At 49.8% G+C, this 54,534-nt stretch overlaps 1 protein-coding gene and 1 pseudogene across 4 annotated transcripts; one reads left to right on the forward strand and one right to left on the reverse strand.

Annotated features, from left to right (window-relative positions):
* Positions 1–11,240: 11,240 nt before the first annotated feature.
* On the reverse strand, positions 11,241–30,955 carry LPAR5 (lysophosphatidic acid receptor 5). 4 transcript variants are annotated; one of them, XM_055002659.1, is made up of 3 exons: positions 30,857–30,955; positions 23,901–24,195; positions 11,241–13,230 (listed from the first exon to the last, which is right to left on the reverse strand). In XM_055002659.1, the coding sequence occupies exon 3, from the start codon at positions 12,997–12,999 to the stop codon at positions 11,884–11,886; it is 1,116 nt and encodes a 371-aa protein (XP_054858634.1). In that variant the 5' UTR covers positions 13,000–13,230; positions 23,901–24,195; positions 30,857–30,955; the 3' UTR covers positions 11,241–11,883. The 4 variants fall into 4 exon arrangements, with proteins under 4 accessions (XP_054858634.1, XP_054858636.1, XP_054858635.1 ...); XM_055002661.1 differs by lacking the exon at positions 30,857–30,955 and adding an exon at positions 24,289–24,347; XM_055002660.1 differs by lacking the exon at positions 23,901–24,195.
* Positions 30,956–37,140: 6,185 nt separating this feature from the next.
* On the forward strand, positions 37,141–52,812 carry LOC129345687 (protein Wnt-4-like; annotated as a pseudogene).
* The last annotated feature ends 1,722 nt before the right edge of the window (positions 52,813–54,534 follow it).

Consider the following 54,534-nt stretch of genomic DNA (forward strand, 5'->3'; position numbering starts at 1 on the left):
CCATATCTGAACCCGAGGCCTGCCGTTGTGGTAGTGCCGAGTCCTCAAAAGGAAAGAAAGCTCACCCAGTAGTTTCTCCACCCCTTCAAAAAGTGAAAGAACGAACTGTTCTATATACATCTTTTAACCTGTTGGACCACTTTTTTCAGTAGTGGAAGGAAAGGGGTGCTGGACATGTGCACCACCATGTGATACTATACACATTTCCCCCCAGCACCATCACTGCATGTTCTCTCATACCCCAGGAACTGATCTTTAATATTTGTAGTGATGCTGCTAATCTACACTTATATATTAGCTGCACTGGCTGAGGGGCTGGGAAGAGCTGCCTTCAGTGCCCTCTCTCCGTAGTGAGCCACTCCAGGAGGGATGAAGAACGTCCACCTACAAAAGTCCAAACGCTGTTCCGGTTCTAGCATTTCTGGTCCCGTTGCCCCCCTGTGGGTTTTCAGTTTCTGACCATCCCAAGAAAACAACCATGAACCCCAAGAATTATTTCCTGTTTACTTCAGCTATGGACTAACCCTTTCATCATCTTCCCCAAAGAAAAGTCTGGGTCAGAATCAGTAAGTAAAAAATGAAGTGATTGTAGAAATAAAAATCATCGTTGAAAGAGGCCGTGGCAGTGTTGACAGCTGAGGCAGAAAAATTCTCAGGGAAATCTGTCGTGATATGGGGCTCAATCCAGTCTGCAGGTGAAGAGGACAGGAGCTGTTCATGGCTTTAGGCCTGGCCATTCTGAAACCACGTTAAGTGCGAGTTATGGGGGGTGGGGGGTGGGAAGAAGTGTCTAAGAGCCTTGCTACAAGTGACATTTTACACGTGAAGGATAAAGGATCATTTTCGCAAGTCTTTCTGGGAACTGTAGTTCCTCTCCCCCACCCCTTTTCCTTCTGTTCCTTCCCCTCGCTGCCTGAAGAGACAGAGAGAGCCTACGGCAACATCAGCTTTTGCAAATCGTCTTGCTGGGGCGGGGGGATGCTCCGGAGAAAGCTGAGAAAGTTGCAGCTGCCTGCCCCAAAGATCATTGAGAGCAGGCTTGTGACGGGAGGAACGATTTGCAAAAGTTGCTGCTGCCGCAGGCTCTCTCTGTCTCTTTAGGCAGCGAGGGGAAGGAACAGAAGGAAAAGGGGTGGGGGAGAGGAACTTCAGTTCCCAGAAAGACTTGCGAAAACGATCCTTTATCCTTCACGTGTAAAATGTCACTTGTAGCAAGGCTCTTAGACAAGGTAATGGTGTCAGCATGTCCTTTAGTTATGCAAAAATGACCCCCCCCCAAGGGTTTTTCATAGCCTGCTACTTGCAGAAGGGGCAAGCCAGGCCAGGCTTGTAGCCTTAGAAAGCTACTCTGGGTAGCAGAATTAGTGCCCCGCTCTACCTACCCAGGAGGGCAGTTTGAATGCGGATTGATAAAGGGAATAACACCTGAAGTTGAAGCTTGCGGGACACAATTAAGGATGTAAGAAGGGCTCTGCTGGATCGTTCCAGAGTCCATCTAGTCCAGCCTCCTTGATCACACGCTGGCCAACCAGTTGCCCGGAGAGTCAACCAACAGGGCCAGCATGCCAAAGCCTTCCCCAGTGTTGTCTCCTGCCCCCTGATAATCTTCAGAGGTTTGATTGCCTGTGGGTGTGAAGATGGCCTTTAGTGATCATGGCTAGTAGCCGTCGATGGACCCAGGAGTCCGTATCTTTTAAAGCCATCTATGCCCATGGCAGTGAATTCCACAGCGAATTCCACTATTTAAGCACACATTGCGTAGAGAAATATTTCCTTTTGTCAGCCCTGCATGTTGCTCCAAAGTTCAAATATTATGGAAGAAGTTCCCTACATCAACTTTTTGCACTCTAGGCATAACTTTATAAAGCTCTAATATGCTTGCTGTAATGATTCCAAGTAAATGTGTGCCTGTGTCTTTAAATGCTTGGTGTGAGCTAGGTGAAGAGTGGGGGTGAGAGAGAGAGAGAGAGGGGTGAGTGAGTGATGTGATTGGTTGAGGACTGAGAGTGTGGGCGGAGTGAAGGCAGTTTAGACTGAGAGTGCAGGGAGAAAGGTTGCCAGTCAGAAGAAGGCAGGCTGGCTGTGGGCTGCTGCCTGAGTGTATGTGGAAGTGTTTATGAGAGAAATATGACCTGTGTGGAGCCTGAACTGAGCATGTCTGTGAAAGGACACTCAGTCAGGGGAAGGGAGGCCGGCTGTGGGCTGCCTGAGGAGTTCTCTGTGAGGGAAATATAGAGCCTAGAGAAAGAGGCTAAGTGTGTGTGAAGCCTTGGAAGAGATCTGTGTGAATGAGTTTATAGGAAGTAACTTTAAGAACCGAGAACTACTTTTATGAAACCAATACGCTTCTTGAAAAATAAACATTTATTTTGTTTTATTATATCCCAGAGTAGCTGTCATTGCTATATCCCATTCCTATCCTCAGGGCCACATAGAACCACGAAGGAGCCTGACGCTTAGGCATGTTACAAAAAGGGAAAACTTAAAATAAAATATATTGGAATACAATATTCCTGGTGGCAGCAAACTACCCGGAGGGTGTTAAGGGAAAGATCAAAGGAAAAATCTACCCAAGAGAAAGTGAGGGTCGACTCGTAACACTTGCCCTGATTTTTTTTCTAAACTGAAAAGTCCCAGACCCTTTTGCCTCTCCTCATAGGAAAGGTATTTCAACCCTTCACCATCTTGGTTGCCTTCTTCTGCACTTTCCCCTGCAGTATCTTATTTGACATGTGGCAACTGGAAAAGAACACAGTATTCCTCATGAGGCTGCACCGTAGAGCTATACAAGGGCACTACTCAGTCGGCCATTGTGTTTTCAATATCTTTCCTATTAATCCCCAGCATGGTGTTTACCTTTCTTCACCACTATCACACACCAAATCAACATTTGTATTGTTCTATCCACTTACACACCCAAGATCTCTTTCTTTCTTAGTCTTGGCCAGATCAGATCCTATGAGGATGTATCTAAAGTTAGGATTTTTTGTTCCAACATGCCTTGGCCGATTCCAGACGACTAACCTGAAGGCGCTGCATGCCGCCATGTTCCGGATCGCGACGGGGAAAACGCGAAATATCGCATTTTCTCGCACAAGCTTGGCACGTTTGGCGCCTTCAGGTTAGTTGTCTGGAATCGGCCCTTGTCTTACTCTTACGCTCACTGAATTTCATTTCGCGCATTATTGCCTACTCACCACATTGAGAGATGTCCTCCTGGAGCACTTCACAATCTGCTTTGATTTTCACCTCTGAATAATTTTGTATCAACCACTAACTTCACCACTAATTTCCTCCAGGTAATTTGTAAACCAGTTCAATAGCACCAGCCCCAATACCGATTCTTGTGGGACCCCCCCTTGCTTCTCACTGTTGCGAGAACTGTCCATTTCTTCTTACTCTCTGCTTCCTGCCATTTAACCAACTTTTAATCCCGAAAAGGGATTATCCCATGCCTACTAAACTTACTTAGGATTCATTGGTGACGTACCTTGTCAAAAGCCTTTTGGAAGTCCAAATATACAAGATCCGTCTTATCCACATTCATTGATCCAGAGGAGTTAGCCGTGTCAGTCTGTAGTAGCAAAATCGAAAAAGAGTCCAGTAGCACCTTTAACCAACTTTACTGTAGCATAAGCTTTTGAGAACTACAGTTCTGTTCATCAGATGCATCTGATGAAGAGAACTGTGATTCTCGAAAGCTTATTCTACAGTAAAGTTGGTTAGTCTTAAAGGTGCTACTGGACTCTTTTCAACTTATCCACATTCTGATATACTTTCACTCCATGCTATGGTAATATTAAGACTTGACTACTGTAATGCACTATACATAGGTCTTCCATCTAAATTAACTAGGAGACTCCAATTGGTGCAAAATGCTGTGGCGCGACTGTTATCAGGAGTGAGCAGGCACATGAACATCACCCCCATCCTGCAGTCACTCCATTGGCTGCCCATCAGTTACCATGCTCAGTTCAAGGTATTGGTTATCACATACAAAGCTCTTCACGGCCTTGGCCCAGAATACCTACGGGACCACCTACCTATGGCCCAGAATACCTACCTATGTCCCTCCATGGCAGCTTTGCTCATCTGAACAGGGTCTCTTGCAGGTGCCGGCCTGTACATGGGCGAAATCAACAGCAGCCCATACATGGGCTTTCTCTGTGGTGGCCCCTACCCTGTAGAACGGCCTGCCTGAGGAGGCCAGGACTGAGCCCCCACTCGCCTGGCTTTCCGCAAATGATGCAAAACTGAAGTATTCAAAAAGGCTTTTTACTCAGATAGGAGGGCTGTATTGTAGGGAGGGGGTCTCAGATGCTTCGCTAATGAGTTTGGGAGGGACCATAGACTTCACCACTCTGTTGCCTTGCATATTATCTGTTGCTTTGAATATGTACTCCTATGTACTACCTGTGCTTCATGTTGTCTAATGTCAGTCCTAGAACTGATTATGTTCTGTTTCAGCAATTTTTCAACTTTGTATTGGATCCTTGCTAATGCTATATCTTTGTAAAACCCTATGACATTGTTTATGAAAATGTCCTTGACACTGTATGGAAATGTTCTTGATACTCTGCATTACAGGAGCCCCGTGGTGCAGAGTGGTAAGCTGCAGTACTGCAGTCCAAGCTCTGTTCATGACCTGAGTTCGATTCTGGCGGAAGCCAGGTTCAGGTAGCTGGCTCAAGGTTGACTCAGCCTTCCATCCTTCCAAGATCGGTAAAATGAGTACCCAGTTTCCTGGGGGTAAAGTGTAGATGACTGGGGAAGGCAATGGCAAACCACCCCGTAACAAAAGTCTGCCAAGAAAATGTGATGTGACATCTCCCCATGGGTCAGTAATGACTCAGAGCTTGCACAGGGGACTAACTTTACCTTTTTACTTTATTGAAATGTCCTTGCTACTGATTGTATTAATCTTACACTGTGTAATCTGCCTTGAGTCTCAGTGAGAAAGACAGACTATAAATGACATAAACAAACAAATAAATAAATGTGGTCTCCTGTGGGTGCCTCCCTGCACATGGGCGAAATCAACAGCCACCCATACACGTGCTTTCTCCGTGGTGGCCCCTACCCTGTGGAACGGCCTGCCTGAGGAGGTCAGGACTGAGCCCCCACCCTCCCAGCTTTCCCCAGATGATGAAAAACTGAATTATTTAAAAAGGCTTTTGTATTGTCGGGAGGGGCTCTCAGATGCTTCACTAATGATTTAAGGACCACAGACTTCACCACTGTGTTGCCTTACCTACTACCTATTGTCTTAAATATGTGCTCCTGTGAGCTACTTGTGCTTCATGTTGTCTAATATCAGCCCTAGAATTGCTTATTTTCTGTCTTAGCATTTCTTAAACTCCGTATCAGATTCTTGCTAATGTCTTTGTAAACTTGTGTCTATTTACCCTTTGGTATTCTTTATGGAAGTGTCCTTGATATTGACTGTACTAATCTCCAGCTGCGTAATTTGCCTTGAGTATCAATAAGAAAGGTGGTCTATAAATAAATGACATAAATGACACTCCTGAAACAGAACACTGAAAACATAACATTCAGGAAGAGAAGAAAATGGCTAGCGAGAGGGACTGTGAGCAGCTTCAATGTGCTCATAGCTGAAGAAAAATGCTTTGCTCCGAAGCCGCCACTTCTAGCGGAGTCCTGGCAAATTTAGCCACTAGGTGGCAGCAGAGGAACAGACCAGAACAGTGACTGGGCGTCGCTTGAGAAAAACAGGCGGCGGACGGTCCCCCCGCGCAACAGGCAGGCCGCGCGAGCTGCGCTGAATACAGACGATGGCGTGCGCGCGCCATCTAGCGGTTGTAAGAAAACAAGCGCTGCACAAATCGCTGCTGAGAGCGAGCGCGACCGCGGGCGGGGGAACTTAGGACCACACGTCACCTCTTCCCCGGGGGCTCCGTGGACGGACAAGTGAAATCGTAACGTAGATTAATCCTGAAATGGCGGGAGTGGTGAAACATCTGTGTGAAAATATACAGATCCATGACGTGCATGCGTGTATCTGTATGAATGAACGCGATGTTTATAAAAAACAACATACACAGGCAGATCTTGTCGGGGTAAGGAGAGGACAGAGTCTGGATCATAGCTTCAGCACTGAACGGAAAAGTCTCTTTCCCACAGTCAAAATGCACCCCTCCCTCTTCGTGATTGCGACTGGCTCTCGCAGTGTGCAGGCAGGGCTGGCGCATCCGTTGAGGTGGTGCCAGCCGCCGCCTCGAGCGCTGACCGGGGGTGGGGCTGGGGCGCTGTGGGGCTGGCGGTGGCAGCGCTGGCAGCTGAACGGGAGGGCTGGGAAGCGGTTCCCATGTGGTGCCCCGGCCAGGAGCGTGTGCTGGCGGGGGCAGCGTGGGGCAACTGAGCAGGCAGCCTCCCAGCCCTCCCACTCAGTTGCCCCGTGCTGCCACCACTACCGCCACCGCCAGCACACAGCTGCGGGCCAGCCAGGCACGGCAGGCGGTTGGGACGGTGCGGGGCAACTGAGCAGGAGGGCTGGGAGGCCTCCTGTGCGCCATCCCAGTTGCCCGCCTCGCCAATGGGGCGGCCAGCTCACAGCACACGCCCTGCGTGATGATGTCACACGCAGTGATGTCATCACGCAGCGCGCGGGAGCAGCAACACCCCTGAAGCTGCCCCCAGGTGCAGGTATCTGGCCTCAGGCGCCAGAAAACCCGACAGGCCCTGTGTGCAGGGAGAGAGCCGGGGCACCCATCTTCTACTGGGACTAATTTCCGCGCTGGGGGGGGAGCAGTTTGGATCAGGAAAATGGCACAGGACTGAATACTTATGCCTTCCCTTACCCAGCACAGTCGCACCTGCAGGTTTGCTGTAGACTCAAGAAGCATATTGGGAGATCCAGTAACAAATGTCTAATGTAGCGTGTCATTTTGCCCATGAGAACAATATAGGCAAAAAGACAACTTGGTAAAATTGATTATAGGCAGTGCAGAACTCTCCCTAGCAGAGTTTTCAGCAACCCCACCTCCCACTAAACCACAGTTCCCGGGATTCTTTGGGGGAAGCTACAGCCACTACATTGATATAAAACGTTAATAAATAAAACTTTGGGATTCGGGGAGTTTCTCAACAGCCCTTCTGTCTTCCGCGCTGTTTCCTGCAAAGCATCCTCTTGGTTTTCGGAGAAAGGGCCAGTTGTATTCCTTCAACTGGAAACGGGAAGGAAAGCTGCTGAATTCATCCCATCGAGTTTAACTCCTGCAAATATGAGAAATAGCTACATTTTTTTGATAGCAAAGTGGTAGCAGAGTTACTCAGAAGTGTTTCCTCCAACATGCAGTAATTAATCCACAGGTAGAAAAGATAGAACTTACAGTGTATGGATGTAGATTCCATTCACAGCAATATCTTGGAGTAGAAAGAACGAGTCCAAGTTGAACGAATCATTTCCCCTGTATGCCAATGACCAGCTTATGCAGCATTGAGACTGCATGAGGATATGTGGAGGAGCTCTGAGAATACATCCTTACTCTTGGAAGGCCACCAGGCAAGAAGGAAATGTTTCCAAGAGACACAGAGGCAGAGAAGGAGTCAGGAGGCATTCCCACTTTAGACAGAGACGCAGTTCACTATCAAGAGAGTTATACAGAGATACGTGCAGTGCCCTACAATGGCTGAATCCCCGGGTCCTGGCATAGCATCAAACTGTCGGAATGACAACGTCTTCCTGGCGCGATTCCACTCTCATGGCGCGATGCCATCAGAAATCGCGCCAGGAAGACACCATTGTTCCGAAAGTTTAGCGCTATGCCGGGATGTGTGGATTCAGCCGATGTCCAAGGCATGTTGAGTCACTTATTCCATCACTCCCTCTCAACTCCATGTGCCATCAACATTCAGAAATCATTTCACATTCATTGGTACTTGTCCCTTGGTGGTGGCTGGGTGAGGGCACCCACTGTCATTTCCTCAGTGCGATAGTAGTGTCGCTTGACAACTCCTTGTCCCTGCAGTTCTCTCATATGCTGGCATCAGATTCCAACGTGCCTCCAGTTATCCGCTAGCATTTTAACTCATAAAGGTTCCGCAATGCCAAAATCCTCAAGTAACATTAAAAGTGTCTCTGCAAGTCCCTGAAGCTGACAGAAGTTCTGCTTCAGTAAACAATTTCTGGTTTACAACTTGCCCAGCTAATAACTCCACCTCCATAGAAAAATACATAACCAGTCATAGATTTCCAGTCTGAATTTTAGTTAGCCCTGCCTGCACCAGCATACACCAATAGTGTGGGATTTTGGGCAGCTGGCAGCCTTAGTTTAGAGTCTGCAGGACCCTTTAAATACCTCATTATTCTTTTCACTGCAGTTCAGTCGTTCATGGTGGGATTGCTTATGCTCCCTGATAGTATACTTACAATGGCTGCAACAGCAGGTCTTGTTCTGATCACTAGGTAAAGACGCTTGCCCGTGGCAATTCTGTGCCGGTTGTTGTCTGGTAGAGGTTCATTTGGTTTCTTTTCTTTGAGATAACCTGTTTCCATCGGTGCGGGCATTGGATTAGCATGCTGTAGGCCAAAAGGTTCCAGAAGGTCTTTGACTGAGAAGGATTGCAAAGACCTGCAGGCGCCCACCAAATCTGTGGCACGAGGATGAAGCAAAGCGACAGAACTGAAGGCTTCTTTTGCACCATTACTGAAAGACCCTGAAGTGAAGTTCTGGAGCACGAAGCCAGCTGGATGCAAATCCTCTTTCTGTTGAGTACTTCTCCCTAAGCAGCAAAGTACAAAGCAGAGAAGTACTTGCGTACTTCTCCCTCTCTGTGCGGCAAATGTTGTCAGCCACCATTGCTGTGTTCTAATCAGAGCCAAATACTTTGGGGTGGATCCTGTGACTCCTTTCCACTGAGGAGTCTTGCTGTGGAAGAAGGAGAGAAGACCCTTTCCTCTAGAGTAAGATTCACCCCTTAGTGCAAGTCGGGTTGCCAGGTCCTTTTGCCCTTCCAGCAGGGACATGGCACTTACCTCTAGGATGCCTTCGCACGGGTCTGAAGCGCACGTGTGCTGCTGGTGCGATGATGTCACTTCCGGGAGTGATGTCATCATGCAGGCCTCGGAGAGCTCCCAGGGCCCATCTGATGACGTCGCTCCTGGAAGTAACATTGTTGCACTCATTCCCGAGCCGTCCCCCTCACTGGCCATGCGAGAGGTGGGTGGGGGGAGTAGGCTGGGAGCAGGGGATCCCCCGCCCCCACTGGGGGACTGGCAACCCCGAAGTGGAAGGAGACTCCAGAGGACAAGGCTCTTTGCTCCAGAGAAAGTCTCCTTCTTTTTGGAGCAAGGCTTCTTCTTACTTAGCAGAAGGGAGCTGTAGGAGCAGCAGACCTATTATATTTTGGTTGCATATTCCAGATCAGTAATACTTAGCATATAATACTTCCAATCAGGGCTCATTTCGAGGGGGAACGCGCAGGAACGCGGTTCTGGTAGTTCCCCCAAGAGGTCACATGACAGGTGGCCCCGCCCACCTGACTCTTGGCCATTTGGGGCCAGTGTCGGCCTGGATTGGGGCCGAAACAGCCCGGATTGGGCCTCTGATGGGTGATGGATCACTCTCTCACTCAGCAGCGGCCTGATCCTGACCGTTTTGGGCCCCTTTTCGGCTATTTTCAGCCCCCTTTTGCCATTTTGGGCCCTATTTCTGCCATGAATAGCCAGGATTGGGTCCAAAACAGCCAGGATAGGCTGTCGGGATGTGTGGCATATGCAAATCAGTTATGCCAATGACACACTTCCTGTGATGGCAAGGGGCATGGCATATGTTAATAAGTTATGCTAATGAGCTATGCTAATTAGTTCCTCCAGATCTTTTTCTATGAAATGACCCCTGCTTCCAATAGTTTTTGTTCTGGGAGTTTCTCTTGTACCACATGTGAGGGCCATGTTCGCTTGGTTGCTTTAGAGACATCACATGTTATGATCCCCTGTACCAGAAGCTTGCCACCTCTGCCTGTCAGGCACACATGCGGCCAGTGATGCCACGTGGGCTGAAAGGGGCAAAGAGCCTCTTTGCACAATTTCAGGGTGCTGGCTTCCGTATAGACCAAAGCTGAAAATCCTTGCAGACCACATCATGACAGCATGTATTGGGAGGATCTCTACATGGTTAATGACCATTGGTATGGGGGACTGTAATGTCTTAAGATTGGCAGGCCATGCCTGGCAACCAGCGGGAGGGTTGTGGGTGGGGACATGGGGGTTTCTATGTCCTTTGTGCTGCTACATCACTTCTGGGGAAAACAGAATCACAGAATCATAGAGTTGGGCCATACAGACCTCCTAGTCCAACCCCCTGCCCAGTGCAGGATCAGCCTAAAGCATCCCTGACAAGTATTCATCCAGCCTCTTCTTGAAAACTGCCAGAGAAGGGGAGCTCACCACCTCCCTAGGCAGCTGATTCCACCTTTGAACTACTCTGACCGTGAAAAGGTTTTTCCTAATATCCAGCCAGTACCTTTCTGCATGTAGTTTTAGCCCACTGCTTCGCGTCCTACCCTCTGCTGCCAACTGGAACAGCTCCTTGCCCTCCTCCAAATTACAGCCTTTCAAATATTTCAAGAGAGCAATCATGTCCCCCCTCAATCTCCTCTTCTCCAAACTAAACATTCCCAAGGCCCTCAGCCTTTCCTCGTAGGGCTCAGTCTCCAGACCCCTGATCATTCTTGTCGCTCTCCTCTGCACCCTCTCGATTTTGTCCACATCCTTTTTGAAGTGAGGCCTCCAGAACTGCACACAATACTCCAGGTGTGGTCTGACCAAGGCAGTATAGAGAGGGGCTATGACCTCCTGTGATTTCGACCTGCAATGGCCCCTTTGATACAACCCAGGATTGAATTGGGCTTTTTTGCCACCGCATCACACTGACTGCTCATATTTAGTTTACAGTCCATTCTTACCCCAAGATCCCTTTCACATATACTACTGCTCAGAAGTGTAGCCCCCATCCAGTATTTGTGCTTCACATTTTTGTGTCCAAGATGTAATACTGTGCACGTGTCTGAAAAGTCCTAATGTTTAGAGATGCTGTTTTCAGTCTTGGAATCAGTGCAATGTCCTATGTGATCCACAAACTTGTGCACCAATTCTGTCTGAACTGTGATCTTGAAGGCCCATTTAGAATTTCATGGAAATATCCACAGAAATATCTGCATCTAAGAGCCAACCATTCCCACATCATGTACCTGCCCCACGCACAACCAGAACAAGGGCATAAAAAGATCATAGATTTAATTATTATCATAATGTTAAACTGTACGTTTTCACTGTAGACTAATTAAGCATGTTCTCAAGACGGTGGATGAAAAGCCAGATGTTGGATCTTGCTCAGAGGTTTAGTGAAGGCAGCTATTATGCTGTTACACCTCCCGTTGGCCCAATGCCAACAGGTGAACACAATAAACCACAGCCATTGAATAGTGTTGCTGGGAGGGGAGAAAACTGGAAATACCCGATACAGAATTGGGCAGTCGCACAACTAGCAATTTTTTTGCACAGCTATGTACAGGAGCAATCTACCTGAGCATGGGGAACCTTGAATTTCAACAGCCTTGCCTCTGGAGGTACTTTTTCATACCCTTTGGTGCTGGTTTCTGGAGAGGAGTATAATGTAAAACTTGACCTGGCCATAAAATCACTGCAACAACATTGACATCTTGTATACCGTGTTGGTGTGAACAGGAACAAAAATAAAAGTTTAAAAGTAATATCTGAAACCACCTGGGGAAATATGGAGCCACCTTTGCCTGGGTTTGTCTAAATGTCTGCCCCCTCCTTCTTCATATTTGGGTTTCATCATTTTTTCTCCACCCTGTTCCGAAATTCCCAAAGTCACCAGCATGGTAATCCATCTGTCCTTATATTTCAGAGTCTTCGATGGGGCTATTTAAAAATATCTTAGGAGGAGTAAACGGCAAATCTTTGTGAGGGAGGATCAAGTACCGAACAGGGAACCGTTTGGCTCCCGCCTCAGCACGTGCCTGGTAAGGCTTAGTTGGCGTTACCCGAGTCTGAAGTGTTCCGGTCTCAGAATCCCAAGCCTGCCCCCTCCTCAGCTTCTTTAAAGTGTTTCGGAAGCCCTCTGTGTTGAAGTAATAGACCAGGGGGTCCAGGGTGCAGTTCATGCTGGCCAAGAGCACGGTGACCACAAGTGCTTGGCGCACAGAATCCTTCGTCAGTGGCGCTGCCTGGAACACACGGGCCTTGATCATCCCGTAGGCTGCCAGGATGATATTATAGGGTACGAAGCAGATAACGAAGATGACCAAGTTGACCACAAGCAGGCGAATTGTCTTCTGCTGGCGCAGGCTCTGCTCCTGGCCTGGTTTGCACAGTTTCCGAAAAATCCGAACTGAGCAGTAGGTCACGGAGGTGAGAGGTAGGAGAAAGCCAAGGATCTCTGCCAGAATCACCAAGGGGAAGAGTCCTTTCTGCCACAGGATGTCACTGAAGCTTTCAAAGCACAGTGTGATGTTCTGGTTCTGCTTTTGACAAGATGTGGTTTTGTGAACGCCAGCCACTGGAACAGAGCCCATCAGGATAAGCACCCACACCACCAGGCAGAGCAGTCGTGCCACCTTTGGGCGCCGGAGGTGGCGCCAGCGTAGTGGGTAGACGATGGCAACAAAGCGGTCCAGATTAATGCACATGAGGAAGAGGCAGCTGCCGTACATGTTGATCTGGAAGACGGAGCCAGAGACCTGGCAAAGGAAGATCCCGAAGGGCCATTCCCCCCTGGCGTAATAGTAGATACGGAAGGGCAAAGAAACTGTGAAAAGGAGGTCACTCACAGCCAAGTTCAGCATGTAGATGCTCACCACAGACTTGACGCGCAGGTAGTACAGGAAGATCCAGAGTGCCGCCACATTGAGAAGCAGCCCGGCTGTGAAAATCAGGCTGTACCCAATCAAGTGAAGCCAGTGGCTGGTGCTGTGATCCCTGCACAGCTCCAAGGACTGGTTGGCAGGTGACATGCCTGTGGCCACCAGAGGGCTTCAGAAAAGGCTCTTAGGATGCCAGGAGAAACTGAGGAAAGAGGAGAACTTCCACGAGAAGCTCACGGGGCCCAGTAGGAACTCATTGCTTTACTTGGCAACTCAGGGGCTGCTGGATGGTTTCCATGACTTCCTTGCTTGGAGCTCCAGGTCTCAGTCAAAGATCTCGATCAGGACTTCAGCATCATGGTGGTTCTCCAAAGGATGAGCCTGCAGAGAAATGAGAAGGGCTGTTTCTAGTAGGCAACGACTCACAAAGAAAACTGAGGAGTGGAATGGAAGTGGGGGGAGGCATAAATCAAGGAAGGGAAAGACAGCAGACGGAATCACAAATGTCAAGGGGGGGATAACATGCAGGCTATCAGAAACTTCGGAAACAGCAAAGGGGCATATCCATACTTTGCTGTATTTCTGTACGAATATAGCAGCTAACTACATATCACATGCAAATACATGTAATTAAGCTTGTAAAGATTTTTAAAAACATCAGGTATGGTTAGGGTTGCCAACTCTGGCCTGGGAAATTCCTTGAACTACGCTTACAGATGGTAAAGATTGTTTTAGGGGTGAGAATTTGTAGGAAAAGTGGAATGAGGTGGATCACTGTTGTTAAGTTGCAGGTTGAGAGAGAAGGGGCAAGCTGCCTGGCCTGTCGAAGATGGAAAATAGAAGACCTGGCAACCGCTGCGACCTGAGCCTCCATTTTCCAGGAGGCATCTAGGATCACCCCCAGGGTCCTGACCCTCAGAACTGGCGTCAGCAACACCCCACCGAGGGCTGGGAACCGGAGCCCCGAATACATGCATCTGTGGCTCAAGTACAGGATCTCTTTCTTCATGGGGTTTAATTTCAGCTGACTTTGCTTCAACCATCCCGTCACGGCTTCAAAAGCATGCCCCAGGACATCTGGGGCTAAGCCAGGCTGGCTGTCCATCAGCAGATACAACTGGGTGTCATCAGCATATTGGTGTCACCCAAGTCTGAAACTCTGCTCCAGCTGGGCAAGGGGGCGCATATAGATATTAAACAATAATGGGGAGAGTATCACTTCTTGCAGCACACTGCATATCAACGGGTGGCAAGATAACAACTTCTCCCCCAGTGCCACTCTCTGTCCCCAACCATGGAGAAAAAGACAAGCCACTGTAAGGCCGTCCCTTGTATCCCCACATCGGCAAGGCAGTGGGTCAAAAATCATAGTCGACCATATCGAACACTGCTGAAAGATCTAATAATATCAGCAGCGCCAATCTGCCTCGGTCCAGATGTCTGCGGAGATTGTCCGTGAGGGCGACCAGCAATGCCTCTGTTCCATATCCCAGGCAGAAGCCAGACTGGAAAGGATCCTGGGCCAAGGTATCCTTCATGAATCTCTGCAGCTGTTCCTCTGCTGCCCGCTCAATCACTTTACCCAGAAACGGGAGGTTCGAGACTGGGCAGTAATTGACTGAGTTGGCGGGATCTAATGATGGTTTCTTTAAAAGAGGCCTCACCACAGCATCCTTTAGCCCAAGGACAAGTTGATAATAGCCTCCAGGGAACCCCATAGTCCATTGACACTGGCTTTCACCAGCCACGATGGACACGGGTCCAAGAGGCATGTGGTAGGCCTCACTGCAGTGTTGGAACCCATCTCCCCGTGTATTTGCTGATTGGACTGTTCTGCGCCCACTGAGAGGCAATTGGTGGTGGAGTTCTATGGGAAAACATGTACTTTTTGTTCTTGTTCCACTCTCATTTATTTTTTTTAAAGCCAAGCCAGGAAAGGGTTAAAACGCTGTTGCTTCATTTCTTCCCTGCAGCTTCTCTGCCGCTTTGTTTTGTAAAGGGCTTTGCAAAAAGCTTGGGGTTTTTTACTCTTCGGCATTAGGAGAAGACACCAGGAGGGAGGGAAAAGCAGCCATGTAACCCTTTCCTGGCTTTTAAAGTTATCAGGGGATAAGCAGTAATGTTACAACTCTGTCCTAGCTTTGAAGAGAGAAAAAAAGAGCGTGTATGCATACCTGGGAGGAAGGAAGTGAATGGAGAAGCAGCCTTATGACCAGGGCTTTTTTTCAGGGGGAACGCGGGGGAACGGAGTTCCGGAACCTCTTGAAAATGGTCACATGGCCGGTGGCCCCGCCCCCTGATCTCCAGACAGAGGGCAGTTTAGATTGGAGATCAGGGGGCGGGGCCACCAGCCATGTGACCATTTTCTCTGAGGGCAGAAAAAAAGCCCTGCTTATGGCCTTTGCCTTGCTTTACTGATTAATATGGAAGACAAGGAGTTCAGAGAGCTGAGAAGGGTGGGAGTGGTTACTGGCAGACAGACCAGTCAACTCCTGGGGGAAAGGAAGAGGGGGGCACAAGAAGCAGAACGGGAGTTTTTGATTCTGTGCAGACATAACATGCGCCAGCAGTGACTGGGCAGTGGCTTCAAAAAAACGTTGGGGAAATTTGTGCAGAGGAAAAAAGACAGACAAAAACCATTTCTGCTTCTCATGGCTCCCTTGCATGTGCAGAACTCTGGAGATCATGGGAAGCAGAATAGATTCTAAAATGCTGTAAAGTGACCGTGCGGAAAACACCGGGGACCCAAAGCAGCTTAAATCATTTCTCTCTCCTCCATTTTATCTTCACAACAAACCAGTGAGGTAGGTTAGGCCAGTGTGGTGTAGTGACTAGAGAGCTGGACTAGGACCTGAGAGGCACAGAAGCTCCGTGGGCGCCCTCAGGCCCATCTCCCAGCATCAGCCTAACTCACCTCACAGGTAAGGTGTGTTGTGAGGTTAAAACGGAGGCGAGGAGAACGAGGTAAACCTCTTCGGATCCCCCTTGGAGAGAAAAGGCAGGATATAAATGAAGTAAATAAATGAATGAATAATGGTGGCTGGAGGATTACAACCCAGAGTTCCCCAGACCTCAGCCAACTTTCTAACCACACCGGCAAGTAAGATGTAGCTCTCCCTCAACCTTACTGTAACGGTTAATGCAGCATTTGTTCACTTCTGATGGTGAAATCCGCATGCCGAGATAAGCTCATTGAAATCAGTGGGGTTTAAATTGTAACCCCCCCCTGCCCCGCCCCGCCCCGCCTCCCGTAGAGGACTGCCCTCTCCCTCTCCCAAGGAGTTCTCTGATCCCCTCCGTCTCCACCTTTGTCCAGTGCTGGATGGACGGACTCTGAGGAAAGAAGAGCATCCACCCTTTACTCAACGCAATGAAGTAATTACTTCAATGGTGACTCGCCCTCCTAGGTGGTAGAGATGAAAATATCTGATTTTTTAAAAAGACTGAATGAATCTCAATTTGCCTTGAGTCAGCTAGAGAGTCAATCGGTAGTTTTAACTTGTTTACACAAGCAGTCTACTCATGGGAGTGACAGCGTAAGGTCTGAAGTGGGGGCAGACAGAAGACTGCGGCTTCAGTTTCCATGACAAGAAGACTTGCAAGAGACAGGTTTTTGTGGTCAGAGGAGGGCTATAGCCAGCTTTCCTCACCAGAAAGAGCTGCCGTATTTCCAGGTAATTTTAAATTACAAGGGGCTAGAAAGAAAATAATAATAATTTCCAAAGCAGTTATTTCCTCATAGTAAAAACCTCTGTAACCTTGCCACCAGACCCAAGACCCTATATCTGTATTTTCTATGAATTGTTTGCATCAGAAACACAAAAGACAAATAAGAACAATTACTTTTAAAGCACAGAGACATCAGTTGGTCCACAGAAGATCTACAAACAAAAGCCGTATAATATCTTTTATAAGGACTGTCCAATATAACACAACACTCATGCAAGATTCGTAGTTTGCCAGATCTCTTCTTCAGGTGAATATTAAGGGGGGGGGTGTTGAAAAAAGATTCATTTCTGGACATTAAACACCCTTGTCTGCTTCCTATGTAGAATGCGCTACAAAATGAGTGGTAAAGGTATTTATTTAAACTTTTTTACCCTGCCTTTCCTTGTGGTTTGAGGCAGCTTACAATAATAGATTAAAAACAGTTACAGTTAAAATCCAAAGAAAATAACAACCCTCAAATCCCCTCAGATCCCCTCAAAAGCCCTGGGAAACAGGCCCTGCAGCGCTTCTTAAAGATCGCCAAGGTGGGAGCTCCGTTCACCTCTATCAGGGAGCCATTCCACAGAGCAGGGCCCACAACGGAAAAGGCCCGAGCTCTGGTCGATGCCAGACAGGCCGCCCTAAGAGGTGGGATTGCCAGCAGATGGCTGCCTGGAGACCGCAGCTAGCACACAGGGGCATACGGAAGAAGACAGTCCTTGAAATGCGTGGGTCCCAGATCGTGAAGAGCTTTATTGAGTACAGAAACAGACCGGCAACAAATGGGGTTGTTTTAAAATGGGCAACCCATGTTCCCAGCAACTAGATCCTGACAATAGTTGGGCTGAGGCCTTCTGGACCAGGTGTAGTTCCTGGGTTGTCTTCAAGGACAGTCCCACATAGAGTGTATTGTAGTAATCCAGCCAAGAAGTTACAGAAACATGGGTCAGCGTGGACAGACTGCCTGAGCCTAGGTAACGAGAAAGTTCGCGAACCAGGTGAAGCTGATAGAAGGTGCTCCTGGCCACCATGCCAACTTGTTTTCCAGAAGGCAAGGCAGCATCCATGAGCACCTCCAGGGCTTTTTTTCTGGGAAAAGAGGTGGTGGAACTCAGTAGGTTGCCCTTGGAGAAAACGGTCACATGGCTGGTGGCCCCGCCCCCTGATCTCCAGACAGAGGGGAGTTGAGATTGCCCTCCACGCCGCTGGAGCGGCGCGGAGGGCAATCTCAACTCCCCTCTGTCTGGAGATCAGGGGGCGGGGCCACCAGCCACGTGACCATTTTCAAGAGGTTCTGGAACTCTGTTCCACCACGTTCCAGCTGAAAAAAAGCCCTGAGCACCTCCAAGCTCTTGACCTGCGATGAGAAACTTTACTCCATCGAGGACAAATGGATTTAATTCCTTTGGCACACCAGCCTCCCCAACCAGATTGAGCTCTGCTTTGTTTGGATTCAGCTCCAGCCTGTGGTCCCTTAGCCATCTGACCACAGCCTCAAAGCTCTGCAGAACATCAAAGCTGGCACACCGCTTTGTGTCATTTTGGTTAGTCTTACTTACATGGCTTTTGTGTTTGGACTGGAAAACACAGAAGAATTTACCTACGTGTAATGAGAATCTTGCTTAAGTCCCCTCTTACCCCCTTTAAGCAGGCTGGCCTGCACAGAGCCATTGTGGCCAAAGAGGACTTTTTTCCAGGGTCACTTCAACATGGACGTGGATAGCAGGCACCCCTGAGGCATCCACCCGGAATGCAGGGGGGCTTCCTGGGGGCAGGGTTGGTAGCCAAGAGGATGGCATTTGGAACACAAGGACATCTGGGGGGACACTCTCCAGAGTTTTCGTTAATTCAGAATTCTCTTATTCTTAAAAAAAACCCGTAATTGTTTAAATGAAAGCAGTCATAACACATATTCTTGAAAAATTGCTGTGTGGGATGAGTCAGTGCAGCAGGTGAGGCAATGCATCCACGTATCCCACCCTAGCGCTGACCTTGTATGGCATTAACTCCAGCAAGTTTCAGTGTGTCCCCGTTCAGACAACAATTTACTCACGACCGCCCCCCCCCCCCCCGGTTAAATCTTCCACAATGCTTCCTTTGGAGGAAGGAGAGACAGAGAGAACTTCCCTAGGCCAGTCCGGTGGCATCTCTTTCTGCTTTCAGTAACACCAGGATCATAGCCCCTTTTATTGCAACTGATCACCAAAGGTTTTCAGGGCCCCTAGATTTAAAAAAAAAAGCCTTCTTTTTTTTACAGTGCAATCTTGGGAGGGGAGGTGCAAAAGCCCCCTGGAAGCCCATCAAAAGTTACGCCGGCATATCCTGGACTTTCAACGGTGTATGCCCCCCTATGATGGCACAGCAGCCCAGTGCTGCTCTGTCTGAGACTCCCGCCAGTGCCCAGCCATGGCAGCTGGGCATGGGCATAACCAGGGTGTAAGTCCCTGCACTGCTGGGCCACGGAGTGGGCTGTTGTTTGACTTAGTCAGCTCCCTAAGCCATTTTTGGCACAGGAACGCCTCCAGCAGCAGCAGAAAGTTATGCCACGAAAAATGCCAGCATAGCCCATAGGCGTGGGAAAAGTCAATGCCCCCTCCTGCACCCAGTCCCGCTCAAGCAGCCCAGTAGAGAATCATAGAATCATAGAGCTGGAAGGGGCCATACAGACCATCTAGTCCAACCCCCTGCCCAGTGCAGGATCAGCCCAGAGCATAGGATGCTGACTATCATGGGGACCACTTCATTCATGCCCCTGCGGTGGCCGTGCCCCCTTCCCCGTGCCCAATCAGCTCCTCGGGCACCCTACATAACCTCCACCCAGGTGCCAAGGATCCAAGGTAAGCAGAGAGGTGGCTGGAGGCACTGCCCAAGAGCCTCCTGCCGTGGGGGCTTAGAGCGCGAGGCAGGAGAGGGTGCTCGTGGTGTCCGGCCAAGAGTGCACAGGGGGAACTTTGCGAACTTGGGGCCTGCCTTGCACTCCCATGTGAGAAGACAGCCTGGTCCAGAACGTCTGACTAACAGCTGCCACCCAAGTTCCCTTACCCCTAAGTTCCTCCTCAGTCCTGGCTTGGGGAGAGGCAAGGGCACACCGACAGATAAGAAGGAGCTGGGGAGGTAGCTGCCCCAGCTTGCTCGTTACACGGCCTCCCCTCTCCCCGCACCTGTCCCCCCACCCCAAACCCTGGCCTCTGTGGTTGAGGTTTGCCGGGGAGGGAGGCACAGCCCATGCTTGCCACAGAGGCAGTCGCCCAGACAGCCACGTCCAACACAGCTCTCTTGCGGGGAGGGCCCTGAGCAGCTCGTGCCAGGGCCCCGCTCAGACGTCCTCGGCTGGGCTATCCCCCTTGGGCAGAGGAGAGAGAGCAGTGGCAGGTCGGGGTGACCGGATACTCACCCTCGCAACTCCCCCGCAATGGCAGATGCATGAGCCCCTTGTCTTCCTCACAGGAGCAGAATTCAACCAGCCATGGAAGCAGAACAGCCAGAGGCAGACAAGTAGCACTTTCCCTGGGGCGGGGGGCGTCCATCATCTGGTTGCTGGCAACAGTTGTGACAATGGAGCCGCTACTGCTGCCCGCAGCCCTGGACACCCTCCCAAGGTGTAGCAGACCCAGCTGTGGCTTGAGCAAGGCCAGAACCATCACCACACACGTGTCTGCTTCCCTTCCAGGCAGGTCACGACCTGTCAGGGGGGGCCAAGGTCTATTGCTCTTCCAGCCCCCAGTGATCATCCTCGGCTCCCATCTGAGCGTTCCTCAGGCAGCCTGTGACTCCATGTCACTCCGGAGGAGGCAGCACGAGGAATGGCTCTTGTGGCTCTAAGTGCAGCACAAACAGGCGCAGCTTCCTTCCAGGGTGAGGGAAGTTGGCCACTTCTTCCAGATATCCTTGTCACTACTGGCAGTCCAATAAAGCCCATGTCGAACAAGTGGTCCCTGCCTGCCTCTGTGCTCACCTGCAGCTGGCAGCAGCCCCCCTCCCCCCTGGGGCAGCCCCAGGGCACATCTTCAAGGACGGTACCTTGCACTGGGCTGCCAGGGAAGCAGAGGCCCCAAAGAGCCACCAGGTGCCTCGGCCCCCTTAGGTGGTTCAGCCCCAGGTGGAGAGGGGGTCCATTTATCCAGTTTGGTGTAGTGGTTAAGAGTGGCAGGACTCTAATCTGGAGAGCTGGGCTTGATTCCCCACTCCTCCGCTTGAAGCCAGCTGGGTGACCTTAGGCCAGTCACAGCTTCTAGAAGCTCTCTCAGCCCCACCCACCTCATAGGGTGATTATTGTCATGAGGATGATAATAATAACACACTTTGTAAACAGCTCTGAGTGGGCATTAAGTTGTCCTGAAGGGCGGCATATAAATTGAATGTTATTATTATTATACCACACGCCCGGCCCCCTTCACACTGTGGTGAGGCAAATGGGGTGGGGCGCAGGGTCTCACCCGTGTGCGGGGGGAGGACCATCAGCCCCCCTCAGCACCGGTTGGGTCTGAAGTGCCAGGCAGATGGCCATGGCAGCTGGGGGGGGGTCAAGGGTGACCTGTCGTGGGGGGGGCAGGCCAGTCCACGTGCTGTGCACACACACACACACACACACACGGGGGGTGGACTTTTTGCCCCTGGGAAGTTCTCCTTACCGGTGACAGCGGGGGTCTGGACAGGGGGCTGCCCATCATTCCCCCATTTTGACTGGGACCATTAACCCAGGGAGTACTGAAGAAAAGCACGAGGTGGAGGGGGGCTGTGCCCCCCCTGGATTGGTGCTTCCACGTGGGGAGGTTGGGTCACGCATGAGGTGCTGTAAGCATGTGTCAGTCTCCATTGGACCGGCCCAGGTAGCCTGAAGGCCACTCGAGCTGGATGAGCCACCCGATCATGACCGCCCTGCCTGCGAGCGGCCCTTCTGCTCCAGTGTGAGGATGCTCACCAGCAGCTGCAGGGGATCCCGGGTGGCCCCTGGTAGCCCCTGGAGCAAAGTGCTTGTCAGCACCTCCCTGGCAGGGCATGGCCAAGAGTGGTCATTGCCAGGATGCCCCCCTCACCTGTGCCGTGGCAGGAGGGGTGGGGTAGGAAGCGGCTGCTGCCCTTGCACCCATGGGTGTGTGGCTGGGCAGCTGAGATGCCACCTCGGCGGTGAGCGTCCCCCAGCAAACCGTGGCCCCCTCTTCATCCGCCAGGAGGGCTGTGCCCACTGGCCACTCCCACAGTGGGCTCTGGGCCTCCCCAGCCTGGGCCCCCAGCAGGTCCCTCCCCTGCAGCTGGGGAGTTGCTGCATGCCCCCCCCCATCACGACAGGCTGCACCTCCAAGGGGGCCGCGTGCCCTGTCCGATGCTTGGCTGGGTCGCTCCCCCCACCTGCGCCTCCATGCCCCCGGAAGCATGTGGTCCTCAGCTGCCTGCTGCCTGGCCGGGGGTGGGGGGTGGGGGGGAGGAGGTGTCAACAGGCCGTGGGGATTGTGGCTTGCACATTGGCTGCTCCTTTGCTTGCCATTTGTGCCCCTGTCATGAGGTGGCCTGGCCCTTGGGGGGATGCAAGCAGGGCTGTCAGGGGAACGGTGGGGCTTGTGCTCTCGGCTGCCGCCTCGCTGGGCTCAGCCACAGGCGTAGATCTCCCACCAAAGTCTTCAGGGGGCAGATGAGTGGCGTCCCAGGTATGCTTGTGTGGGGGCACCAGCGGCACAGCGGACCTCAGGATTGTGCTGCCCGTTAATGACTCCCTGCGTCTCTGGAGGCGGGTGCATTCTCTTCCCACACCCATGAATCAATAATAAATTACCGGGTTTTGTTCTCTGAGTAGTAGCAGTGGAGGAGAGTTTTTCACTTTAGAGCCACCCAAGACCATAACTCACTCACTTTATTTTGATTATTTTGACTATTACTTTTATGATTATTTCCATAAAGAGTGCCAGTGTTGCAGGAGAGCCAGGGTGGTGTCGAGGTTAGAACACAGGACTAGCATCTGAGAGTCCCGGGTTCAAATCCCACCTCTGCTGTGGAAGCTTGCTGGGTGACCTTGGGCCAGTTACAACGCTCATTCTAACCTACCTCACAGGGTTGTGGTGAAGCTAAAATTGGAAGAGAGGAGGAGGACGTAAGCCACGCTGGGTCTCCACTGGGGAGAAAAATGGGTTTTAAATGAAGTAAATAAATAATAATACATTATTTCATTATCATGGTAATCTGGTTACAAAGAATAAAAGGCCCGATCACCCCAGATGGCTGCAATGTGAAAAGCAGTGCTTAAGCATCCCCCACTTTCCCAAGAAAACAACAGTTTAAAAATGGCTAGTGACAAAAACGGAGGGAGGGATTAAAAAAGAAAGCAATTAATTAGCCTGGGAACAAATGGAAGTTGTGGGAAGAAGCAGAACCGTTGCTGAAGGGGGATTTCTGCCTGCCATGCAGAGACACAACCGGATCTTGCCCGTGGGGATGGATTTTTTAAAATAGGAAATATGGCACTATATTGAGTGTCACATGGATTCACCGTTTCGATTCTGCTTACAGCTGACCGCAGAAAAGAAACCTACCAGCAGCAGCAGCTCCAAAAAAAAAAAAAAAAGTATCATGAAACCAGTCCTCTGTCTACAGAAATTCAGCCTGGTTTAACAGTCATTAACAGGGCACGGTTAACTGAGGGGTTCCAGATCAAACACAGTTCTGACCGAGATGCCCAAACTGCAAAGTTTGCACCCCATGCAAGCAGGCTTGTACCATAGCAATGCAAGCTTAGAGCAGTCCTCCTCTGTTCTCCATTGTGGACAAGGCCTGCTGGCATTACGGCACCAGAAGGGGAAACGCTTCTGGTCACTTTCTTAGCTCCGTGGGTTGGAACCAGGGGCTCCCTTCCTCCCCTTAAGTCGTCATTAGAGGGAGATTCAGCTGAAGGGAGTCATCAGATCCAACCTGATATCCCCTAATAATGTATGCCCAGCACACTCACCTCAGATATCAGTGCCCACAAGGGCTCTGCGTCAGGCTTGAACCACAGCACCTCTCCTTGTATACATGAACACCTTTGCGCATAACCCCACAGTCCATCTTTGCGTACCTCGGACTGCCTACTAATATACAGACCGTCTCTCCCCAGCAGCTGCATCTGCAGATATTTGCAGGCAAAAATGTGCATTTCCATGATGTGAAGAGCTTCACCTTCCGTTTCCCATACTCCTATTCAAGAAATGGCCAGGCTGTTTCCCCCTGCCTCCGCCAGTCGAGGAGACCCTCCCAGATACCAAGGCTTTCAGTAGTGGCCTCTTATTAGCTATAGCATCCAAGCCCACCTGCCTTCCACTTGCAGTGTTTTTACTTCTTCTGATGGGAAGGGGGAACTCCTGAGACCTTCTCACCTTCTCAGACTTGTCCCCCGCAAGTGAAGAGTCTCAGGATCAGCAGCCAAATGCAGCAGCAGACCAGAGGTGGCAAAGCACCAGAAGCAAGGCAGGGAATCCCCTGGCCCCGTGGACTTCTCTGGGTAAATCCAGCCTCACCGCGTCTGACTCTTGCTTTTCCATTACAGGTCTTCCTCTGGCTTTTTCTTTCACCCCGCTGTTTCGTATTCTCTCAGTGGTAGGATTCGGCACTGACAGTAACATGTGACCTTTGCTTTCAAAAGTTGATACGCCTCCCCTGGTTTTTGTTTTTCTGAAAGAAGCGATCAGAAACGGTGACATTGTTTCCTTGCAGAAATCGCTCTTACCTCCTAACGTGCTGAAGGAGGAAGCGGTCAAGAGGTACCTTTGCTCGTTCTTTCCTCTCCCCTCCCACTTCCTTATTTCTGACATCTTTACACTGGCAGCAGAGAAGAGAAGCAAGGCTAAAAAATTAATCATTAGCCAATATCTGCCACATCAAGGATCATACAGGCAGGGAGAAGGGTCTGACCATGTTGGTTTGCACAGAGCAGCACATTATAGCTGAGGTCTGGTTTGGATCCCTGAAACCCGCCAAGGCGCGCATTTTGATCTATGTGCCACTGCTAAACTTCTGAGCCTCAAATCATTTTATCCCCCATTTACTCCAAGGAGCTCCAAGTAGTATACTCAGAGCGGAACCACAAGTGACAAAAGGCACAGATTGGACACTTGTCAGCTTCCCTCAAGTCTTGAAGGGAAATGTAGGCGTCCTGGTCTGGCAGCTTGGCTCTCCGACTGCTGTCCAACGGACTTTTCAACTGTCACTTGTCCAACATTCCGCCAAGCTGCCTACATTTCCCATCAAAACTTGAGGGAAGTGTCCAACCTGTGCCTTTTGTCACTTGTGGTTCTGCTCTCAGTTGTTCTCCCTTACTCATTTTATCCTCGCAACAATTCTGGGAGCTCGGCTAGGCCGAGAGTGAGAGAGAGCAACCCAAGATCACCCAGTGATCAAACAGGCATGTTGGTTGGCTGTACAGGCTATATAAGGCAGCTGCAAAATTTGATACCTGTGTGGAGCATTTCAAGTGGTCAAGTGAGTTTCATGGCAAAGTGGGGATTCAAACCTCAGTCTCCCATAGCCTCACACACTAACCATTATACTGTTAGAAATACAATGTCTTGTGTACAGAGAAGGCAGAAGACACAGAATAGATGCAAGGGGCTGCAGGTCTGACAGGCAGATAGTTGGCTGAGTGGGATCCTTCTGTCCTCCTCTGGATCATATTTAAGGTTTTGGTTTTAACCTTCAAAGCCCTAAACGGACTGGACCAGCACACCTGAGGGACCGTCTCTACCCGTATATACTCCAGAGAACACTTAGATCAGCAGGAAAACACCGGCTGGTGGTCCCTGGCCCCAGGGAGGCTCATCTGGCCTTGACCAGGGCCAGGGCCTTTTCAGTCCTGGCCCCAACCTGGTGGAACTCTCTGTCGGAAGACAACCAGGCCCGCCAAGATCTTATATCTCTTCGGCGGGCCTGTAAGACAGAGATGTTCCGCAAGGCATATAGTTGAGGCCGGCCCAAAGTTTTCTGGAAATGTCTCCCAACCGGTCTCCTGCTGGGGGGGAGGCTAAAAACCCCTGCCCCCCTCATATGCATAGTCACAGGAGAAATCAGCGGTGCCCCCTCTCTCCCTTTGATTATGTTGTGCTGGGAAGCGCGGATGAGGCTGCCATCTTGGGTTTGATTGTCCATATTGTTGGTTTTGATTTTAATGTAATTTAAATGTATTTATTTGTTTTATCTTTGTATGATTATATTGCTGTGACCTGCCTTGAGCCCGCTTGCGGGGAGGGTGGGCTATAAATCAAATAAATAATAATAATAACCACTGAAATGAGTAGGTGCACGCTCCTCGAAGCAAGGCTACCTGAGAAATTCTGGAGAGAAGCAATTAACACTGCTACCTCCCTGCAAAATAGACTGCCCATCAAAGGTGCAAGCAATGCCCCATTTGAACTATGGTATGGGCACAAATCCAGTGTGAATCAGTATGAATCCAGTGAAGGTCTTTGGATCAAAAGCCTACAATTATGTTCTTAAAGAAAAAAGATCTAGGATCTCCGAGCAGAAGAAGGAATTGTTGTGGGATATGCACAAGGATGTAGAGGATACTGAATCCTTAACCCAAATACTGCAACAATAAAAATCTGCCACATTGTCTATGTTAATGAAAGGAAGATAGCAGACACTGGTGAAAGCGCACCAACAGGAGAAAATGAAGAACAGCAACAAAGAGCAATACAACTACCCATCATGGACTGCACACATGACATATTGCCGTGGTCTTGGCATTGTAGTTCCTGACGTTTCGCCAGCAGCTGTGGCTGGCATCTTCAGAGGTGTAGCACCAAAAGACAGAGATCTCTCAGTGTCACAGTGTGGAAAAGATGTAGGTCATTTGTATCTACTCAGGAGGGGTGGGGTTGAGCTGAGTCATTCTGTAAGAGTTTCCCAGGGTGTGGAATGCTAATGGCGGGAGGCTTCACTGTATCCTGAGGAGGGTCTTTTGCATATGGATTGGTGCTTGATGTGCTAATCTTCTCTGCAGGGCTATTGTCGGGGATAGAATGTTTTGTTAGCCTGGTGTTTTTCAGAACTGGAAACCATGCTCTGTTCATTGCCCCGAGTAGCCTAGCTCTCAGTACCGGGGGTGGGGGGGCGCTCCTTCCCCAGGCCTGCCTTTGTCTTCCTCTCTGCAGCCTTGCTGCTTGTGTCTGCTCTTGTTTGCCTTTCTCACTCTCTGTGACGGTGAGCTTTCATTCAGAGGGAGACACTCCAGGGGATATATATGTTCCCAGCCACCCATAAATCCTGGGAGAGGACAAAAGCATCCCAGCCCTGACCTCATCCTATCAGATGTTAGTGCCTGGCCCTTTTGGAGCCGAGGCCCTTCCCCTGCTCCCTTGTTGCTGGGATCTTTGTTCATCGACCTTCAATGCCTTTTCAAGAATCCAGACCCTTGAAAAGGCTTTTGAAGAGGAGAGGTGGCCGACACCTCTTGTGTGGGAGCTCACAGGAGAACAGCAATAGCCTCAACCCGATATGTTAGTCGGCTGTACAGGCTATATAAAGCGGCTGCAAAATCTGATATCTACAGAGCGCATTTCAAGTGGTCGACCCACATCAAATCAATGTCCTTCTATAGACCAGCATTTTGTTTCCAAAGCTGGAAGCCCCTAAACAAAGCCTTGATTTGGTGCTAGTTTCCAGTATCTCGTTTACATGGGCATGCGACTTCTGAGCACGGAGGGTCCCTGTAGTGTCCACGGCTCGTGAACTGTATCTTTGTCCACTCCCCTTTCAGATCCACCAGTGCTAAGGGGTTGGGGCCAGTGGCCTGCCAGCAGAAGGCACGGAGGGGCGCGGCTCTCCTCTGCTTTCTCCTTCCCACAGCAGCCATTTTTCTTTCTCAGGGAAAGGAGAGTCTGGGGTTTGCGGGACTTGTGTGTGGGGTTGTGTGGTCTGAGGGACTGTACTGAGAATGGGGAAGGAAGTGAAATTTCTGTTCCTGCCTCTTCTATCAGCAGGAGTATTACTCTGTGTGGCTGCCATGAACTTAGGGTTGTCAGCCTCCAGGTGGGATCTCCTGGAATTGCAACCAATCTCCAGACACCAGAGATCAGTTTCCCTGGAGAAAATGGCTGCTTTGGAAGGTGGAGCTTATGGCATTATACCTTGCCAAGGTCCCTCCTCATGCCCCATCCCCAAATTTCCAAGAATTTCCCAACTTAGAGTTGGCATCCCTACATGAACCCTGGCATCCATTTTCCCAAGGTCAGAAATGGCCACTGAAGAAAGGAGAAAGCTAGAAATACCCACAATCCTTGTGTGAAGTTCAGCAATCCTTGCAAAGAAGATCACAGGATCCAGCCCTGGATCACAATTTTTGATTGTGACTTCTATTTGTAAATTATGTATTTATGTGTTTTATTTTTTCTGTCCTGAACCGGCTGCCGAAGCATTTCTCATGCAGACACCAAGTTCAAGTATTACAAAAGAGGAAAATATATTCATCTCTGTTCATCATTCACAATATTAAAAATCCCTGTGGTCTCATCCTTAGCTTGGCGACATTATTTTTATTGAAGTCTTACAAAATACTTTCTTGAATGTCATAGTAACAGTTTTAAAAGTCTTAAGTCCTTTTCAGATGTTATAATCATGCATACAAGGAGGCTTGCAATGCAGAACGCACTACCCGTAATGCTGCCAATATGTGAGGCCACCATTTCATGTATATAGGGCAACACAGCAGTACTGATGCTGCATGCACACAGAAAATCTGTGTGTTGCCCTTTTCACACAAAATGATGACTTCGCAGGTAACGCATGCGCCCATTGGTGGGCTCCTGATACTATTGCTGTAACAACTGAAAAGATATATTATATCCTACACACACACGCACACATGTATGCACACACGCACACACACAATATAATTAACATATTGAAATAAAGTTGATTGATATTCAGAGCCTTAGGAGCTGGAGACCCACAAGGAATCGGAAGAATAGCCTGAATATTCAGGAAATATCCCACTCTGACCCCAGCAGAGACTCAAATCTCCCCTTCCAGGATACTCTGAGGGCCAAGCTAGAAGCGACAAATTACACTTGAATGGCGAGTGAACACTACGTGATCGAGTGGAGTGCAAGTGGAGTGCAAGCGAACAGGAAGGAATACATGTGAGTCTGTTCACTTGCCATTCAAGTGTAATTCGTCACTTCTAGCTTGGCCCTGAGGGCTCAGTTGGACCTTTTTTAAAAGGCTCTTGAGGGCTGTAAAGTTGGATGGTGACTGCTCTTCTTTCAGGCACTAGCAGTCCCCTTTCACTTCTAGCGTTTCCCATCTGGACGAACTGGTGCTGCTGGGGACCAAGGAAGAGACTTGCCTGCTGGGCCACTTCTCCACTCTGTTGCTATTAAGAGCCCTTGAGCTGCTCAACAATTCGGGGGGGGGGGGGAGCGCTGGGCCACTCATGGATGCGGTGGACCAGTAGCCGATGCTCCTAACCAGGGCTTTTTTTCTGGGAAAAGAGGGGGTGGAACTCAGAGAAAATGGTCACATGGCCAGTGGCCCCGCCCCCTGATCTCCAGACAGAGGGGAGTTGAGATTGCCCTCCGTGCCACCGAACAGCACAGAAGGCAATCTAAGCTCCCCTCTGCCTGGAGATCAGGGGGCGGGGCCACCGGCCATGTGACCATTTTCAAGAGGTTCCGGAACTCCATTCCACTGCGTTCCCGCTGAAAAAAAGCCCTGCTCCTAACATGTTCTCAAGCCCAGTAAGAAGCAAGTGGAAATTGCCTCCTCATATGTAGCCATCATGGGTCACCTCTGACTTGAGGGCTGAAGCAGACCCCTTCCCCCCTCTCTCCCTACCCTTCCTTTAACTCCTCAATCAGAGAGCAATGAGCATGCTCAGACCCAGGGCTGCCAACAGCCTGGAGGGAAAAAAATGCCCCGCCCCTTTAACAGAAGGTTAGTCGGATGCTATTTAACAGGGGATGCTATGTACTTCTGTGCCATGAAAAGCTTCACCTGCTGATTTCCACCCATTAAACTTCTATTAAAGGGATTTTTTTTCTCCAGGCCTGTTGGCAACCGTACACAGTCTTTGTCAAGTCATTAGGGTGTGTGTGTCTTTTTTTCTAATTTACAAACTAATATTTTCTTGCACACCCATGGCACACTTTAATAAGCAGAAACCCCTGCCTTGCCTGCCTTCCTGTCAGGCACTCACCGTGAAATTTGGGGACGAGGGAACCAAACGGGAACAACTGCAAACCGGAAGGACCACCCACAGGCTCGGCTCCCACAGGATTCTCTCGCCTCTCAGGGACTGCAGCAGATTAACTTTCCCATCTCCCCTTTCTGTGATTCTGACATTCGTTGAAGTGTTGGACTAGGATCTGAGAGATCTGGGTTTGAAAGGTCACTGGGCAACCTCAGGCCAGTTACATACTGTCTCATCCTAACCTACCTCACAGGGTTGTTGTGAGGATAAAATGGTGGGGAGGAGAATGATGTAAGCCACTTTGGGCTCCCGGGGGGAGAAAAGGGGGGTGTAAGTAAAGTTAAATAAATAAATCCTCCTGCAGCAGATTCAGTCTTCCTTGTTTTGTTTGTTTACCTTTTTCTTTGGAGTAATTTACAAAGCCATATTATTTTGCAGACCTGGGGAGTCCCCCAAGTATATACAGCCCCCTGGCTTCTCCCTGGCCCAGGCTAGTCCAATCCCATCAGATCCTAGGAGGTGAGCAGGGCCAGCCCTGGTTAATGCTTGGATGGGAGACCTCCAAGGAAGGCCACGTTGCTACACAGAAGTAAGCTATCACCTCTGTTTATCTCTTGCCTTGAAAAAACTATGGGGCCACTTTACACACCCATCTCATCTATTGGTATTTCCACCATCCGCACAAGTGACAGCGAGTTTACCATTGGATACAGCGATGATATTGCTAGTGTGGGGTGGGGCAAGGCCAGGAGAACGGTGGCTTGTCTCTGGTGGCCTTATGAGTTTGTGGCTATGGCAAGATTTGAACCAAGGACATCTTTGCTTGCAATGTCCAGTCTGAGCTTCTATGTTACACTGTGGCTCCAAAGAGACCACAGCTACCGGGCTTAACTACAAAGTATTCTGAAAGGAAATAATGAAAAGATGCATTGCAAAACATTACCTGCAAGTTAAGACCTGGCTTTTCAGGTGAAACAACTCTCTTTACCCCTTAAGTATAAGACAACGATTTAAAAAAACAAATTTTTGTTTGGCTCTGAGTCCTAGCAAGCTGAATGCTCCCCTTGGCCTATGAACGCTGCTGTTGGAACGCTGAAAGAATCCTGCCTGGACATCTGGGCTGTGAGTTCAAGATTCAAGTTGGCTTACCTTGAGCTGCACAGTTTGTGGCAGGGAACAAACCCCCCACACCAACCGGAGGCTGCGTTGTCCGACCTCCACTCCGGTAGGAAACACAGCAGGAACGCCTGTGTCTCTTCACTCCCTTACCTGAGCCAGCAGCAGGTAAAACCAGACTTCTGGGGTGTGTCGGGGTGTGTTGAAAGATGCAGATCCCAACATGTCTCTTGGACTCAGAGTTTACAATCTCTGAAAATAATAATAGCTAGATACAAAGTCAAACCCAGACATAACCTCCAACACTTCCCAGATGAGGACAGAATAAGGCCTTGTGGACTTGAGATCTCTCCATTCCCACTTCAGTTTCTCTTTTTACTGGGACACAGACTTGCACATTGCCAGTGACTCGTGTTTGCCTTTCGTGGTGCTGTGCTGTAATAGTACCAGTAGCATATTGACATTCTCTGAGCGATAAGAAGTTCCACGGGCAGCACATGCCTGGGACGGTTCCTTTGGGAGAAGACAGCATCATGGTGTCTTTGTAGTTTTTTCTCCCTTTGCAAATGTATAGGTAACACACAGGTGAAAACAAAGACAGATCCTCTGCCCCATGTGAAATCCCCAGAGAGAGAGAGAGAGAGAGAGAGAGAGATCCTGGGAGGGGCTGTAGTTCAGGAATAAAGCATTTGCTTCTCAGGCAGAAGTTCCCAGATTTAATCCTGCCATCGGGGAGACCCAGGTTCAAATCCCCACTCTCTCATGGAAGCTTGCTGAGTCTCTTTACGTGAGACATCTTACACCAGAACGCTCAAGTGTCAAGAGACACAATGTTAGCCAGGAAGCATAGTTTAAAAAGATAAAGCCAAAGGCTCTGTCCATTTCCCCTCTCTACAGAGCCAGCAAAGATGATCCTCTGGTGGATTGTTAATTTCCTCTTCACCTCCCCAAAGGGCAGGAGAAATTGACAGAGCCTTTGGGGAGGCAAAGGGGAAATTAACAAACCCTCTGAGGAGGCGATCTCTGCCGGCTCTGTCTTTTTAAACTATGCTTCCCAGCTGGCACTGCATCTCCCTGCACATGAGCTTTCTCGTGTAAGGTGTCTTGTGTAGAGAGACTCCACGTGCCAGTCACACTCAGTCTAATTTACCTCACAGGGTTGTTGTGAGGATAAAATAGAGGAGGAGAACAACGTGAGCCACTTTGGGGTTCCCATCGGGGAGAAGGGTGGAGTATAAATGAAGTAAAACAAGACATTCCCAGGTAAAAGGAAGAGGTAGTAGTTGGCGCAGAAGACCCCGAGGTGCTGGGGAGCCGCTGCTCGTCAGGGTCGGCAGCCTGGACCTTGATGGGCCAAGAAGGCAGCTTTGTGGACTCGCATGGGCTTCAGCCAACTCACAGAAGTAGCTCTCTGCTTCTTTTTCTGTCCCTTTCTGCCGCAAATGAAAACCGAGCTTCTTTTTCACACAAACACCCACCTGCTCTCTCCTTCCTACCCTCTTTCAAACCCACAAAAGTGGGGAGGGAACCATTTCCTGACATTCAAGGCCCGGCAGATACTGACAGTCAGTCCTTAAAACATAGGACTGTCCCTTTTGTCATGCAGGAGATAGACAGGGCCAAGCTACAAGTGACGAATGACACTTGAACGGCAATCACGTGTTTTCCTCCCTGTTCACTTGCCCTCCACTCGATCACTACATGACTGAGCGGAGCGCAAGTGGAGCACAAGTGAACAGGGAGGGATACACTTGAGTCTGTTCACTTGCCGTTCAAGTGTCATTCATCACATATAGCTTGGCCCTCTGCCACAGTAAGGCCAAACTAGGGTCTCCAGGTTGGAAAATTACTGGAGACTTGAGGGTGGAGTTTGTGGAAGGCAGGGTTCGGGGACTGGAGAGACCTCAGAGGGGTATAATACCATCAAATCTACATCCCAAAGCAGCTGTTTTCTCCTAGGTAACTGATCTCAGTAGCTACTTCTCCACAAATTTGGTGGGAACTGAGTCAGTAGGATCCTTCTCTTAAGGAACTGTATGTTCCATTCTTCTATTTTATGTTTCCTTTTTGAGCTGCAATATAGCAATAAACCAAACCCAAAAAGCTTTCTGGTGCACCAACAACTTAAGCAGTCACCTGACCTAGGCCTGGAAATATCCCAACGGATCAGTTGTAATTCCAGGAGATCTCCAGTTCCCAGTTGTTGGCCACCCTAGATCAAACTGGAAACAATATTATGTTAACATCGCAACATCTGCAGCATGTACAATGGTAGTACATTTTTACCCTACCATTCCTCCAAGAAGCACAAGGTAGCATATATGGATCTCTTCCCTCACCATTTTGTCTTCATAACAGCCCTGTGAGCAGAATTGTCAACCTCTTGCCAACTCCAGGCTGGAAAATTCATGGAGATTTTTGGGGGGGGGGGAGCCTGTGGAAGGTGGAGTTTAGGGAAGGAGGGAATTCAAGAGGGCTGCGATGCCGTATAGTCCACACTCCAAAGCTGCCATTTATTGGGGATATTTATTAGTATTGTAGTGAAATTGTAGTTGCCCAGTCAAAAAAGCATGGAACCTTGTATGATATAACTCTCCAAGCCAGTATACTTACTTCTTATTGAAACCGATTCACATTTAAGAAGGGGTGAAAAAAGGGGTGTATAAAATCTTAACCCTCCCTGTGAAGGCCGTCCACCATCCTGTTTTAAATGTGTATTAATAGAAATACACTGCTGTTTTAATGATGTTTAAATGTAGATGAATTTTTATTGTATTTTAATATGTTGTAATCCGCCCTGAGCCCACTCGCAGGGAGGGCGGAATAGAAATTTCAAATAAATAAATAAATTCACTTACATTCTTGCAGGAGCAAAATAAAGCATAGAAATCTAATCTAAACAACACTATTCACTATTAAAAGTGGCCAGCTAATCAGGCTGCATGAAAATGGGGATATGGGTGTGCTTTTTGGCACACCTGCACAGGAGAGCTCTGCAGAAAAGTCTTGCTGCTTGCAAGACCAGGAGGAGAGAAAGAACAAAAGAGTGCAGAAAGGAGGAGGCAGATAGGAAAATAGAAGCATCCAGATCAGACAAAGAGAGGTGTTACACAAATACACAGTCTGCTTCTAATATAAAGCAGGAAATAGTGCCCACCAGTCTCCAGGCACTCTGAGTCACTTCTATTCCAACACCCCTTCTGCACAGGCCAGTTTTGCTGGTTCAATTCCCATACTGTAGTGGTTTTTTTTGGTGACCATCTGCATTTGATTTGCTGCTGTGAGTAGACACTGCAGCCACCATGCTTTCCTGGGAGCACTTATACTCCGATTTTTAAAAAAATCCACTTTGTGGTTGGCTGTTTCCCTCTGCATACTCTTTAATTCATTTTTTTGGTGTTCCACCCTCTTAACCCCCTCCCACCGCCTGCCAGTACTATGATTGGCTACTCTCGCCTACCCAGCCACTCCCACTCCCCTCCTTTCCATCCTTCCCCCCTCCCTCTTTTCCTTTTTTAAAATATTTTATTATTGAGGTTTAGATTTTCTTTTTATCCCATGGAGAAGGAAAAGATGCTTTGGGGCAACAAAAAAGGAGGCATGAATGGAGTTTTGCCAGCGATGCATCGCTACTCTGATGAGACAATCACTTCAAATAAAATTCCGTTTAAAAAATATTATTTCCCTTTGTCTCTGAGAAAGAACATTTCCTTGATTGCACAAGTGATTCAAATGCATGCTCGAATCCCCTGCCCCTTCCTCTATTGTTTCCACTGTTTGGCTGGCCAATGGGCAATTCTCACTGCTAATCACATGAGGAGTTCCTTAAAAGGAAAAAGAGGGGCACTGGCGAATCAGCAAATCAGGATCAACCAAGGGAGGGATGGAGGGATGAAGAAGCCAAAATCCAGAAAATAGGTTGAGCCAGCGCTCCAGCGAGGCATTCAGCACATGCACACACACACACAAAATGAAAAAGTGATGGCACTGCGACACCACAAATGACAGCATCAGTGAGGACAACAAGTAATCAAGATCCCAACTCATTTTGGCACCGTATGGACTAAAAAAACCTCTGCATCACACTGACCAAATGTGAGAGGTGCAAACAGCCACATACAAGCCGATTCAGCTTGACTTCAGGGAAAGTGAGAAGTTAAGTCCCCCGGGCAGAAGGGGCGACCATTTGCAATACTGGAGGGTGGGCCACTAGGGTCAGTCTTGTCCAGCTCTTTCCCCCTCCTTTTTCCACCTGGAGAAAAATAATAAACATTATAAACATTCTGAGTACCATCACCATAATCAAGGGCACATGTGCAAGAATGCATTCATTTCTGTGGGACTTGTATAGGGTATTGTGTTCTTGATGAAATTCAAAGTATGCCAGTCCAAACTCAAAAAGCTGTCTGAAAAAATATAAAAAACACATTAGACCCAAATATCTGGAAGTTGTTGTTTTAGGGTGGGCAACTGGGGGTTGAGCAAGTCCTGAAGATGGGTGGTGCTTGAGGAGGGGGGGGCAGGTTTTGCGGAAGGTAGGAAACTCAGCGGGGATGTGATGCCAAAGGGGCTGCTCCCCTCAGCTGCCATTTCTTCCAGGGGAGCCCATCTCGGTTGTCTGAAGAGATCAGTTGTAATTCAGGAAAAATTACCACCTGTACCTGGAGGTTGGCAACCTTGTGTCCAGTCCTTTGTCTGATTCCGTAATGGCTGACCAATCCGAAATCAGAGTTTTTGTGTGATGTTGAAAACTGATGTACAGGGGACTCCCATTTGGGTATATCTGCTGCTTCATCTGGGAAGGACAGGGTGGGCTCAAACCGCTTGGTTCCCAGCGCTCTGCTCAGCAAAGTTTCGTGTCTTTCTTTTACGTAGATATCCTCCCCCAGTTTCAGTGGCTGTTATGGCAGAGGAGGAATGAAGCTGGAGACAGGATCCTTAGGCTGGAAGGAACTGTCAGACTTTGCTGAATAGATGGGATATGTGCCCTTTCCATACAGCGCTGAAAGAGCTTGACGCACCCATGAAATTTGTAAGATGGTTTTATGTCCTTTTCCCTACATCACAGTCGACATTGTTTTTGTGGCTAGAGTGAAGACAACTTGAAATAAACTTGTCTAGAAGCAATGACTGATTGTTTTAAGGTGAGCTTAAGGCGAGCTTGATTGTTTAAGGGGAGCTACACTTTAGCCTCATGAAATCAAGGGAGGCTTCCTTGCGATTTCAGAAAACAACACGTTTAGGAAGAGCCACAGAAAGGGGAGGAAGGGAGCCGTCCCATTCCACCCGTGTGATGTAGCAGGGACTGATGAAGCGATTTTTCTGGGACCATCCAAGAGTAAAACTTCCTTTCAGTGCCTCAGAAGGAGGGTGGCTGTTTCCCAGGGGAAAGAAATTCCACCACCGTCCCTTCATGAGCTTAAATTCTCCCTGTTTCAGGAGCCTTCCCAGTTCTTGCTTAGGAGGGAGAGCAAACGGAGCCAGCCAGAAATAGGCTGTTTTGGAAAAGGCTTTAACTTTGGGCGTCTGTGTCCAGATCTCATAACTGAAGAGGGGTCGAAGAGAGCCTAAGAGGATAAGAAAGGAGAGGCCCAGAGGGCAGCAGTCCAAACTGCACTTGTTTGCCGTCACCAAGAAGATTGTGAGATAGGAACAAGGCGTCTCCAAGACAGAAGCAGGCAGGCAAGAGAGAATCCACACAGGGTCAGCAGCAGCTGGATCCTGGGCCAGTCCGAGAGGCTTTCTGCTTTTCCTTCCTAGGGGCCAGCCTCCGGACATTTGCTTGAGGCGGCACTGGTCTGGGGATTTGCAAGGGGACAAGATGGAACATCCGAGTGATTGAAAGGAGGAACGAGCTCTCCGGCTGGGTCTCCGAGTGACAGAGGATTGGGGCCAGCAGGAAGGAGAAGAGCGTTTGGGGGTGTAGGCCATGAACCTTCCAGAACCTTCCAGAACGAACACAGAAAGAAGCATGTGAGGAAAAAAATACAAAACGTCTGTCCAATCAATGTGTGGACAGTTGGCGTTTCAGTCCAGATCTATGATCCTTCCCTTTGTGGCTGGCGCAGGACACTTCAACTAAGGCCTCCTAGCTCTGTGAGGAAGTCTCGGCATGGATGTCTTCGTGGTGCCTTCTTGGGGTGATCCCTCTCTTCGAGCATGGGGCATGTGCTGACAGGCGTTTAGAGGTACCTCATGGTTGCCAAGTGGGCAGGAAAAACTGCCTCCCAACCAACTGGATTGGTCCTGACCTGGGACTAGACCTTTAGCCGAGTCTAAGAAGAAAGATAAAGCAGGAGGACTCAACCAGTGGTGCGATGGCAAACCTCCACCTCCTGTGCCCCATGTTGATTTTCGTGCGCCACATCCTTGCTGTGACCTGGTTGTAAGTACGCCAACCTCTGCTCAGCTTCCTCAGTCAACCATAGCTGTTACCAGTCCGAGGTCTCTCTCTGCTTTGGGATCCCAACCCTGGCCTCTTTTGTTTCAGAGCATCCCCACGATGCCATGCGCTAATCACGCACGGATTGCCCTTTCTCTGCCATCCGTGTGCTCTTTCCCAAACCTGCTTTGCTCCCCATCTTCTGGGGAAGAGTGTAGTCCAGGTGAGTTATCGCTCTCTGGACAGAAAGTGGTATGTTTTCTTGGCCTACAAAGGTCCACATAGGAAACCATTTTTGTGCTACCAGAAAACTTTTTAAAAATTGTGATTGCTATGGCAGTGTTTCCCAACCTCTGGGTCGGGACCCAAAGGTGAGTCATGAAGCCTCTGAAAGTGGGTCACAGGCCAGCCGTCCGTAATGGCAGCTCCTGCCCTTTGCGCGCATCCTTTTCTCACCCTCCTTTCCAGCTTCTCACATTCTTGCCTCCCCCTCTCCCTTTGTGACAGCAATGGCGGCGGCGGGGGGGGGGGCCGGGTTGGCTAGCTGTCTGGCAACTAGTAACATTACAGTAGTACCGTGGAAGAAGGCTGGGGGAAAGGCGGGAGAGTAGGTAGGAGCTGTTCAGCACATGGAAAAGTGAGAGGAGAGAAAGAGGGGTCTGCGAGTGCAGGCTCCGTTGTGGTGCTGCTCCTTCAGCAGCCCGACCTCCTGCCCAGCCTCCTGAGGGGTCTCCCTGCCCTCTCCCTGCTGTGGGAGGTCGCTGCACGAAGCCACCCGCCACCCACCTCTTTGCCAACACCTGCCATCGTCCCACGTGTCCTTAACCCCGTGCCACCCCTACCCCCCTTCCCACCTGGCACCTTCTCAACCTCTTGGTTCACCCTCACCGTAGGAACTAAATGTGGACTTGTGGGTCACCGTATCCGACAGGCTGGGGACCACTGTCCTGTTGCATTATAGTGCTCCAGTAATTGATGTTTTTTTAAAAGCCCCCCCCCCCGATGGTACAGCAAGGGGAAATCCCAGAGTGGCGGACAGAAGACAGCGCAGCAAAAACGCCTGTTGCCAATTTGCACGGTTCTGCATTCGCAGTGGTAGTGAAAGGAACTAGCATGTCTCACTACCGAGTCCTTCTACAAGAATGCAATTGATCTCTGATCTCCAGAAATATGGGAGTCAGTAATCGTTAGGGCTGCCAGCTCCAGGGTGGGAAATTCCTGAAGTTTGGGGGGGTTGGAGCCTGGGAGGGTGGGGTGGGACCTCAGCAGGATATAATGCTACCTTCCAAAGCAGCCATTTTCTCCAGGGGGGCTGAGCGCTGTCATTCGGAGATCAGTTGTAATTCTGGGAGGTCTCCAGGCCCTGGCTGGAGGTTGACAACCCTGTCATATAGCTAGGGGAGCTAATTCTTTCCCCCAAACTCTCTGGCCCCATTCCCCTTTCTCCTTTTGCACAGATATCTGGCCAAGCAGCCATCTCTGCGAGGCCTTCAGCAGGATTCTGGGGCCTGCAAAAGCCTGAGGGGCTTGGCCGAGGAGCAGGTCGGGATGTGCCACCGCCAGGGGGAAGCCACGTGGGCCTGGTGAAGCATGCCGCCAAGGTGGCCCTTGAGGAGCACCAGCACCAGTTCCGCCATCGTCGTTGGAACTGCTCGACCTTGCAGGGGCTGCCAGTTTTTGGGAAGGTTATTCTACAAGGTTAGACCTGGGGAAGAAGGCAGAGAACGCAGCGCTCTTAAATCCAACGCAGACTCCTGTACTAACCACACTCTGAGCCTTAGCTTGGTGCGGAACCCAGAAACGTACCGGAGCAGAACCTCTTAGCTTCACTGTGCTCCTGTTGTATAGCTGTTGAGCTTGGTAGTCTCTGGCTGAAGTCTCAGTTTAAGGCCTTCTCTTCAGCTTGCAGGCCAGAGCAGGAGGAGGAGAGGAAGAACAGTTTGCTTCCCTTTTCTTCAATCTACTGAAACTCTTCCTCTCCAGATATTTCTCCAGTCTCTCTCTCAAAAAGCCTCACAGAATGGCCAGTTTAGTAGGAGATTTTGAAGTAGACTGCAAACTATTTGAGTGTACCCCTTAGTTTCAGCCTGAATGCCCCTTTCAAACTCCCTGAAACATACATAGGAAGGTGCCTCATACTGAGTAAGGCCAATGTCCAGGGCTCATTTCAAGGGGGAACGCACAGGAATGCACTTCCAGCAGTTCCCAAAGAGGTCACATGTCAGGTGGCCCCGCTCACCCGACTCTCGGCCATTTTGGGCCCATTTCGGCCTGGATTGGGGCTAAAACAGCCCAGATCGGGCCTCTGACGGGTGGTGGATCACTCTCTCACTCATCAGCGGCCCGATCCTGACCGTTTGGGGCCCCTTTTCAGCCATTTTCAGCCCCTTTTTGCCGTTTTGGGTCCAATTTCGGCCCTGAATGGCCAGGATTGGGTCCAAAACAGCCAGGATAGGTGATGTCAGGGGGTGTGGCATATGCAAATCAGTTATACTAATGACACACTTCCGGTGATGGCAAGAGGCGTCGTGGCGTATGCTAATGAGTTATGCTAATGAGTTCCTCCAGCTCTTTTTCTACGAAATTACCCCTGCCAATGTCTATTGAGGTCAGTATTTTCTACATGGACTGGTCACAGGTAGCAAGAAGATCTCTCCCCACCCCTCCTTGCCTGGTTCTGCTTAGTGGAGATGCCAGCGGGGCTGAACCTGGGACTTTCTGCATGCAAGACAGATCTTGTACCACTGAGCCACAGTTCCTCATGTTTGTCAGCCTGCCTCAGTATATTCAGTGGCTGGATGGAATGTGTGTGTGGGGGGGAATAATTCCCTTTATCAATATAGGGTTCCCAGGTGCCCACAGGTGGCAGGCAAACTCCCGGGGATTTGCCCCCTCATCCACCGATCGCCCAGCAATCAGCAGGAGGGGGCAGGCTCCTGCACGTTGCCCGCCACTGGCAGGCATCTTAGAAATGCAGGTTGTGCACGGGCACTCCCAACAGGCAAGGCAACATCACTTCCAGAAGTGACATCATTGCGCCGGCCACGGGAGCGTTCCTGTGCTTCATTTGGGCCCCGTGAAGAGTGTGGGAGTGCTTGCGCGGCTGGTGCGGTGATGTTACTTCTGAAAGTGCAGATGATCTCCGCAGACACCTGGATTGAGGCGGGTCGGCGCTGCTGATATTGTTAGATCTTTCAGTGGCGTTCGACACGGTCGACCATGAGTTGTTGGCCCACCGCCTCACTGATGTGGGGATTCGAAGGACAGCCTTGCAGTGGCTTGTCTCCTTTCTCCACGGTTGGGGACAGAGGGTGGCGCTAGGGGAGAGGGTGTCCGCACTCCAGTCATTGGTGTGTGGCACCCTGCAGGGGGCGATACTCCCTCCCCTGTTGTTCAGCCTTTATATGCGTCTCCTTGCCCAGCTGGTGTGGAGTTTCAGACTGGGTTGTCATCAGTATGCAGATAACACCCAGTTGTATCTGTTGATGGGTGGCCAACCTGACTCTGCTCCGGATGCCCTTTCGAGAGCTCTAGAGGCCGTGTCAGGTTGGGTGAAGCAGAGCAGACTGAAGCTGAACCCTGCAATGGCAGAGGTCCTGTACTTGGGCTGTGGGCTGCCAGATGCAGGGATCCATCTCCCGGCCTTTGCGGGGGTCCCGTTGGTGCCCGTCTCATTGGTCAGGAGTCTTGGTGTGATCCTGGATTCCTCCCTGTCTATGGAGGCCCAGGTCGCAGCTGTTGCCCAGAATGCTTTTTTCCATCTGCAGCAAGCCAGGCGGCTCACCCCCTATCTCTCAGCCCAGGATCTAATGACAGTGATTCATGTAATGGTTACCTCCACATTGGACTACTGTAACTCGCTCTACGCAGGGCTCCCCTTGGGGCTGATCTGAAGACTACAGCGGGTCCAGAATGCTGCTGCTCGTGTCCTGATAGGTGTTCCATACAGGGCACACATTACACAAGTTCTGCAGCAGCTTCAGTGGCTCCCCGTGGAGTTCAGGATCCGTTTCAAGGTGTTAGTTTTTACCTTTAAAGCCCTAAATGGACTGGGGCCAGCATACCGGAGGGACCTCTCTCCCCATATGTGCTCCAGAGAGTGCTTCGTTCAGCAGGTAAGAACTTACAGGTGATCCCTAGCCCTAGGGAGGCTCGCCTGGCCTCGACCAGGGCCAGGGCCTTTTTGGTCCTAGCCCAAACCTGGTGGAACTCTCTGTCTGATTACACCCGGACCCACCAAGATCTTGTTTCATTTCGGCAGGCCCGCAAGACAGAGATGTTTCACCAGGCATATGGTTGAGGCCGGCACTAGGACCATCGTTGAGCCTCCCACCGGCCCCCTGCAAAGCGTGGGACTATTTAAGACTGTTACGAGCTGTCCCGCGTATCTGATTACATCGCACCTGTCCGTTTCCCTCCCTCTTTGTATGTTGGGGGCGGAAATGTGGAAGCGCCCATCTATGATTCTGTGTATATGATTTTAGTTGGTGATTTTTTCTGTTTTACTGTATTGTATTTATCCCATTGTGGAATTGTATTTTAAGAGTGCTGTATCCCATCCTGAACCTGCTTGCAGGGAGGGCGGGCTAAACACCAAATAAACTAAACTAAAATAAGGATTCTGGTTTCGTGTGCCTATTGGTTGTTGGTTATCATTGTGGTGGGGTTTGTATATTTATATTTGGCTCATGTTGAGCTTATGTTGTCTGTCTGCTTCTGGTCTTCAATAAAGATGTTGTTATGAGCTGAAAACCTGACTAGCTGAAATCACTATGAGCAGAAATCACAATACATAATACTGGCAACAAGGATGGGATACAAGGCGGGTAGGTAGCCCCGCAGCACCCAGAGCTGAATCACTCCAGGCGGGTAGGCAGCCCCATGGCGCTCAAGCTGAATCGCTTACTGGTGAGGAATTGTCGCCTCCTCTGTCCCTCATTCGCTTAGAGCAATAGACAGTATGGCTGCCAAGGGCCATTTCAAGCCAATTGATGCTGCTGCTGAGGACTCTGACTCATACTTTTCATGGTTCCAATTTCACCTCAAGGCAAATGAGATTACCAGCAATGAGCAGGAAAAGGCAGTTTTCCTCAGTGTCTGCAGCCGCTCAACATTTGAAATTGCCTGCGCTCTCGTGGCACCGGAAGTACTGGAGGAGGTGTCACTCACTACTATCAAGGCAAAGCTGAAAGACCATTTCTTGCTGCAACCATCAAAAATTGCATGCCGCCACGCCTTCTACAAGTGTGACCAGGCACCAGGTGAGACAATCGCCGTGTTCATTATGGCATTGCGGAAGTTAGCATGACTCTGTGAATTCACCAAACTAGAAGAAGGCCTCTGTGACCAGCTAGTGTGTGGCCTATGGGACGAAAAACTGCAGAGACGACTCTTCACGAAGAACCCCAATTTCAAAATGGCTTATGAGGAGGCCATTGTGGCAGAAGCAGCTGACTAGTCCACCAAAGAAGTGCAACAGTTGCAGAGTCCAGCACTACTGAAGAAGGTGGAACAAGTCCACCATGAGAACCTCAAGAGCGACTCCAAAGAAGATGATGAGGTTCACCGAATGCAAGCAGTACAGGCCAAGCGTTCTGAACAGCATCCATATAGCGGTCCCCCATGTGCCAGCTGTGGGAGAACCCACGAGATCAGATTTTGTAAATTCTGCAATGCTTAGTGCCGGACGTGCAAAAAGAAGGGTCACATTGCATGGGCCTGCAGACCTACCAAGAATGGAGGGCTCTCCACCGCAGTCTCTGTGCCTCACTTCGCACCAACGACAGCTGGCGGGGAAGGGTTTCCCCCGGTCTGAAGAATGCCACTCAATGACCCAGTGTTCTAGCAGAACCATTGTCCTGAACACCAAAACGGGCACTAAAGAGAAGATCCGCATCATGGTATGTGTTGAGGGGACGCTGTGTGAAATAGAAGTGGTCTCTGGGTCAGCGCTTTCTATAGTCTCCATGGACACTTTCAACCAACAGCAAGCATATCCGATGCCGGTAGTCAGCCACCTCCTGGCATCTCTTGTGGGAGGAAAGATCTTCGCCAAGATTGACCTGGCGCAAGCCTACCAGCAGCTCCCTGTGGACGACACCACTGCAGAAGCGCAGACCATTGTGACTCACTGCAGCGTGTTCAAGGTCAAGCAACTTCAGTTCGGGGGCAGTGTGGCCCCTGGCATTTTCCAGAGACTTATGGAGGGACTGCTAAGGGGAATCCCAGGAGTCATCCCTTACTTCGATGATATCATAATCATGGGGACGTCCTCCACCGAGCTCGCCAGCTGCCTTCAAGAAGTCCTCCATCTCCAGGACACTGGGCTGAAAGTAAAGAAAGAAAAATCGTCGTGAACTCATTTTCAAAATGGCTGGAAGTCATCCCAGTGTCAGCCATGATGTCCACAGTCATCATCTGCTCCTTACGGCATCTCTTTGCAACCCACGGGATACCAGAAGCCATCGTATCCGACAATGGTGCCCAGTTCACTTCGCAAGAGTTCCAGAGGTTCCTCGACAACAACGCCATCCGACACATCACATCAACGTTATTCCACCCATCTACTAACGGACGGGCAGAACGGATGGTGAAGACTGCGAAGGACTTACTGCGCAAGTTGAGTCATGGGGATTTGAACTTGTGCCTAACCGAACTCTTGCTTTGGCAGCACATAACTCCGCATGCCACTACAGGCCACAGGCCCATGGAATTTTTGATGGGTTGCCGGCTAACAACTCTGCTTGATCAGCTCCACCCCGATTTTCCTCCGGATGCCTGGCAGGAACCGGAAGTATCAGGGTCACCCAGAAAGTTCCAGCTGGAAGACCTCGTCTACGCCCAAAACTATGGGGACGGCCCAGTCTGGTTCCCGGCATCTGTGATTGAGGCCACCAGACTGGTGTCTTACAAAGTAGCTGATGCTGCTGGCAAAGTCTTCAGGAGGCACATCGACCAGCTTCAACAGTGGTGGCCGGAGCGAGAGCAGGAGCCGAACAGAGACTTTTCCCCTGGTACCACAGACACAGGGACTGAGCCAGCCGCAGCACCCGAGACCCACGGGGACTCTCGGACTGAGGTCGACCAGGACCAGCCTCATCTGTGAATGGCAGTGTGGAGTCAAATAGGTGGACAATAATCCTCTGAATCAGTTATTGTATGTAGAGAGTCTAGGTAGATGTATCCCAGGAGCCAGCCCGGTCCCGGGTTGGCCCAACAAGCAGCTGGCAAGATTAGTTCATTCAGCTTGTTTCATCTAGCCATGATTTCATCAGGGGCCATGACAAATACCACCAAAGTCCATCTAGAAACAAAAAAGATAACATAGAGAATCTAGTCCCTCTTAATGTATAAACCAAATTTACAAACAAGGTGATCCACCTAAAGTTGCTCCTGTTAACTTACCAACAAAAATGGCAAAACAATTCTTAAGTGCAGTCTATTCTTAGCGCAGCAAGGTCAGTAAAGACGACAGACCCCACCCTTGTGAATAGATGTTAAATACTTCACATGCTGCTAACTCTTACACCATCTTAAAGAGACAGTGATCCATAAGTCCTTACAAAAAACACGATAAGTTACACTCTGAATTGAGACCCTTAGGTTGCAAACTCCCTAGAGAGTAAATCCATTTGGCTTCTCTCCTAAGTAGATCCTTTTGAATGTAAGAGTTAGCAGTACTGCCCCTGGAAAATACTGTATTGCCACACTGCTTGGAGAAATGTGGCAAATGTTAACAAAAAACATAATTCACTTCTGCGGGAGAAAGTACTGGAGGGACATCAATGGGGTAGGGACTAAACCCAGCCCTTCCACCAAGGCCCCCAGCACGAGAGTCAATTCTGCCCCTTCCAACTGCCAGCACTGTCCAGTGTTCTGTCTCCTGACCAGGCCTAAGGTGTGATGGAATGTATGTATTTACTTACTTCATTTGTAACACAACTTTCTTTTCAATGGAGTCACCATCTCCAGCATGGCAAATTCCTGGAGATTTTATTTTGTGTGTGTGGGGGGGGGTACCTGGGGAAGAGGGGAAGGAGCTCATCGGGCATAAGATGCCCCCCTCTGCCCTCTGAAACTGCCATTGTAGCCAGGGGGATTCAGTCACAACTTAGCTGTCAGTCCAGGAGAATTTCAGGCCCCACCTGAGGGGGTTGGCAGTTCTAGGAGGCAATGTGGATTACATTGTTCTCCTATTCTCCGTTTCTTATCCTCTCCTCATAACAACCCCGTGAGGTAGGTTAGGCTGAGAAGCCCAAGGTCAAACCAGCAATTTTCCATGGCAAAGTAGGCATCAAACTTGAGTCTACCAGATCCTAGCCCGGCCCTCTAATTCAGTGTTTCCCATCTTTTTTCCCATGAAGGCACCCTAAATTAATTTTTCAAATCCTGAGGAACTCCTATCTATGAAAACATTTACAGGCCAGAATGATGGCAGAGAGCTCAATTCAATTACTGCTAAATTACTTTTGAGAAAATTTATTTGTAAAGACCTGCTTTAAATATATGTCAGCTTACATCGTAAGAAAAAAGTGAAGCATTTTCCTGTCTTTTTTGTATCATCTAATTTTATTTCCAGTATCAAAATGGCAATTCAAAATAAAGTTCACATCTAAAGTCAATATAAGGTTTCCTTTCAGTGTGATATTTGGGCTTGTTTATTTTGCACAAATGTTGAATTCGTGGCTGAATTTGGATATCTGGAATTTTCTGCAGTATTTCAACATTTTTATTGATTTATTCCACGATTCCGCGCAGAACCCCTGACGATGTCATGTGGATTCTGTGGAACCCCGGTTGGGAAACACGGCTCCACCCCCTATACCCTGCTACCTGGGAACTGCTTTTACGTGACTTGTCCTTTCTCCACAGGCACCCGAGAGTCGGCCTTCGTCCACGCTGTCTCCTCTGCAGGGCTTGCTTTTGCTATGACTTGGGCCTGTAGCCGGGGTGAGCTGGAAAAGTGTGGGTGTGACCTCAAGATCCGAGGCGTCAGTCCTGAAGGTATCACACGATAAAGCTAGGGGAATCTAGCACTCCTGCAGTGGGGTGAGGAAGAGAGCCAGGGCAATATGGAAACACTCTACGGAGCTGCTCTTTATGACATTTATGAAACGGAGAATCTCCCCCTACCTATGTTTTTTAAATATTTGGGGGGGAGTTAACACTTTTTCCTACACCATTTTCCTGCAATCAGAAACCCCATTGGAGCTGCTATTTGCCTTGTGAGGGAAAACATACAATCATTATTGTTATCATTGTTATTATTACTTCTGTGCTGTTTTTCATCACCAAAGGGACTTACTCAAAGCAGCTTACAGATAATCCCAAAAGATAAAGTAAACAATTTATAATTTTACAAAACCAACAAACAAAGAAAAGCAGGTGGTCCTGATCCACCAGCATGGCCAATGTTGGCCCCTGGCCACAAGCCATGAGCAAAAAGCCCAGAACTCTTTGGCTTATGCCCAGGGGCCCATGTGTCTGGCCAGCACCCTCGCGGCCCCCCGGCACCTTCAGACAGAGGTGGAAACAGCCCAGATGGCTTTGGGTTGCTGCTTGCAGCTTGCAGGTTCTTGCTGATTTCCTCTCCTGCGGCTACTAGATGCCTGTATATGTCCCCTCTGGAAGACAAAGAGCAAGAGATATGTGAGGGTAAGAAAGGGGGGGGGGAACCTACCAGTCCATCACAACATCCAGCTTTGTTTAAGCCTAGGATTCACCCAGCCTTGAATATGTTCCTCCAACAGGGTTCCAGTGGTCAGGCTGCTCCGACAACTTGTCTTACGGCATTGCCTTCTCCCAGGCCTTTGTGGACACTCCAGAGAGGAGCCGTGGTGCCTCCTCTAGCCGGGGGCTCATGAATTTGCACAACAATGAAGCCGGGAGGAAGGTAAGAAGGCCCAGGGAAGTTCTGAAACAGGGAACTGCCTATGACCTCTCTAGCTTATCAGGCTTTCTCAGAGGAGGTGACAGCAGCTTTGAAAATCCATTGGCTACTTTGGAGCAAACTGAACATATGAAACTTTAATAAACTGAGTGCTAAAATTCACGAGACAAATTACACGAGAATGCTCACGTGAAGGGAGACGCAATGTTAACCAGGAAGCGTAGTTTGAATTTCACCTCTCTCTACAGAACTGGCCAAGATCGCTCTCTGGTGAGCAAAGGGAAATTCAAACTACGCTTCCCAGCTAACATTGCGTCTCTCTTCACTTGAGCATCCTCATGCTATTCATCTCATGTAGTTTAGCTCTGAGACAGAGCACTGGAGTCTGTAGCTCTGGACAATTCAGACGGCACAACATCTCCAGGTGGTATTCTCTTGGGGACATGAGGACTTTCTGAAGGGTGAATAATTGGCCTTCAGTAGCATCGTCTTCTCTGACCGGCAGAGGCTCTCCAGAGCCCCCCATACCACTCTTGCGAGCCTTCAGCTAGAAACACTGAGGGCTGAATCCAGAACGTCCTACATGTAAAGCTCTGTGGCTCTTGGCATTGTAGGCAGAGACTGGAGCAGAATTTGGGCATAATTGAGGGTGGCAGAGCTGGAGGCAGACGAATCTGGCCCAGGGCAAAGGGAGGTCTTTTGTGCAAGCCCCGTTGAGAGGAGCAGGCGATGTAAGAGCCTGGCTGGGGGAACTTCCTAGTGGGTGGCGTTCTCTTGGGAATGGGCAGCCTGTGATGGCGCTGCTGATTGCAGGAAGCGGATCTTCCAGTCCCCCCCCCCTCAGGATGTCTAAGGCTGTGGCAGTGCCTGATGATGCCCTCCACCTGCAAGCCCCTCCCACACAGCCCTTTGGGCTTCTGATTTCCAACTCTGACACTACTAAGGGCACAGTTAGGGCAGCAGCTGTCCTGAGCATGCCCAGATGCTTTCACCAAGCTCAGAACCTGGTTCCCTACTTCCTTTTATCCTGTGTAGCAGATTGAGATGGCTGAATCCTGATATGGTAGCCAGTATTATTATGCCTGAAAACTGCTCATCCTCTGCACCCTTCCCGATTAGACACAAAGGGCTGGAGTGGAGTGAGTGGTTTATAGAATTTTAATTGCAATTATAGGAGAGAGAACAAAATACCAAAAATGGTTCCTTCTGGCTCCTCCCTTGAGCAGCAGAGTTTTTATAGCAATTATGACATCACAATATCAGTGCAATCAATTAGAACATGATTGGGTCACACTTATGTCACAATTAGAAATCTGAGTATGCATGTCACCTTCTTTAGTGCAAAGTTACATTTATATTTGCACATGTTTGATCCTACAGAATAAGCCATTGTTTGAGTATGTTAGTATGTCACCTTTCAAGAATTCCTTTCTGCCTGAATGTATCTGGCAAATGGACAATGTTAGCTTGTACCATTATCTTCTGAGACAAAGCTCTGAATTCTTGCCTTCTGTACTCAATGTAACTAAACACTGTTTCTCAGAATAACTAAGCAATTATTAATGGCTTATAGCAATCACATAAGAGATCACTGCTTGTATTAGGTCTATCAGCATACAATTAATTGTTCGTTATTATAGGTGAGCTTGACTGTGATAGCAGTATCACTCTAGTTCGTAGGTAGGCAGTGAAGACAGTAAAGCATTTTAAGTGCCCCCTCATATTAAAAAAAAACTACCTGCAACTAAACAATTAGTACATCTGGGATAAAGTCCCTGCTGGGCTATTTCTTGCAAGGGGTCGTAAAAAGGGGGGCATTTTTTTTTTAAAAAAAAGATCAACTGCTTGTGATCTGAAAGTGTAAAATGCCTTCTCCTGCCTCAGAACAACATTGTCTCCATCTTGTGCATCAATAGACCAGGACTAGTCAAGTGGTTCTGAGTCTGACCAGGGCTTTTTTTCAGCGGGAACGCGGGGGAATGGAGTTCTGGAACCTCTTGAAAATGGTCACATGGCTGGTGGCCCCGCCCCCTGATCTCCAGACAGAGGGGAGTTGAGATGGCCCTACGCGCCGCGTGAGCGGCGCGGAGGGCCATCTCAACTCCCCTCTGTCTGGAGATCAGGGGGCGGGGCCACCAGCCATGTGACCATTTTCTCCGAGGGCAACCCACTGAGTTCCGCCACCTCTTTCCCCAGAAAAAAAGCCCTGGTTCTGACACACAAGAGTTGTTTCTGTTTCCTCCACCAATAGGCAGAAAAAGCTGCAGGGGACAGTAGACAAACATACCAGGAAGCTCATGTTGCTGCCTGGCCTGCTCTGTCCGTTTCTCCCCTCTTGTGGTCAATGCTTAGCACACTCTCACACACACGCACCAACTATTAATGAAAATAAGACATCATACATTGAGATCAAGGACCAGCAGCAGCACCTCCTCCTCCTCCTCTGCTGTGTATGTGTGATTTTACTCCTGTCCAACTTCCATTGCCTGCTGGCAGCCTTCTGCACTCACAACAAGCAGACCTCTCATGCACTGAGGTTGCTTCCACGTAGCGACTGAAATGTGTAACCACCAGGCAAGCTGGACAGAGCAAGCTGCACCCTCTCTCAGGGATGCTTTTGCTGGTGTGGCAATGGCCCTGCCAGAGAGGACACCGAAGCCCTCAATTTCGTGCCACACAAGTCCACCTTTTGCCAAGGGGGTGTCCTTTGCATTGCCTCAGAATTTTGTTCTTCCTGTGCTTGATCCCCAGATTTTAAAGAGTTGGCTGGAAGCATTTCCTTGCGCCTACCCATTGCCCCAATGAGACCTTGCAAGGTGCACGTCAGGGGTGCAAAACAAGGGGATTGGCAGTGTCCCCTACCCTTGTGCTTTTTATTATTGTCAGAGGGGCAACCGAAATGATACAAGAAGCCGCATTCTACAGAGATGTTGCACCACTGAGCCACGGCCCAATACAATGAACATGTGAAGCTGCCTTTGACTGAGAGCCGAATTAAACGTGATGAGTTACAAGAGTTCTACACGTGTTTGCTTGGCTCAAGGTTTGAAGGGAAGTGTAGGAAGTGTAGGTCCTTGCAGCTTTAAGTTTAAGGTTTACAGAATGGCAGGGAGAGAAGTGCAGGTGTGGGGCTCTTGACGGGTGCCCTCCTTCCCCTCCACTGGATGCGTGTGGGGGTTTCAGGGCCCCTCTCCCCCCCCTCTTCCCCACACAGCAGACAGGGCACCTGGCCACTGCTAGCTGCTAGTGGGGCTTCAGGCGGGATTGGGCAAAGAAGTCAGAAGACAGGGCGCCCAGAGCATCGCTGCATCTTCCCCCCCACTCGCCCGGCCTCCACTGGAAGCCACACGGCCTGGAGCTGCATAGCCTGGCGTCCCTCTTCGGGGGCCAGGTGAGCAGGGGGTGGAGGAGATGAAGCGATGCATGGCTTTGGGCGGGGACCGGGCAAGCAGGGGGGAGATGCAGCGACATCGCTGTTTGGGGGCCAGGCAAGCGGTGGGGGAAAGATGAAGTGATGCTTCAGGTGAGCAGGGGGAAAGGCAGACCGACATTGGGCTATGCAGCTCTGGGCCACGTGGCTTCAGGCGGGGCCAGGTGAGCGGAGCGGAGATGCAGCAATGCTCCAGGCACCTTTCCCACGCTCTCCTGGAGTATCGCTGTATCTCCTCCCTGCCCACCCGGCCCCTGAAGAGCAACGCTGGGCTGTATGGCTTCAGGCAGGAGCCAGGAAGGGGGGGGATGCAGCAACGCTCCGGGCACCCTGTCTGCTGACCTCTTCACCCAATCCTGCTCGAAGCCCTGCTAGCAGCTAGCAGCAGCCAGGTGCCCTGTCTGCTGTGTGGGAAAGGGGGGGGGGGAAGAGAGGGACCCTGAAAACCCCACACACACCCAGCGGAAGGGAAGGGGGGCACCCATCAAGAGCCCCACGCCTGCACTTCCCTCCCTGCTGCTCTGCAAACCTTAAACTTAAAGCTGCAAGGACCTATACTTCCTCCACTTCCCATCAAACCTTGAGCTAAGTAGACACGTGTAGAGCTCTAGTAACGCGTCACGTTTAGTTCGGCTCTGAGTCAGAACTTTGGCCTTCATGGTCAAGACTGTCTCCTCAGCTTGGCAGCAGCCCTCCAAGGTCTCAGGCAGCGGTCTTTCCCATCATCTGATGATCCTTTAAATTGGAGGTGCCAGAAACTGAACCCAGGATCTTTTTCCAGCAAAATATGTGCTCTACCACTGAGCTACGCCCCTCTCTAGCAACTGCATTAGGGCATCAAACTTCTTGGTCTAGAGCCCACTTCATCAGATACAGAAAATAATCCCCTAAATTGGTCAGAATGGGCACACAGGGAGAGAAAGGAAGTTCTACAAAGCAGGTTCAAAAGTCCACAAAAAACCCCAAAGGATGGTGGTAGTGGACAATATCACGCTGGCTGCTTCGAGGTGGAGATATTTCTTGTTTCTTTTAAACTGGAGTGGGTTTCTTTTAGGGGCATCCACATTACACGTTGTGCTCTAATTGCCATCTTCCCACAGTTTACCTATCTTCAGTATACTCTTTCTCAAACCTGCTTTACTCTGATCTTTTAGGAAAGAACACAGTCCAAGCACATTACGACATTGCCAGGAGGGGAAGGTGCACATTTTCAAAGGTCCATCCACATGGGTGCCATTTTCCTGCTGTCACCTCTTGTGGTTCGCATCAGTTGCTTTTCTCCATTGAAGGAATTTGGGGGGGGGGCTTTGGGGGGAAATCAAGAATTGACACAGTGCTACAGCGGCAGGAAAACATACAGAAAACTTCTTAGTGGAAGCTCCGTCGCAGTCAGAGCCACATTAAGAATTTTCACCATGTGGAAGCAGCCATTTTGATGTAAACCACAAATGGATTAAAGATCCAACCAGAATTGGTGCAACCCACTTCCTAATTAGCAACCACAACTGGTTAATTACTTGACCTTGTAAGACAATTCAGTGTCTGAATTAGGTCCACTGCTTTCTGTAGCAAGACTCACTCTTTGTAGAGTCTTCTATGGCCCCAACTTTCTGACTAATTCTCACTCAGTGGATTTATGCTAAAACCTCCCTTTGAAGTTTTTAGGATGGGACGGGGTGGGATGGGATGGTGACGCTTTCCCCTCCCCTGCTCCATGTGCATTTATGCTTATTGATTTAAAGAACCGGTTCGTGCTTCTGTTCAAGAAGGTGGCAACTAATTCGATAATCCCACCAGGTTCTTTGCTCTCCCATTTCCAGGCCGTCGTGTCCCACATGAAGGTAGAATGCAAGTGCCATGGGGTGTCAGGCTCCTGTGAGGTCCGCACCTGCTGGAAAGTCATGCCCCCGTTTCGTAAAGTGGGCAACATCCTAAGGGAAAAATTTGAAGGTGCCACAGAAGTGCATCCAAAACGTGTGGGCTCCCGGAAGCTGCTGGTGCCAAAGAATTCCCACCTCAAGCCCTATGCCATTCATGACTTGGTCTACTTGGCAGCCAGCCCTGATTTCTGCAACTGGGACCCACATGAAGGGATCTTTGGCACCTCAGGACGTCACTGTAACTGGACTTCCCCTGCTCTGGACGGCTGTGAGCTGCTGTGCTGCGGCCGGGGCTTCCGCACGGCCCAGGCAGAAGTCGTCGAGAGGTGCAGTTGCAAGTTTCGCTGGTGCTGTGCAGTCGAGTGCAGGCAGTGCCGGAACCTGGTGGAGGTGCACCTCTGTCAGTAGGAAGAGAAGCCGGATGAGCAACGAGAAGCTCGGGGCAGGCGGGGGCTGGCTGTAAGCAAGTAGAGGAGGAACAATTCACAGGAAGGTGAGGTGGGAGTTTCCTTTGGCTGGCCTCGAGAAGAGGGCCTGAACACTTGAAAGGCATGGTTGGTTCTCCCAAGATTCGCCTCGGCAACAACTCTCAGTCAGAGAGGTTTGATTTTTGCTCCATTTACTGCCACTGCATTTGTGGACTTAGGGGCTGGACACTTGAGTACACAGCCCACTAAACTCTTTCCAGATGAGGAATAAAAGAATTTAACTAAAGGGGTGTGTGTGTGCGTGCGTGCGTGCATGCACATGTACATGGAAGACCTGCACCGGTGTATTCTGGAAGCGGGTACAGACAGAGGCCTTCAAACAATGCTTAATACATTTCTTTCCTGCTGTGGAGCAAGCCCAGCCTCTCCCAGAGCTTTAGGCAGCCTTTCCACTGTCCAAATTTTTTTCAAATGCAACTTTCATTGAAATGCTAGTTCATGGCTGTAAGGATCTGCCAAGCAACTCTCAAGAAGACTCCACTGTAGCAGTAGGTAAAGGCAAAGGTAGTCCCTTGTGCAAGCACCGAGGCATTACTGACCCACGGGGGATGTCGCATCTCGACATTTTCTTGGCAGACATTTTGTTATGGGGTGGTTTGCCATTGCCTTGCCCAGGCATCTATAGTTTACCCCCGAGAAACTGAGTACTCATTTTACCGACCTCAGAAGGATGGAAGGCTGTGTGAACTGGCTGTGAGCTGGCTACCTGAACCTGGCTTCTACCAGGATCGAACTCAGGTTGTGAGCAGAGCTTGGGCTGCAGTACTGCAGCTAAAGCACTTTATTGAAAAGCTGCCAGTATCAGGATCCTACTCCATCTTTGCCAGGAATGACAGTTACATGCAAACATCAGACATATATAGGCTTTCAAAGCAGGGGCAATTGCTAAACTCCCGCCGCCCCCAGTCTAACGGTCAGCTAAGCGGGAAGATAGCAGGGCTGATGTCGGAGTTTTCCAAGGCCATTCAGGCGCCTCTTCCCAGCGGAGGAGAGAGGGCACGGAGAACACGCAGGGAACAGTGGGGACGAACACCTCCCTGCACATAGCTTCACACTGTGGGTTCGAAAGACAGACAAAGTAACATGTGCAGCTCAAGTCCAGAATAGCCTCGGCAGTTAACCCTAACAGACAGCATGCGCACAATCATGAAAGCAGGGTGTGGCTGGGTGTGGCTGGTGATGACAAGCACCCCTGACAACGGCGTTATTCTTATTTTACAAAAAGGAAGATTCCTTGACCAGAACTTCAAAACCCCATTCCGGGAAGTGGGAGAAGAGTTTCGATGTTACAGGCATCAGCCAGTCTGTGTTCTGCGCCACCAGTTTTTGCTGCAAACTCTGGCAGAACAGATTTCCTCTTAGTTTGATCCGGGATAGGAAATTGTGTGCCTGTATACAATGTGGTGAGTGAGCTTTCAGGACAACTTGGAAGTTCAAACAAAGTACACCTGTATGTACTCTAGGCGTATCAATAGAAGTTGTACTACTAAGAAGGCCCGATTCCACACGACTTACCTGAACCCGGGACGTTGCGCTACGTTGCGGATCATGCCGGGGAAAACGCGAAATATGCGCAACGTCGCACAAAACTCGCGCAAGAAAACGCGATATTTCGCGTGTTCCCCGGCACGATCCGCAACGT

Source organism: Eublepharis macularius, chromosome 18, assembly GCF_028583425.1.
Source record: "Eublepharis macularius isolate TG4126 chromosome 18, MPM_Emac_v1.0, whole genome shotgun sequence".
Lineage (NCBI taxonomy): Eukaryota > Metazoa > Chordata > Lepidosauria > Squamata > Eublepharidae > Eublepharis > Eublepharis macularius.

Coding starts and splice junctions, on each gene's coding strand:
- LPAR5 (XM_055002660.1), bottom strand. CDS start 12,999: ATGTCACCTGCCAACCAGTCCTTGGAGCTGTGCAGGGATCACAGCACC.